We start from the raw sequence: 72,089 nt of genomic DNA on the forward strand, positions 1-72,089 counted from the left end.
CAGGAAGGATGTTGTGAAACTTGAAAGGGTTCAGAAAAGATTTACAAGGATGGTGCCGGGGTTGGAGTGTTTGAGCTACAGGGAGGCTGGGGCTGTTTTCACTGGAACGTTAGAGGCTGAGGGGTGATCTGATAGAGGTTTATAAAATCATGAGGGGAATGGTTAGAGTGAATAGACAAGGTCTTTGTGCCAGAGTGGGACAGTCCAAAACTAGAGGGGCACAGGTTTAAGGTGAGAGGGGAAAGATTTAAAAGGGATCTGAGGGGCGGATTTTTCACGCAGAGGGCGGTGTGTGTGTGTGGGATGAGCTGCCAGAGGGAGTGGTGGAGGCTGGTACAATTACAACATTTAAAAGGCATCTGGATGGGTGTATCAACAGGAAGGGTTGAGGCCGAAATGGGCTAAATTCTGGCAAATGGGACTTGATTTGCCTAGGATATCAGGTCAGCATGGACAAGTTGGATTGAAGGGTCTGTTTCCATGCTGTATGACTCTGTGACTCTAAATGACTTAAGCAATTCTCTCCACACTCTCATCATTTCAGCTCATCTGAGTCATTTCTCATCCTTGTATTATTTGGAAAGTTGTGAAGGAACAGAAGGAATTTGGAAAACCGCTGCATCCGGGTTAATTGTGCGGATGGAGGAGAGTGTGGAAGGAGGCGAATTTGCCCACGTTGACAGGAAGACTGGAGACACAGCACGCTATTTCAATGGACAGGAATGTAGCGCTCTGAGGTGCAGAGGGATCTGGGTGTCACAGTCCATGCATCTCAAATGTTGAGATATAACTAGTGATGAGAAGAGGAAATGGAACAATGTTGTTGATAGTGAGCAGAACAGAATATAAGTATTTTTCTGGAGTTGTGCAGAGTATTGGTGAGGCCATATCTGGAGTATGATGTGCATCTTTGCTCTCTTTTTTGAAGAAAAAATGCAAATGCAATGGAATGGGAGCAAATAGACTTCAATAACCTGGTCATCACATTGAGAAGGTTGATATCTGAGAAAGCATTTTGGGAATCAGGCTTTTGTCCTTTTCTTGAAGAATGCAAGATTGTGAGGGAATTAGAGAGGGAAAGGAAAATGAACTATTGTTTCCCTTCTTGGGAGACCCAGAACAGGGGATACAATCAAAAACATATGGGGTCTGCCATTTCAGATGCTGACAATGAATTTTTTTGTCTCATTTTTATGAACCTTTGGAACTCTCTTTTGCCAGAGAAGTGGGTTCATTGAATACGTTTAATGCCAAAGTAGAATGTTTCTTGATTCATGATGGAGGAATGATTACCGAGAATGGGCTAGAGTATTCATACCTCAATCAAATCAGGCAGGATTTGACTGAATGTTGAAGGAGATGTGAGGAACTGAATGTGTTCATCTTGCTTCCAGTTAAAATGTTCATACGCCATTGACAAGATCAAAGCTGTGGGAGCAGGAATAGGCCACTCAACCCATTGGGTCCAGCTCCCCCCAATTCAATGAGCTGAGCTGATCAGCCTCAACCCCACATTCCGGCCTTATCCCCCTCGATTCTCTTCCTGATTTGAAATCTATCTCAGCCTTGAATACACTTATGACCCAGCCTCGTTAGCCCTCTGTGGGAGAGAATTCCACAGACTCGCTCTCCTCTCGGAGAAGAAATCCCTCCTCATCTTCGTCCTCAACGGTTGACTCCTTATTCTGAGATGATGCACCTTTCTGGTCCTAGACTTTCCTACATGGGGAAGCAATTTCTCCACATCTACCCTGTCAATTTCCCCCTGTATGTTTCAAAAAAGTCGCCTCTCATTCATCAAACTCCAATGAGTACAGGCCCAAACTACTAAATCTCTCCTCATCAGACTCAGTATCAGCTGAGTGGACCTTCTCTGGACTGCTTCCAATGCAAGTCTATCTTTCTTTGGATACGGGGTAGCAAAACTGTTCACTATATTGGTTAGGACTCTATTCACTGGAGTTTACAAGGTTAAGAGGGAGTGGGGGCCAATTCACGATGGTAAACTGGAGCTAATGGAGTGCCACAGGGATCAGTGCTGGGGCCACAGTTATTTACAAAATATATTCATGACATGGACGAACGAATTTGCAGATGACACAACACTGTACACTGTCCACTGTACTCCAGCTGTGGTTTAACTAGCTTCCTCTACATTGGGGAAACCAAGCAGAGGCTTGGGGGCCACTTTGCAGAACACCTCCGCTCGGTTCGCAATAAACAACTGCACCTCCCAGTCGCGAACCATTTTCACTCCCCCTCCCATTCCTCAGACGACATGTCCACCATGGGCCTCCTGCAGTGCCAAAACGATGCCACCCAAAGGTTGCAGGAACAGCAACTCATATTCCGCTTGGGAACCCTGCAGCCCAATGGCATCAATGTGGACTTCACCAGCTTCAAAATCTCCCCTCCCCCCACTGCATCCCAAAACCAGCCCAGCTTGTCCCCGCCTCCCTAACCTGTTCTACCTCTCACCTATCCCCTTTTCCCACCTCAAGCCGCACCTCCATTTCCCACCTACTAACCTCATCCCACCCCCTTGACCTGTCTGTCCTCCCCGGACTGACCTGTCCCCTCCCCACCTATACTCTCCTCTTCACCTATCTTCTCCTCTATCCATCCATCTTCGGTCCACCTCCCTCTCTCTCCCTATTTATTTCAGAACCCTCTCCCCATCTGCCTTTTCTGACAAAGGGTCTAGGCCTGAAATGTCAGCTTTTGTGCTCCTGAGATGCTGCTTGGCCTGCTGTGTTCATCCAGCCCCACACTTTGTTATCTTGGATTCTCCAGCATCTGCAGTTCCCATTATCTCTGTGGTTTAACTAGCACCTGGTACAGTATTAGCAAAACCTCCCTTTTGAAACAAAGGCCACCAGTTTGTTTGCCTTCCCTATTACCCACAGAATTTGGATCCGAGCATTTGGTACTTCATGGATGGGGACTCTCAAATTCCATTGTTTGGCAGCGTTTTGATTCCCTCACGGGACATGGGTCGCATTATTGCCCTCGTCCCTAGTTGCCCTTCAAAAAGTGGCGCAGTCTGCAGTCTTTCTCCACTTAAATTATGTTTAATTCTTTAATTCATCCGTGGGATGTGGGTGTTGCTGGTTGGGCCCAGCTTTTATTGCCCCCCGTCCCTAGTTGCCCCCCTTTGCAAAGATGGTGCTGAGCTGCCTCCTTGAAATGCTGCAGCCCACCTGCTGCGGGTTGACCCACAATGCCCCTTAGGGAGGGAGTTCCACGATTTTGACAGTGAAGGAACGGCCGATATATTTCCAAGTCAGGACGGTGAGTGGCTTGGGAGGGGCACTTGAAGGGGGTGGTGTTCGCATGCATCTGCTGCCCTTGTGCTGCTAGATGGAAGTGGGTCGTGGGTTCGGGAAAGTGCTGTCTGAGGGTCTTTGGCGAATTTCTGCAGCGCACCTTGTAGACGGTACGCGCTGCTGTGACTGAGCATTGGTGGTGGAGAGAGTGAGATGTTTGTGGGTGTGGTACTACTCAAGAGGGGGCTGCTTTGTCCCTGGAGGGTGTTGAGCTTCTTGAGTGTTGTTGGAGCTGCCCCCATCCAGGGCAAGTGGGGAGTATTCCATCACCCTGATGGACAGGCTTTGAGGAGTCAGGAGGTGTGTTACAGGATTCCCAGCCTCTGACCTGCTCTTGTAGCCGCTGTGCTTATGTGGTGAGTCCAGGTGAGTTTCTGGTCAATGATAGCCCCCAGGATGTTGATAATGGGGGGATTCAGTAACGGTAACACCGTTGAATGTCAAGGGGACGGTGGTTAGATTGTCTCTTATTGGTGATGGGCACAGCCCGGCATTTGTGTGGCACAAATGTTACTTGTTAGCCCAAGCTACATTCAGCTACTCTAGTCTTCCTGGCAAGGTGCAGGACCTCACATTTCTCCACAGTGTATTCCATCTGCCAACTTGTTTTCACACTCGCATAATCTGTGTAAATGCCTCTGCAGACTTTTTGCATCAGCCTCACTGTTTGCCTCGTCAAGATATTTTTGTGTCATCTGCAAATTCGTTCATCCACGTTATGAATATATTTCGTAAATAACTGTGGCCCCAGCACTGATCCCTGTGGCACTCCATTAGTTCCACGCCCCCTCTCATCCTTGTAAACTCCAGTGAATAGAGTCCGAACCAATGAGGAAAGGCTGAGGGACTTGAGGCTGTTTTCATTAGAGAGAAGAAGGTTGAGAGGTGACAATTGAAACATATAAAATAATCAGAGGGTTAGATAGGGTGGATAGGGAGAGCCTTTTCCTAGGATGGTGATGGCGAGCACAAGGGGGCATAGCTTTAAATTGAGGGGTGAAAGATATAGGACAGATGTCAGAGGTAGTTTCTTTACTCAGAGAGTAGTAAGGGAATGGAACGCTTTGCCTGCAACGGTAGTAGATTCGCCAACTTTAGGTACATTTAAGTCGTCGTTGGACAAGCATATGGACGTACATGGAATAGTGTAGGTTAGATGGGCTTCAGATCGGTATGGCAGGTCGGCACAACATCGAGGGCCGAAGGGCCTGTACTGTGCTGTAATGTTCTATGTTCTATGTAACCCAGTCTCTTTTCATTCATCAGTCTTAGAGTCACGCAGCACAGAAATAGACCCTTTGGCCCAACCAGCCCATGGAGAATATGTTCCCAAATTAAATTAGTTGCACCTGCCTCCTCCTGGCCCATATTGCTCCAAACCTTTCCTATTCATGTATTTATCCAAATGTCTTTTAAATGTTGTAAGTATGTCTGTATCCACCACTTCCTCAGGACGTTCATTTCACATACTCCCGCCATCCCGGGAAGAAGAACTGACAAAATTAAGGGTCTAGGCCCGAAACGTCAGCTTTAGTGCTCCTGAGAAGCTGCTTGGCCTGCTGTGTTCATCCAGCTTTACACTTTGTTATCTTGGATTCTCCAGCATCTGCAGTTCCCATTATCACTGACAAAACCTCTCACTGGTGTTGTTCGTAGTCTGAGTCACATGTAGATAGGGTTATAGGGTTGGTTAAGAAATGACTTGGCACGCTTGCCTTCATTGCTCAGACCTTTGAGGAGCTGGGACGTCATGTTGAGGTTGTACAGGACGTTGGTGAGGCTTCTTCTGGAGCACTGTGTCCAGTCCTGGTCGCCCTGCTATGGGAAGGATATTATTAAACTGGAGAGGGTTCAGAAGGGATGTTGCTGGCTATGGAAGGTTTGAGTTATAAAGAAAGGTGGGATAGGCTAGGTACTGATGGAGTTAATTACCTTTTCCCTAGGATGGGAGATTTCAAGATGGGGGTATACACTTTTATGGTGAATGTAGAGAATTTAATTAAGACATGGGGTGCAAATGTTTCACAAGGAGGATGGTTCACATGTGGAATGAACATCCTGAGGAAGTGGTGAGCGCGGCTACAGTCAAAACATTTAAAAGACATTTGGATAAGTGCATGAACAGGAAAGGTTCAGAGGGATAGGGGCCAAGAGCAGGTAGGAGGGATGTGTTTAGTTTGGGCATATGCTTGGCTGGTTGGATCGAAGGGTGTGTTTCTATGATGCATGACTCCATGACTCTGTGGTGAGAATGTTTGGACTGGGGGAGTTTAATGCTGCGAAAAGATGGGAGTTGGTGTATTGTCACCAAAAACAGCCGGATGGTCTGGAATTCAGAATATTTTCAGTTTTGCAATATGTTAGACCCCTGACATATGCAGGGGAATGGGGCAGTGACGTTTTGAGAATCGTGAACAATGCCCCGCAGGCTACCTTTCATTGTTTCTGGGGATCGTAAATCTGACAATCAAGAACAAATTCTCAGAATTCAAAGTAGTTCCCATGTACCACAGCCCCCTGTGTGTGCGTGAGAGAGAAAACAGAGTTGTGTTAATATTGTCTGCGGAGAATCACGAGGTAGATTCACATTTTCCATGCAATGTGTTCAGGTACTGAAGTGTTGAGTGGGACAGGAATTTGAAATTGCAGTGGGACTTTGAAATATGACCTGTCAAAGATATTTCGTTTCAGCTTTTCATCTCCACACCTCATCCTATCAACACTTACCACCACACAGCTTAAGTGTCGTTGAAATGTTCCGCCATTGACACATTTAGCATGAGCACCTTGATCTCAGTGGTAACACACAAACAAAAGGGTGACATTTTAACACACCTTTGTGAAGTAGTGTAACATTTCTGCCCTCTTGTGGAATAAAAACTACAGCGTATGTTGTGGTACAGGAGCTGAGCCGACTTCTTTCCCAATTTCTGTACACACTTCAGGGTTAATGGGCCAGCCCTTACATTTGTCAAAATCAACGAGTCATCTTTACTCCAAATGGTTTCTCTCAGTCCCCTTTCTCAGCGAGATACCTGTACACTGACCGGTGTCCCTCAGTCCCCCCTCTGTCTCAGGGAGATATCTGTACACTGACTGGTGTCCCTCAGTACCCCCTCTGTCTCTCAGGGAGATACCTGTACACTGACCGGTGTCCCTCAGTCCCCCCTCTGTCTCAGGGAGATATCTGTACACTGACCGGTGTCCCTCAGTACCCCCTCTGTCTCAGGGAGATATCTGTACACTGACTGGTGTCCCTCAGTCCCCTCCCTCTGTCTCTCAGGGAGATATCTGTACACTGACCGGTGTCCCTCAGTCCCCCCCTCTCTCTCTCTCAGGGAGATACCTGTACACTGACTGGTGTCCCTCTGTCCCCTCCCTCTGTCTCTCAGGGAGATATCTGTACACTGACCGGTGTCCCTCAGTACCCCCCCTCTCTCTCTCAGGGAGATACCTGTACACTGACTGGTGTCTCTCAGTCCCCTCCCTCTGTCTCTCAGGGAGATACCTGTACACTGACTGGTGTCCCTCTGTCCCCTCCCTCTGTCTCTCAGGGAGATATCTGTACACTGACTGGTGTCTCTCAGTCCCCCCCTCTCTCTCTCAGGGAGATACCTGTACACTGACTGGTGTCTCTCAGCCCCCCCTCTGTCTCAGGGAGATATCTGTACACTGACTGGTGTCCCTCAGTAGCCTGCTCCCTCTGTCTCAGGGAGATATCTGTACACTGACTGGTGTCTCTCAGTCCTCTCTCTCTCTCTCTCAGGGAGATACCTGTACACTGACTGGTGCCTCTCAGTCCTCTCTCTATCTCTCAGGGAGATATCTGTACACTGACTGGTGTCTCTCAGTCCTCTCTCTATCTCTCAGGGAGATATCTGTACACTGACTGGTGTCTCTCAGCCCCCTCTCTCAGGGAGATACCTGTACACTGACTGGTGTCTCTCAGTCCCCCCTCTGTCTCAGGGAGATATCTGTACACTGACTGGTGTCCCTCAGTACCCTGCTCCCTCTGTCTCAGGGAGATATCTGTACACTGACTGGTGTCTCTCAGTCCTCTCTCTCTCTCTCTCAGGGAGATACCTGTACACTGACTGGTGCCTCTCAGTCCTCTCTCTATCTCTCAGGGAGATATCTGTACACTGACTGGTGTCTCTCAGCCCCCTCTCTCAGGGAGATGCCTGTACACTTACTGGTGTCCCTCAGGGCCCTCTCTCTGTCTCAGGGAGATACCTGTACACACAGGTGTCTCTCAGTCCTCCCTCTCTGTCTCTCTGTCTCTCTCTCTCTCTCAGGGAGATACCTGTACACTGACTGGTGCCTCTCAGTCCTCCCTCTCTCTCTCTCTCAGGGAGATACCTGTACACTGACTGGTGTCTCTCAGTCCCCTCTCTCAGGGAGATACCTGTACGCTGACTGGTGCCTCTCAGTCCTCTGTCTCTCTCTCTCTCTCTCTCAGGGAGATATCTGTACACTGACTGGTGTCCCTCAGTCCTCTCTCTCTCAGGGAGATTCCTGTACACTGACTGGTATCCCTCACGACCCTCTCTCGCTCTCAGGGAGATATCTGTACACTGACTGATGTCTCACAGTGTGAAACAGAGGATTATTTAGTATTTTTACCCACAAGAAGTGAAGGAAGGGTGATGTATCTCAAAGATAGGATAGTGTGTGTCTTCAAAGGAAACCTGCAGAGATTGGAAGGTGCTAATGAAGGAAGGCTGTGATGAATGATGGGATTTCCCACTGTCACCTTGTCCCAGACCTCCTTGTGCCCTCCCAGTTGAATTGCAGTCACAAAGTGAGAGGCGAGAGTTTCCTGGGTAGGAAATGAATATTGCTGCCCTCTCTTTTCATTGGGTGAGCTGATTATCCAATCATTGACCAGAATTAGGGAATGCCATTTTCTGTGGAGCTTCGTGCTTCCCAATGTCAGATTTTGTCCTTGACCTGGAGTGACCTCCAGAACAGGAAACCGACGCAAACTAATTCTTTTTAATGAAGGTAGTCACTATCCTCGAGCTCAGTGTTGGTGTTAGATGGGAATTGTCTTTGGCTGATACTGAGAACATTCACATTTCCCTCCCTGTCTTATCTGACTTCCCAGAAATGAGATCTCTAAAATTAAAGGACATACCTTTATCATAATCACCGTATCCTGTGGAACAAACAGATTCGTGTTAACACTTCCAGGAGAGCATGAATTGACAATTGACATCCTGGGTAGGATGTGAAATTTGCTGCCCTTTCTTTTTGTTGACTGGGGTATACAGTCGGGAGGGATTTGCTCTTGGAATCCTCAACGTTGACTCCGGATCTCATGACGTCTCCTGGCTTTAGGTCAAACATTCGGTACATACTGCCTTCCCTCAGCTGATGAATCAGTACTCCTCAATGTTGAACAACACATAGAGGAAGCATTGAGAGTGGCGAGGGCACAAAATATCCTCTGGGTGGGGGACTTCAATGTCCACCACCAAGAGTGGCTCCACAGCAGTACTACTGATCGAGCTGGTTGGTTCCTAAAGGACATAGCTGCTAGACTGGGTCTGCAGCAGGTGGTGAGGGAACAGACATGAGGGAGAAAACATACCTGACCTCATCCTTACTAATCTGCCGACTGCAGCTGCATCTGCCCATGTCAGTATCGGTAAAAGTGACCATTGCACAGTCCTTGTGGAGACTAAGTCCTGCCTTCACATTGAGAATAACCTCCATCATATTGTATGGCACTATCACCGTGCAAAATGGGACAGACTTCACACAGATCTAGCAACTCAATACTGGGCATCTACAAGGCGCTGTGGGCCATCAACAGCAGCAGAATTGTACTCCAGCACAATCTGTAACCTCATGGCCCGGCATATCCCCCACTTAACCATTACCACCAAGCCAGGGGATCAACCCTGATTCAATGGAGAGCGCAGGAGGGCATGCCAGGAGCAGCACCAGGCATTCCTGAAGGTGAGGTATCAGCCTGGTGAAGCCACCAAACAGGACTAGGTGCACACCAAACAGCGAAAGCAGCAAGTGATAGACAGAGCTAAGCGATCCCACATCCAACAGATCGGATCTAAGCTCCGCAGTCCTGCCACATCCAGTGGTGAATGGTGGGAGACAATTAAACAACTCACTGGAGGAGGAGGCTCCACAAATATCCCCATCCTCAACGATGGAAGAGCCCAGCACATCAGTGCTGAAGGTAAGGCTGAAGCATTCGCAGCGATCTTCAGCCAGAAGTGCCGAGTGGATGATCCATCTCGGCCTCCTCCAGTGGTCCCCAGCATCGCAGATACCAGTCTTCAGCCAATTCGATTGATATCAAGAAACGGTTGGAGTCACTGGATACTGCAAAGGCTACTGGCCCTGACAACTTTCCAGCAATAGTACTGAACGCTTGCGCTCCAGAATTTGCCGCTCTCCTAGCCAAGCTGTTCCAGTACAGTTACAACAGTGGGATCTACCCGACAATGTGGAAAATTGCCCAAGTATAACCTGTACACAAAAAGCAGGACAAATCCAACTTGGCCAATTACTGCCCCATCAGTCGACTCTCGATCATCAGGAAAGTGACGGAAGGTGTCGGTAACAGTGCTATCAAGCAGCACCTGCTCAGCAATAAGCTGCTCAGTGACGCCCAGTTTGGGTTCCACCAGAGACACTCAGCTCCTGACCTCATTCCAGCCTTGGTCCAAACATGGACAAAAGAGCTGAATCCCAGAGGGTGAGGTGGGAGTGTCAGCCCTTGATGTCAAGGCTGCATTCGACCGAGTGTGGCATCAAGGATCCCTGGCAAAACTGGAATCAATGGGCACCAGGGGGCAAACTTTCTGATGGTTGGAGTCCTACCTGACACATAGGAAGATGGTCGTGGTTGTTGGAGGCCAATCATCTCAGATCCAGGACATCTCTGCAGGAGTTCCTCAGGGTAGCGTCCTCGGCCCAACCAGCTTCGGCTGCTTCATCAATGACCTTCCCTCCGTTGTGAGGTCAGAAGTGGGGATGTTCGCTGACAATCGCACAAAATTCAGCACCATTTGCGGCTCCTCAGATACTGAAGCAGTCCGTGCCCAAATGCAACAAGATCTGGACAAAACCCAGGCTTGGGCTGACAAGTGGCAAGTAACATTCGTGCCACACAAATGCCAGGCTGTGCCCATCACCCCTAACAGACAATCTAACCACCGCCCCCTTGACATTCCACGGTGTTACCATCACTGAATCTCCCCCACTATCAACATCCTGGGGATATCATTGACCAGAAACTCAACTGGACTCACCACATAGAGACAGCGGCTACAGGAGGAGGCCAGAAGCTGGGAATCCTGTGGCAATTAGCTCAGCTCCTGACTCTCCAAAGCCTGTCCACCATCTACAAGGCACAAGTCAGGAGGGTGAGGGAACACTCCCCACTTGCCCTGGATGAGGGCAGCTCCAACAACACTCTAGAAGATCGACACCATCCAGGACAAAGCAGCCCCCACTTGATTGGCATCACATCCACTCCCTCCACCCCCGATGCCTAGTCGCAGCAGTGCGTACCATCTACAAAATACACTGCAGAAACTCACCAAAGATCCTCAGAACACACCTTTCAAACCCACGATCACTTCCATTTGCAAGGGCAAGGGCATCAGATACATGGGAACACCACCACCTCCAGGCTCACCTCTAAGTCACTCCCCATCCTGACTTGGAAATATATCGCTGTCCCTTCACTGTCACCGGGTCAAAATCCTGGAATTCCCTCCCTCGTCGCATTGTCAGTCAACACACAGCAGATGGACTGCAGTATTTCAAGAAGGCAGCCCACCACCACCTTCCCAAGGGGCAACTAGGGACAGGCAAGAAATGCTGGGCCCAGCCAACGACGACTATACCTCACAAATGAATAGAACATAAAATAAAATCAGGGAATGCCATTTTCTGTGGAGCTTCCTGCTTCCCAATGTCACATTTCGTCCTTAACAAATAGTGACCTCCAGAACAGGGAGCTGATGCAAACTAGTCCTTTTTAACAAAGACAGTCACTGTCGTAGAGCTCAGTGTCGGTGTTGGATGGGGGTTGTCTTTGGCTGTTACTGAGAACATTCACATTTCGTTCCCTGTCTTTACATGATCTCCCAGAAATATCATTTCTAAAATTAAAGGACATACCTTTATCGTAATCACCGTATCCTGTGGAACAAACAGATTAGTGTTAACACTTCCAGGAGAGTGTGATTGGAGAATCTACATTTCCAACACAATCAGGTCAACAATTGATATCTTCAGCCCTGCACAGATTAGGAACAGACATTGATGTTTTAATCATTAAATGACCATTACTCCCAGGCTGATTCCAAATGGCCGTGTGAGATTTTGTTTTTGCAATTCAAAACTGAAATTGATCAATATCTCAGGGAAATGTCCGTTTGCAAACTGATCTATCCCATCCCTTCCCCTTCTCTTGGGCTCACGGCTATATGCAGACTGGTATCCCTCAGTTCCCCCCTCTCTCTCAGGGTAGTGCCTGTACTTGGAATGGTGTCTCTCAGACACCCCTCTCTCACTCTCAGGGAGATATTTACACTGACTGGTGCCTTTCACTCCCCTTGCTGTCTCTCTTTGGGGGCTATTTGTTCAGTGACTGGTGTCTCTCAGAGCACTGTCAGCAATGTATCTTCACACTGATTGGTATCTCTCAGTCCCTTCTCTCTCTCTCTCTCTCTCTCCCTCTCAGGGAGATATCTGTACACTGACTTGTATCTAATGGTGACCTTAATTAATTTTTTTTAGTATTTTTGACAACAGGAAATGAAGGGAAGGTGGTATGTCTCGAAGATAGGATGGCATGTGGCTTCAATGGCATTCTGCAGAGATTGGAAGGTGCTAATGAAGGAAGGCCGTGATGAATGATGGGATTTCCCACTGTTACCTTGTCCAAACCTCCTTGTGCCCTCCCAGTTGAAATGCAGTCACAAAGTGAGAGGCAAGAATTTCCTGGGTAGGAAGTGAATATTGCTGCCCTCTCTTTTCATTGGGTGTGCTCAATATTCAAACTCTGACCAGGATTTGGGAATGCCATTTTCTGTGTAGTTTCCTCATTCCCAATGTCAGATTTTGTCCTTGACCTGGAGTGACCTCCAGAACAGGGAACTGAACAAAGTAATTCTTTGTAACCAGGCAGTCACTGTCCTGGAGCTCAGTGTTGGTGTTGGATGGGAATTGTCTTTGGCTGATATCTAGAACATTCCCATGCTCTCCCGCTGTTCATCTGACTTCCCAGAAATGAGGTCTCTAAAATTAAAGGACATACCTTTATCGTAATCACCGTATCCTGTGGAACAAACAGATTAGTGTTAACACTTCCAGGAGAGTGTGATTGGAGAATCTACATTTCCAACACAATCAGGTCAACAATTGATATCTTCAGCCCTGCACAGATAGGGAACTGGCCCTGATATTTCAATTATTAAATGATCATTACTCCCAGGCTGAATCCAAATGGCCGTGTGAGATTTTGCTTTAACGATTCAAAACTGAAATTAATCAATATCTCAGTGAAATGTATTTATACTGACTGGCAACTCTCAGTGCCCATCTGTCTGCACCTCCCTAGCCTGTTCTTCCTCCCACCTGTACCCTCCACCCACCTCAAGCTGCACCTCCATTTCCTTCCTATTAACCTCATCCCGCTCCCTTGTCCTGTCTGTCCACCTCAGACTGACCTATTCCCTCCCTATTCCCCTCTTATACTCACCTCTACTGGCTCCATCCCTGCCTCTTTGACTTGTCTGTCTCCTCTCCACCTATCTTCTCCTCTATCCATCATTGATCTGCCTCCCCCTCTCCCTCTCTATTTGTTTCAGAAACCTCTCCCCTCCCTCTTTTCTGATGAAGGGTCTACGCCCGAAACATCAGCTTTTTTGCTCCTAAGATGCTGCTTGGCCTGCTGTGTTCATCCAGCTCCACAATTTGTTATCTCTGTCTCACTCAGGGACATATCTGTTCATGAACTGGGGTGTCTCAGTCCCCTCCCTCTGTCTCAGGGAAATATCTAGACACTGACTGGTTTCTCTGGGTCCCCTGTCTCTCTCTCTCTCTCAGGGAGATATCTGTACACTGACTTGTATCTAATGGCGATATTAAAGAATGTTTTTAGTATTTGTTGCCACAGGAAGTGAAGGGACGCTGATGTATCTTGAAGATAGAATGGTGTGTGCCTTGACTAGAAACCTGCAGAGATTGTAAGATGCTAATGAAGGAAGGCTGTGATGAATGATGGGATTTCCCACTGTCACTTTGTTCTAGATCTCCTTGTGCACTCCCAGTTGAATTGCAGTTACAAAGTGAGAGGCGAGAGTTTCCTGGGTAGGAAATGAGTATTGCAACCCTCTCGTTTCAATGGGTGAGCTGAATATCCAATCATTGACCAGGATTTTGGAATGCCATTTTCTGTGGAGCTTCCTGCTTCCCAATGTCAGATTTTGTCCTTGATCTGGAGTGACCTCCAGAACAGGGAACTGATGCAAACTGTTCAAAAGAAGGGTCTCGGCCCCAAAACGTCAGCTTTCCTGCTCCTCTGTTGCTGCTTGGCCTGTTGTGTTCAGCCAGCTCCACACCATGTTATCACTGATGCAATCTAATTCATTTTGATGATAGCAGTCAATGTCTTAGAGCTCAGTGTCGGTGTTGGGTGGGAATTGTCTTTGTCTATACTGAGGTCATTCCCATGCTCTCCCGCTGTTTATCTGACTTCGCAGAAATGAGATCTCTAAAAGTAAAGGACATACCTTTATCGTAATCACCGTATCCTGTGGAACAAACAGATTAGAGTTAACACTTTCAGGAGAGTGTGAATGGAGAATCTACATTTCCAACACAATCAGGTCAACAATTGATATCTTCAGCCCTGCACAGATTAGGAGCAGATGTTGATGTTTTATTCATTAAATGACCATTAATCCCAGGCTGATTCCAAATGGCTGTGTTAGATTTTGCTTTAGCAATTCAAAACTGAAATGAATCAATATCTCAGGGAAATATATCTATACTGACTGGAAACTCTCATATCCCTCCCTCGCTCTCAGGGAGGTACCTGTACACTGACCAACATCTCTCAGTCCCCCCGCTCTCTCTCAGGGAGATATCTGTACACTGGCTTGTATCTAATGGAGACGTTAAACAATGTTTTTAGTATTTGTGGCCACAGTAAGTGAAGGGATGTTGATATATCTTGAAGGTTGAATGGTGTGTGCCTTGAATAGAAATCTGCAGAGTTTAGAAGGTGCTAATGAAGGAAGGCTATGATGAATGTTGGGATTTCCCACTGTCACTTTGTCCCAGAACTCCTTGTGAACTCCCATTTGAATTGCCGTCACACAATGAGAGGCAAGAATTTCCTGGGTAGGATGTGAATATTGCTGCCCTCTCTTGTCATTGGGTGAGCTGAATATCTAGTCATTGACGAGGATTAGGGAATGCCATTTTCTGTGGAGCTTCCTGCTTCCCAAAGTCCCATTTATTCCTTGACCTGGAGTGACCTCCAGAACAGGGAACCGAACAAAGTAATTCTTTGTAACCAGGCAGTCACTGTCCTGGAGCTCAGTGTTGGTGTTGGATGGGAATTGTCTTTGGCTGATATCTAGAACATTCCCATGCTCTCCCGCTGTTCATCTGACTTCCCAGAAATGAGATCTCTAAAATTAAAGGACATACCTTTATCGTAATCACCGTATCCTGTGGAACAAACAGATTAGTGTTAACACTTCCAGGAGAGTGTGATTGGAGAATCTACATTTCCAACACAATCAGGTCAACAATTGATATCTTCACCTTCACACAGATGAGGAACATTGATGTTTTAATCATTAAATGATCATTACTCCCAGGCTGATTCCAAATGGCCGTGTGAGATTTTGCTTTAGCAATTCAAAACTGAAGTTAATCAATATCTCAGGGAAATGTATCTAGACTGACTGGGAAATCTCAGTACCCATCTGTCTGCGCCTCCCTAACCTGTTCTTCCTCCCAACTACCCCTCCTCCCACTTCAAGCTGCACCTCCATTTCCTTCTTACTAACCACATCCTGCCCCTTTGAGCTGTCGGTCCTCCCCGGACTGACCTATCCCCTCCGTATCTTCCCACCTCCACTCAACTCTACTGGCTCCATCCCTGCCTCTTTAATTTGTCTGTCTCTTCTCCACCCATCTTCTTTATCCATCTTCGATCCGCCTCCCCCTCTCTCCCTATTAATTTCAGAACCCTCTCCCCACCCCACTTTTCTGATGAAGGGTTTAGGCCCAAAACATCAGAGTTTGTGCTCCTAAGATGCTGTTTGGCCTTCTGTGTTCATCCAGCTCTACACTGTTATCTCTGTCTCTCTCAGGGAGTTATCTGTACATGAACTGGAGTGTCCGAGGCCCCTCCCTGTCTCTCATGGAGATATCTGTACACTGACTGGTTTCTGTGGGTTCCCTCCCTCTGTCTCTCTCAGGAAGATATCTGTACACCGACCGACATCTCTCAGTCGCCACTCTCTCTCTTAGGGAGATATCTGTACACTGACTTGTTTCTGTGGGTCCCCCCCCGGTCTCTCTCTCTCTCTCTCTCTCTCAGGGACGGTGATGTATCACGGAGATAGAATGGTGTGTGTCTTGGATAGAAACCTGCAGAGATTGGAAGATGCTACTGAAGGAAGGCTGTGATGAATGATGGGATTTCCCACTTTCACTTTGTTCTAGACCTCCTTGTGCCCTCCCAGTTGAATTGCAGTCACAAAGTTGGTTGAGCTGAATATGCAATCACTGACCAGGATTTGGGAATGCCATTTTCTGTGGAGCTTCCTGCTTCCCATTGTCAGATTTTGTCCTTGACCTGGAGTGACCTCCAGAACAGGGAAGTGAACAAAATAATCCTTTGTAACCAGGCAGTCACTGTCCTGGAGCTCAGTGTTGGTGTTGGATGGAAATTGTCTTTGGCTGATATCTAGAACACTCCCATGCTCTCCCGCTGTTTATCTGACTTCCCAGAAATGAGATCTCTAAAATTAAAGGACAAACCTTTATCGTAATCGCCGTATCCTGTGGAACAAACAGATTAGTGTTAACACTTCCAGGAGAGTGTGAATGGAGAATCTACATTTCCAACGCAATCAGGTCAACAATTGATATCTTCAGCCCTGCACAGATTCGGAACTGGCCCTGATATTTCAATCATTAATTGACCATTACACCATACCTCGTCAGCTGATTCTGAATGGGTGTAAGAGATTTTACATTTGCAATTCGTAGCTGAAATTGATCAGTGCCTCCGGGAGGTATGTTTCCTCTAAATGTTGCCTTACCCTCCCCTCTGACTCTCTCAGGGAGGTATCTATCCAGTAAGTGATGTATCTCTGGTGCTCCCCCCGCTCTTTCTCTCAGGGACTTATCTACACACCAACATGAATCTAATGGAACTACTCAGGGAGTGTTTGTAGTATTTTTACCCACATGAAATGAAGGAAGGGGAATATATCTCAAAGCTAGGATGGTGTGTGACTTGAATGGAAATCTGCAGAGATTGGAAGATACTAATGAAGAAAGGCTGTGATTTGTGATGGCATTTCCCACTTCACTTGTCCTAAACCACATTGTCGCCTCCCATTAGAATTGCAGTCACAAAGTGATAGGTGAGGGTTTCCTGGGTAGGAAGTGAATATTGCTGCCCTCTCTTTTCATTGGTTGAACTGAATATGCAATCACTGACCAGGATTAGGGAATGCCATTTTCTGTGGAGCTTCCTCATTCCCAATGTCATATTTTGTCCTTGACCTGGAGTGACCTCCAGAACAGGGAAGTGAACAAAGTAATTCTTTGTAACCAGGCAGTCACTGTCCTGGAGCTCAGTGTCGGTGTTGGATGGGAATTGTCTTTGGCTGATATCTAGAACATTCCCATGCTTTCCTGCTGTTTATCTGACTTCCCAGAAATGAGATCTCTAAAACAAAAGGACATACCTTTATCATAATCACCGTATCCTGTGGAACAAACAGATTAGTGTTAACACTTTCAGGAGAGTGTGAATGGAGAATCTACATTTCCAACACAATCAGGTCAACAATTGATATCTTCAGCCCTGCACAGATTAGGAACAGATGTTGATGTTTCAAACATTAAATGGTCATTACTCCCAGGCTGAATCCAAATGGCCGAGTGCGATTTTGCTTTAGCAATTATACCAACTGGCAACTCTCAGTACCCATCCGTCTGCACCTCCCTAACCTGTTCTTCCTCCCACCTACCCCTCCTCCCACCTCAAGCCGCACCTCCATTTCCTTCCTATTAACCTCATCCTGCTCCCTTGACCTGTCCTTACTCCCCAGGCAGACCTATCCCCTCCGCACCTTCACTCAACTTTATATGTTACATCTCTGCCACTTTAACATGTCTGCCTCCTCTCCACCTATCTTGTCCACTATCCATCTTTGATCCACCTCACACTCTCTCCCTATTAATTTCAGAAATCTCAACCCCCTCCACCTTTTCTGATGAAGGGTCTAGGCCCGAAACATCAGCTTTGGTGCTCCTGAGATGCTGCTTGGCCTGCTGTGTTCATCCAGCTCTACACCTTGTTATCGCTGTCTCACTTAGGGAGATATCTGTACATGAACTGGAGTGTCTGAGACCCTTCCCTGTCTCTCATGGAGATATCTGTACACTGACGGGTCTCTCAGTCCCTTCCCTTTCTCTCAGGGAGATATCTATGCACTGACTGGTTTCTCTGGGTCCCCTCTCTCTCTCTCGCTCAGGGAGATATCTGTACACTGGCTTGTATCTAATGGAGACGTTAAAAAATATTTTTAGTATTTTTGGCCACAGGAAGTGAAGGATCCGTGATTTTTAAGAAGATAGAATGGTGTGTGCCTTGACTAGAAACCTGCAGAGATTGGAAGGTGCTAATGAAGGAAGGCTGTGATGAATGATGGGATTTCCCACTGTCACCTTGTCCCAGACCTCCTTGTGCCCTCCCAGTTGAATTGCAGTCACAAAGTGAGAGATGAGAGTTTTCTCGGTAGGAAATGAATATTGCTGCCCTCTCTTTTAATTGGGTGAGCTGAATATCCAATCATTGACCAGGATTAGGGGAAGCCATTTTCAGTGGAGCTTCCTGCTTCCCAAAGTCCCATTTATTCCTTGACCTGGAGTGACCACCGGAACAGGGAAGTGAACAAAATAATTCTTTGTAACCAGGCAGTCACTTTCCTGGAGCTCAGTGTTGGTGTTGGATGGGAATTGTCTTTGGCTGATATCTAGAACATTCCCATGCTCTCCCGCTGTTTATTTTACTTCCCAGAAATGAGATCTCTAAAACAAAAGGACATACCTTTATCATAATCACCGTATCCTGTGGAACAAACAGATTAGTGTTAACACTTCCAGGAGAGTGTGATTGGAGAATTTACATTTCCAACACAATCAGGTCAACAATTGATATCTTCAGGTCTGCACAGATTCGGAACTGGCCCTGATATTTCAATCATTAATTGACCATTACACCACACCTCGTCAGCTGATTCTGAATGGGTGTAAGAGATTTTACATTTGCAATTCGTAGCTGAAATTGATCAGTGCCTCCGGGAGGTATGTTTCCTCTAAATGTTGCCTTACCCTCCCCTCTGACTCTCTCAGGGAGGTATCTATACAGTAAGTGTTGTATCTCTGGTGCTCCCCCCGCTCTTTCTCTCAGGGACTTATCTTCACACCAACATGAATCTAATGGAACTACTCAGGGAGTGTTTGTAGTATTTTTACCCACAGGAAATGAAGGAAGGGGAATATATCTCAAAGCTAGGATGGTGTGTGACTTGAATGGAAATCTGCAGAGATTGGAAGATACTAATGAAGAAACGTTGTAATTAGAGATGGGATTTCCCACTTCACTTGTCCTAAACCACATTGTCCCCTCGCAGTTGAATTGCAGTCACAAAGTGAGAGGTGAGGGTTTCCTGGGTAGGAAGTGAATATTGCTGCCCTCTCTTTTCATTGGTTGAGCTGAATATGCAATCACTGACCAGGATTAGGGAATGCCATTTTCTGTGGAGCTTCCTCATTCCCAATGTCATATTTTGTCCTTGATCTGGAGTGACCTCCAGAACAGGGAGCTGATGCAAACTTTTCTCAAGAAGGGTCCAGGGCTGAAATGTCAGCGTTCTTGCTCCTCTGATGCTGCTTGGACTGCTGTGTTCATCCAGCTCTATGCCATGTTATCACTGATGCAAACTAATTATTTTTAACGATGGCAGTCACTGTCCTAGTGCTCAGTGTCGGTGTTGGATGGGAATTGTCTTTGGCTGATGTTGAGAACATTCACATTTCGTTCCCTGTCTTTACATGATCTCCCAGAAATATCATTTCTAAAATTAAAGGACATACCTTTATCATAATCACCATATCCTGTGGAACAAACAGATTAGTGTTAACACTTTCAGGAGAGTGTGATTGGAGAATCTACATTTCCAACACAATCAGGTCAACAATTGATATCTTCAGGTCTGCACAGATTAGGAACAGACATTGATGTTTTAATCATTAAATGACCATTACTCCCAGGCTGATTCCAAATGGCTGTGTGAGATTTTGCTTTAGCAATTCAAAACTGAAATTGATCAATATCTCAGGGAAATGTATCTATGCCGACTGGAAACTCTCAGTCCACTCCCTCGCTCTCAGGGAGATATCCGTACACTGGCCGACATGTCTCAGTCGCCCCTCTCTCTCTCTCTCTCTCTCTCTCTCTCAGGGAGACATGGTGTCATGGTGGCTCAGTGGTTAGCACTGCAGCTTCACAGTGCCAGGGACCTGGGTTCTATTCCAGCCTCGGTCAACTGTCTGTGCGGAGTTTGCACATTCTCCCTGGGTCTGTGTGGGTTTCGTCCGGTTTCCTCCCACAGTCCAAAGATGTGCGGGCTCGTTGGGTTGGCCGTGGTAAATTGCCTGTAGTGCTCAGGGATGTGTGGGTTATAGCGGGGATCGGTCAGGGTAAGATGCTCCGAAGGGCAGCGTGGGCTTGTTGGGCTGAAGGGCCTGTGTCCACACTGTCAGTCATCTAATCTAATCAATACCTGCACACTGACTTGTATCTAATGGTGATGTTAAAGAATGTTTTTAGTATTTGTGGCCACAGGAAGTGAAGGGACGGTGATGTATCTTGAAAATCGAATGGTGTGTGCCTTGACTAGAAACCTGCAGAGATTGGAAGATGCTAATGAAGGAAGGCTGTGATGAATGATGGGATTTCCCACTGTCACCTTGTCCCAGACCTCCTTGTGCCCTCCCATTTGAATTGCAGTCACAAAGTGAGAGGCGAGAGTTTCCTGGGTAGGAAATGAATATTGCTACCCTCTCTTTTCATTGGGTGAGCTGATTATCCAATCATTGACCAGAATTAGGGGATGCCATTTTCTGTGGAGCTTCCTGCTTCCCAATGTCCCATTTATTCCTTTGCCTGGAGTGACCTCCGGAACAGGGAACTGAACAAAGTAATTCTTTGTAACCAGGCAGTCACTGTCCTGGAGCTCAGTGTTGGTGTTGGATGGGAATTGTCTTTGGCTGATATCTAGAACATTCCCATGCTCTCCCGCTGTTTATCTGACTTCCCAGAAATGAGGTCTCTAAAATAAAAGGACATACCTTTATCGTAATCACCGTATCCTGTGGAACAAACAGATTAGTGTTAACACTTCCAGGGGAGTGTGATTGGAGAATCTACATTTCCAACACAATCAGGTCAACAATTGATATCTTCAGCTCTGCACAGATTAGGAACAGATGTTGATGTTTCGAACATTCAAAGATCATTACACCCAGGCTGAATCCAAATGGCTGTGTGAGATCTTGCTTTAATGATTCAAACTGAAATTAATCAGTATCTCAGTGAAATGTATTTATACCGACTGTTAACTCTCATCTGTCTGCACCTCCCTAAACTGTTCTTCCTCCCATCCTCAAGCCGCACCTCCATTTCCATCCCACTAACCTCATCCCGCCCCCTTGACTGTCTGTCCTCCCCGGACTGACCTATCCCCTCTCTACGTCCCCACCGACACTCACCTCTACTGGCTCCATCCCCGCCTCTTTAACCTGTCCGTCTCTTCTCCTCTATCCATCTTAGATCCACCTGCCCCGCCCCTCCCTATTTATTTCAGAACCCTCTCCCCTTCCCTGTTTTCTGATGAAGGGTCTAGGCTGAAACGTTAACCTTCCTGCTCCTCTGATGCTGCTTGCCCTGCTGTGTTCATCCAGCTCTATGCCATGTTATCACTGATGCAATCTAATTCTTTTTAACGATGGCAGTCACTGACCTAGAGCTCAGATTTGGTGTTGGGTGGGAATTGTCTTTGTCTATACTGAGGGCATTCCCATGCTCTCCCGCTGTTCATCTGACTTCCCAGAAATGAGATCTCTAAAATAAAAGGACATACCTTTATCATAATCACCGTATCCTGTGGAACAAACAGATTAGAGTTAACACTTTCAGGAGAGTGTGATTGGAGAATCTACATTTCCAACACAATCAGGTCAACAATTGATATCTTCAGCCCTGCACAGTTTAGGAACAGATGTTGATGTTTTAATCATTAAATGACCATTACTCCCAGGCTGATTCCAAATGGCTGAGTGCGATTTTGCTTTTGCAATTCAAAACTGAAATTGATCAATATCTCAGGGAAATGTATCTACACTGACTGGAAACTCTCAGTCCCCTCCCTCTAACTCAGGGAGATATCTCTGCACTGACTGGTCTCGGAGTCCCCCATGTCTCTCTCTCTCTCAGATATCTGTACACTGGCCGACATCTCTCAGTCACCCCCCTCTCTCTCTCAGGGAGATATGGTAGCACGGTGGATCGGTGATTAGCACTGCAGCCTCACAGCGCCTGGGACTCGGGTTTGATTTCAGCCTCGGGCAACGGTGTGTGTGGAGTTGGCACATTCTCCCCTGTCTGCTTGAGTGTGCTCCGGTTTCGTCCCACAGTCCAAAGATGTGCAGGCTAGGTGGGACGGCCATGCTAAATTGCCTGTAGTGCTCAGTGCTATGTGGTTTATAGGGGGGATGGGTCTGGTTGGGATGCTCCAAGGGGCGGTGTGGGCTTGTTGGGCCGAAGGGCCTGTTTCTGCACTGTAGGTAATCTAATCTAATCAATATCTGTAGATTGACTTGTATCTAATGGAGACGTTAAAGAATGTTTTTCATATTTGTGGCCACAGTAAGTGAAGGGACGGTGATATATCTTGAAGATAGAATGGTGTGTGCCTTGACTAGAAACCTGCAGAGATTGTAAGATGCTAATGAAGGAAGGCTGTGATGAATGATGGGATTTCCCACTGTCACTTTGTTCTAGATCTCCTTGTGCACTCCCATATGAATTGCAGTCACAAAGTGAGAGGCGAGAGTTCCCTGGGTAGGAAATGAGTATTGCAACCCTCTCGTTTCAATGGGTGAGCTGAACATCCAATCATTGACCAGGATTAGGAAATGCCATTTTATTTGGAGCTTCCTGATTCCCAATGTCAGATAGTGACCTCCAGAACAGGGAACTGATGCAAACTCATTCTTTTTAATGAAGGCAGTCAATGTCGTTGTGTTCGTGGTTGGTGTTGGATTGGGATTGTCTTTGGCTGATTTTGAGAACATTTCCATTTCTCTCCCGCTGTTTATTTGACTTCCCGGAAATGAGATCTCTAAAATTAAAGGACATAGCTTTATCGTAATCACCGTATTCTGTGGAACAAACAGATTAGTGTTAACACTTTCAGGAGAGTGCCAATGGAGAATCTACATTTCCAACACAATCAGGTCAACAATTGATATCTTCAGCCCTGCACAGATTAGGAGCAGACATTGATCTTTCAATCATTAAATGATCATTACTCCCTACATGTTTCCAAACGGCAATAGGAGATTTTGCTTGAACTAATTGAAACTGAAACTGATCAATATTCAAGGATTATACGCTGACTGGTGTCTCTCTGTCACCTCTCTCAGGGCAATATCTGTACACTAACTGGTCTTTGTTAATCTCCCCTTTCTCTCAGGGAGGTATTTGCTCACTGACTCCTGTCTCACGTGATTTTAGGTGTGTTTTTAATATTTTTGTCCACAGGCTCTGAAGGAACAGTGACATATGTTGAAAATATTTGGGGTTGAGTCGTGAATGGACACCTTCACAGATTGGAAAGCGCTAATGAAGGAAGGCTATGGTTAATGATTGGATTTCCGACTCACCTTGTCCCAATCTTCCTTGTGCCCCCTCAGTTGTATTGTATTCACTGTGTGTAGAGATATGCAGCCATAGAGATGTACAGCATGCAAACAAACCCTTCGGTCCAACTCATCCATGCCAACCAGATATCCTAAATTAATCCAGTGCTATTTTCCATCATTTGGCCCGTATCCCTCCAAACCCTTTCTATTCACGTACCCATCGAGATACCTTTAATATGTTGTAATTGTACTCGCCCCCACCACTTTCTCATTCCATACACTCACCACCCTCTGGAACGAAATCGTTACCCCTCAGGTCCCTTTTAAATCTTTCTCCTCTAATCTTAAACCTATGCCCCTCTGGTTTTGAACTCTTCCACTCTGGGGCAAATACCTTGTTTATTTAACCTATCCATTCCCCTCATGATCTTATAAACCTCTAGGAGGTCACCCCTCAGCCTCTGATGCCCCAGGGAAAATAGCCCCAGCCTATTCAGCCTCTCCCTGTAGCTCAAACCCTCCCACCCTGGCAGCATCCTTGTAAATCTTTTCTGAACCCTTTCAAGTTTCACAACTTCCTTCCTGTAGCAGGGAGACCAGGATTGAACGCAGTATTCCAAAAGTGGCCCTGACCAATGTCCTGTACAGCTGCAACATGACCCTCCCAACGCCTATACTCAATGCGCTGACCAATAAAGGCGAGCGTCCCAAACACCTTCCTCACCGCCCTGTCTACCTGCGACTCCACTTTCAGGGAACTATGAACCTGCCCCCCAGGCAACGCTCCCCAGGGCCTTACCATTAAGTATATAAGTCCCTTCCTGATGTGCCTTTCCAAAACACAGCACCTCACATTTATATAAATTAAACTCCATCTGCAACATCTTAACCCATTGGCCCATCTGTTCAAGGTCCTGTTGTACTCTGGGGTAAATGTTTTCACTGTGTACTATCTCTCCAATTTCAATGTCATCCAAGGCCTGTAGACTCCAAACCCTCCTCCACAGTAAACACCGATGCAAAATGCTCCTATAGTATCTGCTCCATCTACTCCGCTCTCACATATAGGTGGCCTTACCTCTTATGCTCACGTCCAAATCATTTATATAAATGTCAAAAAGGCAGTGGACCCAGCACCGATCCTTGTGGTACACCGCTGGCCACAAAACGGCAGCCTGGAACAACCCTCTACTATTACCTTCTGCTTCCTTGTTCCAGCCAGTTCTATATCCAAATGACTAGGTCTCCCTGTGTTGCTTGTGATCTCGCTGCGCGCACCAGTCTGACGTGTGGAATCTTGCCGAACGCCTAACTGAAGTCCATGCAGATCGTGCCACCGCTCTGCCCTCATCAATCCTCTTTGTTACTTCTTCAAAATACTCAATCAAGTTAGTGAGACACGATTCCCCGCACAAAAAAAAATGCTGACCATCGCTGATCAGTCCTTGCCTTTCTAAGTACATGTAAATCCTGCCCCTCTGTATTTCCTCTGACAAATTGCCCACCACTGATGTCAGGCTCATGGGTGTATAATTCCCTGGCTTTTCCTTACCAGTCTTAAATAGTGACACCATATTTGCCAACCTCCAGTCTTCCGGCACCTCTCACCTATGGCTTTTGATGATCCAATAAGGAGCCCAGTACTCACTTCCCTAGCTTCCCACAAAGTTCTGGGCTACACCTGATCAAGTCCTGGGGATTTATCCATATTTAATCATTTTAAGATGTTCAGCACCTCCTCCTGTGTAATATCTACAGTTTTGAATTTATTTACTTCTCCAAGGTCTGTCGACTCCAAACCCTTCTCCACAGTAAACACTGATGCAAAATGCTCCTTTAGTATCTGCTCCATTGACTCCACTCTCACATATAGATGGCCTTTAAGGGCCCCTATTCTCTCCCAGTTGGTCTTTTGTCCTTAAGGTATTTGTAGGATCCCTTTGGATTCTCCTTAATCATATTGAGATGAGAGTTTCCCGGGTAGGATGTGAAATTTGCTGCCCTCCCTTTACATTAGGTGCGCTGAATATCCAATCGTTGACCAGGATTAGGGAATGCCGTTTTCTGGGAAGCAGGGAGCTCCACAATGTCACATTTAGTCTTTGGCCTACAGGCACCTCCAGAATAGGGAACTGAAGGTCTTGACCCGAAATGTCAGCTTTCCTGCTCCTCTGATTCTGCTTGGCCTGCTGTGGTCATCCAGCTCCACACCTTGTTATCACTTTTGAAAATTCTTTTTAATGAAGGCAGTTACTGTCCTAGTGCTAAGTGTTGGCGTTGGATGGGAATTGTCTTTGGTTAATATTGGGAGCGTTCACATTTCCCTCCCTCTCTTTACCTGACTTTCTGAAAATGAGATTGCTAAAATTAAAGGACATACCTTGACCATAATCGTTGTGTCCTGTGGAGCAAACAGATTAGTGTTAACATTTTCAGGACAATGTGAATTGAGAATCTACATTTCCAACACAATCAGGTCAACAATTGATATCTTCACCTTCACACAGATTGGGAACTGGCCCTGATATTTCAATTATTAAATGATCATTATCCCTCTCGTCCAAAACACAGCAGATTCTAAGCGGCCATAACGTTTAACAATTAATTTCTTCCACTGATTAGGAATTTTTAAAGTTTATTTGCAATGATGTGGGCATCTCTGGTTAAGTCAGCAGGTTTGTCCATCCCTATTTGTGTAACACAGGGTCCTTAGGAGCCAATGAGATTGGCTGTTGGTCTGGAGTCTCATGTAGGCCAGAATGAGATGGTGGAGTATGGAAACCTGCCCTTTGGCCCAACTCGTCCATGCTGACCAGGTTTCCTAAACTGGACTGGTCCCACATGATAAATGATCATGTTAAGGCCCTCTCTCAATTTAAGGCCCTCAACCTCAGGAGTACGGAAATTATAGAGGCCATTTGGCCCGTCATACCTGGGCTGTCTGAATGAGCGACTCCCTCAGTGTCGTTTTCCCCCTTTACTCCAACACCTTTTCAGGTCACCTTCTCATCCTCCATCAAACACATCATTTGAGCTTGCTTCCACCATGTGCTCAAGCAGTGAATTCTAGATCCTAAGCACTTGCTAGGCAGAAACATATTTTGTCTTATTGACTTAGCTTCAATTTTAACAAATGTCATCAAATCTGTGTCCTCCGATTTTCCATTCATTGATGGGATCCATTTTTCCCTCTCTACTGTTGAATCAAATTTCCTTTCAACATTCCTATTTTCCAAGATCTCAGATCTACCTCTGGAACCATTCTTATGAACCTTCTCTGCTCCCTCTATCTCTCTCTCTCTCTCTCTCTCTCTAATGCCTTCATATATTTCTATAGTCTGGTGCCAAGAATTGGTTGCAATATTTGAGCAGTGGCTGAGCCAGGGTTAAATACATCTTCAGTATCACTCCTTGCTCTTATGCCGCTATTACCAAAACCTACACACTTTTTTCAACTCTTTTCCTAGCTTGCCCTCCCAACTTCAATCATTATGTAGAGACGTCTCTCCAGATCACTCAACTTCAACATCCATTTTACATTTGGACTGTTTACTGACAGACTGCACTGAACAATAGCATTTTAGCAATATTTTATACTTTTCTCTCACCGAATAAATTCTACCTGAAAATAAGGGCAGAACATGCCAGAGAAACTCAACAGAGACTGACAGCAACTGCTGAGAGAGAGGAACAGGGTCAATGTTGCAAGTCTAGTGACCCTTCTTCGGACCCTAAGGGAGAGGTGTAAAAGTGATGGGAACTGAATTAGGTTTGGGGTGGGTGGAGCGAAAAGAAGTGAAGTTCACAGGGGAAGGAGGCTGTAAGTGTTATAAAACAAAAGTCAAATGGAGCTGTTATAGAGAGGAAAGCTGGTCCAGATTAACTGAACATATCAGGTATTAATAACAAAATGTAGGTCAGCCCTATTAATGCATAACGAAGAAACTGAGTTAGGGTCAGGATTAGGGTTAGAATTAGAGTCAGGGTTAGGATTAGGCCTGAGATTAGGATTAGGTTTTGGGTTAGGGTTAGGGTTGGGTTTGGGGTTCATGTTAGGGTTTGCGTTAGAGTTAGGGTTAGGATTGGGATTAGGATTGGGTCTAAGGTTAAGGTTAACGTTAAGATTAGGTTTAGGGTCAGGGCTAGGACTGGAGTTAGTCTTGGGATTAGGGTCAAACTCAGAATAAGGGTTAGTGTTAAGGTTAGATTTAAGATTATGGTTAGGTTTAAGGTTAGGATTTTTTATGGTTGTGCGATAGCGTTAGGTCAAGCTTTAGGGGTTAGGGTTAGGGATTAGGGTCAGGCTTAGGGTTAGGGTCAGAGTTAAGGTTGTGTTTTAGATGTTAGAGTTTAGGGTTAGTGTTTGGGCTAGGCTTAGGGGTTAGGGGTTGTGGGAGAAAGTGATAGCTTTGGGGTTAGAGTTTGGGGGACAACAGGATATTTTAGGGGGTAGGACTAGGGTTAGGGTTAGGGTCAGGGTAAGGGTTAGGGTTAGGGTCAGGGTAAGGGTTAGGATTAGGATTAGGATTTAGGAATTAGGATTAGCGTCAGGGTAAGGGTTAGGATTAGGATTTAGGGATTAGGGTTAGGGTTAGGGTAAGGATTAGGATTTAGGGATTAGGGTTAGTTTTAGGGTTAGGGTTAGGGTAAGGATTAGGATTTAGGGATTAGGGTTGGGCGTTTAGGGTTAGGGTTAAGGTTAGGGTTGATGATTAGGTCTACAGTTGGGGTTGGGGATTAGGGTTAGGGTCAGGGTTAGAGTTAGGTTCAGCATTAGTGTTAGGGTTAAGGTTAGGTTTAGGGTTACAATTTTGGTTAGGGCTCGGGTTAGGGTCAGGGTTAAGGTTGTGTTTTAGATGTTAGAGGTTAGGGTTAGTGTTTGGGCTATGCTTAGGGGTTAGGCGTTTTGGGAGATAGTGATAGCTTTGGGGTTAGAGTTTGGGGGACAACAGGATATTTTAGGGGGTAGGACTAGGGTCAGGGTTAGGGTTAGGGTCAGGGTAAGGGTTAGGGTTAGGCCTGAGATTAGGATTAGGTTTTGGGTTAGGGTTAGGGTTGGGTTTGTGGTTCATGTTAGGGTTTGCGTTAGAGTTAGGGTTAGGATTGGGTCTAAGGTTAAGGTTAACGTTAAGATTAGGTTTAGGGTCAGGGCTAGGACCGGAGTTAGTCTTGGGATTAGGGTCAAACTCAGAATAAGGATTAGTGTTAAGGTTAGATTTAAGATTATGGTTAGGTTTAAGGTTAGGATTTTTTATGGTTGTACGATAGGGTTAGGTCTGGCTTTAGGGATTAGGGTTAGGGTCAGGGTTAGGGATTAGGGTTAGGGTTAGGGTTAGGGTTAGGGTTAAGGTTAGGGTTAGGGTTAGGGTTAGGGTTAGGGTTAGAATTTTGGTTAGGGTTAGGGTTAGGGTTGATGATGAGGTCTACAGCTGGGGTTGGGGATTAGGGTTAGGGTTAGGGTTAGAGTTAGGTTCAGCATTAGTGTTAGGGTTAAGGTTAGGTTTAGGGTTAGAATTTTGGTTATGGCTCGGGTTAGGGTTAGGGTTAAGTTTGTGTTTTAGATGCTAGAGGTTAGGGTTGGTGTTTGGGCGAGGTTTAGGGGCGAGGGATTGTGGGAGATAGTGACAGCTTTGGGGTTAGAGTTTGGGGGACAACAGGATATTTTAGGGGGTAGAAATACGGTCAGGTTAGGGTTAGGGTCAGGGTTAGGGTTAGGGTCAGGGTAAAGGTTAGGATTAGGATTTAGGGATTTCGGTTAGGGTCAGGGTAAGGGTTAGGATGAGGATTTAGGGATTAGTGTTAGGGTTCGGGTAAGGATTAGGATTTAGGGATTAGGGTTAGTGTTAGGGTTAGGGTAAGGATTAGGATTTAGGGATTAGGGTTAGGGTTAGGGTTAGGGTTAGGATTAGGATTAGGATTTATGGAATAGGGTTGGGTGGTTAGGGTTAGGGTAAGGATTAGGATTTTGGGTTAGGGTAAGGATTAGGATTTAGGGATTAAGGTTAGTTTTAGGGTTAGTGTTCGGGTTCGGGTTAAGGTTAGGGTAAGGATTGGGATTTAGGGATTAAAGTTAGTTTTAGGGTTAGGGTTAGGGTTAGGGTATGAGTTAGGATTAGGATTTAGGGATTACAGTTAGGGTTAGGGTTAGGGTAAGGATTAGGATTTAGGGATTAGGGTTAGGGTTAGGATTAGGATTTAGGGATTAGGGTTGGGTGGTTAGGTTAGGGTTAGGGTTAGGGTAAGGATTCGGATTTAGGGATTAGGGTTAGTTTTAGGGTTAGGGTTAGGGTAAGGATTAGGATTTAAGGATTAGGGTTCGGGTAAGGATTGGGATTTAGAGATTAAGGTTCGTTTTACGGTTAGGTTTAGGGTAAGGATTAGGATTTAGGGATTAAGGTTAGTTTTACGGTTAGGGTTAGCCTTAGGGTAAGGATTAGGATTTAGGGATTAAGGTTAGTTTTACGGTTAGGGTTAGGGTTAGGGTAAGGATTAGGATTTAGGGATTAAGGTTAATTTTAGGGTTAGGGTTAGGCTTAGGCTAAGGATTAGGATTTAAGGATTAAGGCTAGTTTTACGGTTAGGGTTAGGGTTAGGGTAAGGATTAGGATTTATGGATTAGTTTTGGGCGGAAACAACAGGGTAGGAAGCAGAGTTGGAATAAAACAGGTGGCACAGTTGTTGAAGCTGCGATTATATGGATCAAAATTGTGGAGAAGGTTTATGGGTAAAAGTCGGAGACTATGAGACCATAAGACATAGGAGTGGAAATATGGCCATTCAGCCCATCAAGTCCACTCTGCCATTTACTCATGGCATTTCAACTCCACTTCCCTGCACTCTTCCTGTAGCCCTCGATTCCTTGTGAGATCAAGAATTTATCGATGTTTGCCTTGAAGACATTTAACGTCCCGGCCTCCACTGTGCTCCGTGGCAATGAATTCCACAGGCCCACCACTCTCTGGCTGAAGAAATTTCTCCTCATTTCTGTCTTAAATTGACCCCCTCTAACTCTAAGGCTGTGCCCACGGGTCCTAGTCTCCCTGCCTTATGGAAACAACTTCCCAGCGTCCACCCTTTCGAAGCCATTCATTATCTTGTAAGTTTCTATTATATCTCCCCTCAACCTTCTAAACTCTAATGAGTACAATCCCAGGATCCTTAGCCGTTCATCGTACATTAAACCTACCATTCCAGGAATCATCTGTGAGAATCTCCGCTGGACATGCTCCAGGGCTGGTATGTCCTTCCTGAGGTGTGGGGCCCAAAATTGGACACAGTATTCTAAATGGGGCCTAACTCGAGCTTTATAAAGCCTCAGAAGCACATCACTGCTTTTATATTCCAACCCTCTTGAGATAAACGACAACATTACATTCGCCTTCTTAATTATGGACTCTACCTGCAAGTTAACTTTTAGAGAATCCTGGACCAACATTTCCCAGATCCCTTTGTACTTCTGCTTTGTGAATTTTCTCACCGTTTAGAAAATAGTCCATGCCAGTATTGTTTTTCCAAAGTGCAAGACCTTGCATTTACTCACGTTGAATTTCATCAGCAATTTCCTGGACCACTCTCCTGAACTGTCTAAATCTTTCTGCAGCCTCCCCACCTCCTCAGTACTACCTGCCTGTCCACCTATCTTCATATCATCGGCAAACTTTGCCAGAATGCCCCCAGTCCCTTCATCCAGATCATTGATATATAAAGTGAACAGCTGTGACCCCAACACTGAACCCTGTGGGACACCACTCATCACCATTAGCACACTGCGTTGGTGCTCATTTGATGAACTGGCTCAGGATCAGTGGGCAGTCCTCTTCTTCAGCACTGCAATGGCTCAGTATCTGACAAAACTTGTAAGTTCCTCAGTGGAATGTAATGCATTGCTCTTCCATGAGCATTGTGTGCAACACTGTGGCAGGCCTGGGACAGAAATGTGACCATGACATCCAGGCGGAGCATCGAAAGGCAAGCACTTGGAAGGCTGGGTTGTGTCTAATTACTGGACGAACACATCCTGCAAAGCAGACACCCGACATTTGATTGACCCATGTAAAGGACAGTGATTGGAAACAGTGAATGTGATGAAGGGTCTAGGTCCGAACCGTCAGCGTTTATGCTTCTAAGATGCTGCTTGGCCTGCTGTGTTCATCCAGCTCCACACTTTGTTATCTGACTAAAGTACAAGTTGACTTTGTCTGTCACCCTGCTGAACCATTTTCTTTCTGCTTCCCTGTAATGCTCACCTTAATTAATAAGAGTCATATAAGTATAGAGCTGTACAGTACCAAAGCTGACCCTTTGGTCCAACTCGTCCATGCTAACCAGATATCCTAAATTAATCTAGTCCCGTTTGCCAGCATTCGGCCTATATCCCTCTAAATGTTTCCTATTCATGCTCACATCCAGATGCCTTTTAAATGCTGTAACTGTACCAGCCCCCACCACTTCCTCTGGCAGCTCGTTCCATACACGCATCACCCTCTGTGTGAAAAAGTTGCCCCTCAGGCCCCTTTTAAATCTTACCCCTCCCACCTCAAACCCAGGCCCTCTATTTTTAGACTCCCCTACCCTGGGGAAAAAGACTGGCTATTTAACCTATCTATATCTCTCCAGTTTCATAAACCTCTACAAGGTCACCCCTCGGCCTCCGATGCTCCAGGGAAAATAGCCCCTGCCCATTCAGCCTCTCCCTGTAGCTCAATCCCTCAAAACCCTGGCAACATCCTTACAAAACTTTTCTGCACCCTTTAAAAACCACTTTCCGGGAACAGGAAGGCCAGAATTGAATATAATATTCCAAAAGTAGCCTAACCAACGTCCTGTACAGCTGCAACATGACCGTCCCCTTGCTGTTCTTCTCCCTTTTTTTCATTGTTTGAACACTTTCCTTCCAGGAACATGGCCACATATTGTGGAAAAATAAAAGAGTGAATTTGAACTGGTTAACGACCACATCTCAAGGCAGGGCACAGTTAGCCGATAAATCCCAAGCCCTGCCCAATCCGTTGGAGAACAGATTGCATCGATGGGCACATTATATTTTTCTACTGGGCTGGAATCTGTGAGTGAAGCACAAAGGCACTCAAACCCTCAAAATAGCTCTCTCAATGTAACAGTGCCCGCATCTTTGTCTCCACAAATTAAAATTTGCCAAAATTAACACTATATTTTCTGCGGAAAAGTATTTACCATGATCAGATTGATGATGCCTTATGGAGAAAAAAAGATGTGCGTTTGTATTTTCTGCAGAAAATCATGTGGCATATCTTTGACACAATTAGTTTAATAACTACAGTGGGGAGTATTACATTGAGAGCTAATGCTGGCATTAACTAAGCATAGCTATTCATTCTCATTCTACTTCAGCTGATCTCACTTTGCATCCTTTCATTTAATACTCGTCTTTTGCTTGTGAAATAATTCTTCACTTCTGTTTTCAACGAGTGTGGAATGACTTAAATTTTCTCATCTTCATTGACTCGAAGAGTCATAGGACTGTTCAGCACAGAAACAGACCCTTCAGCCCAACTTGTCCACACCGGTCAGATATCCTAAATTAATCTAGTCCCATCTGCCAGCAATTGGCCCATACCCCTCTAAACCCTTCCTATTCATGTACTCATCCAGATGCAGGCATTATAGTTCCCTTGCCTAAGTTATTTGGTAAAACCATTCACTTTCAGGGCATATAGCCTAGAGCTCTCTGACGAACTCCTCTGTGCTATTACAAGGCGTAAAAACAAGAGAATTCTAGATCAAATGGGGAGGAAAAATATACAGTTAACAACAGGACCCTGAACAGCTTTGATGTACAGAAGATCTTGGGGTTCAAGTCGCCTGGAACTGGCCACACAAGTAAATAGGGTGGTACAGAAAGCATGTTCGCCTTTATTGTTGTGGAATTGAATACAAGGGTCACGTTGCAGCTTTATAAGTAATCAGCTCCAAAAGCGCAGAGGCCACCTGCAGAGTTATGGCAAGGTGAAAGGATTTGAGTTTTGCTTCCATTAATAGATTTCAGCGCACCACCTCCCTATCCTTGTTTGCCTTGGGGAATGCCACCTCTAAAATTATTGCCAGTGCTTTGGCTGGAATGACGTGAACCTGTTGAAAAATCAGATTAGGTTTTGTGTGAACCTTACCGTTGTAGAATGAATGGGGAAGCTACGATTACAACACAGCCGGTTTTGACAGCTAATTCATTCATGACTCCCTGGAAGTGTCCACGCAAGTCGATCGGATGGCAAAGAGGGTCCATGGAATGCTTGCCTTTATTGGTCAGGGAATTGAGTACTAGAGTCAGGAAGTGCAGCTCTTTAGGCTCTTAGTTAGGCCTGGTTGCCACATTACAGGAAGGATGTGGAGGCTTTAGAGGGTGCAGAAGAGCTTTACCAGGATGCTGCCTGGATTACAGGGTCTGAGTTGTAAGGAGAGGCTAGAAAAATTCAGATTGTTTTCTCTGGAGCAGCAGAGGCTGAGGGAAGACTTGATAGAAGCTTATAAAATTACGAGATGCATGGATAGGGTTGACGCTCAGAGTCTTTTTCCCAGAGTTGAAATGTTTAACACGAAGGGGCATGCGTTTAACATGAGAGGGGAAAAGTCCAACGGGGTTGTGTGGGGCGAGATTTTTGCACAAAGAATGGTAAGAGTCAGGGACGCGCTGCCAGTGGTAGTGGACGAGGCAGATACAATAGGAGCATTTAAGGGAGTTTTACATAAGCACATGAATATACAAGGTATGGACGAATATGGACCAAAGGCAGGCAGAAGGGATTAGATTAATTTGGCGTCATTTCTGGCACAACATTGTGGGCTGAAGGGCCTGTTCCTGTGCTGCACTGTTCTCTGTCCTATGTCTATATTGGAGGACAAGGGATCAGCAAAAGCTTAACCATACTGTTGAGGTATGAACTGGGAAATTTTTCACTTTTTGGTCTGAATAATGATCACTTCTCAGAGCAGGGCAACATAAGGAGATTCCAAAGACTGTTAAAATATGTATGCCTCGCGTCTCTGATTGACCCTTGTGCTAGCGGAAAAAATTCTTCTCGTTACCCCAACAAATGCTCAGAATTTTGATGGTCTTGATGAAATTTCCAAAGAGCTTTCTGCTCTCCACAAAAAAAAACGCAGCTTCTCTAACTGGTCTCTCACTCCAAGCATGACATCTTGGCATTGAGCTTGATGGGTGTTGGAAGGATATTTGGGGTAGGAATCCACTTCTGGTCAGTAGAAACCTCTCCACCGTCAATCCAAAACAATATCATGAGTCTGCTCCCAGCACCTGCTCAGAGACCTACACAGTAGATCACAGTAATCTACTGCAGGATCTACGTTCTCCAAATCTCCCTTTTGCTTTTTGCAGATTTGCCAACTTCATCCCCTTTGGTTACCAGCCTTCCTGCCAGTGGAGACAATTTTTCCTCATTGGCCCCAACCTCATAATTCTGGGTGAGTCATTTAAATCTCCCCTTAATCTTCTTCGCTCTGACACTGGCCCCAGCTTTACCAGTCCCTCTGAGAACAACTCAGGTAAATTTCCCCTACACCATCTCCAAAGTTTGATATCTTTCCAGAAGTAACAGAGCTCGGTCCAGAGGCTGGGAGCTCTGTGCATGGTCTACACTATGAGTTCTGTCCATGGTCAACACTGGACACACAGATATCTGTCCAGAGGCTATGAACTCTGTCCATGGTCAACACTGGACACATGGATATCTGCCTACAGACTGCGAGCTCTGTCCATGATCTACACTGGACACACAGATATCTGTCCAGAGGCTATGAACTCTGTCCATGGTCAACACTGGACACATGGATATCTGCCCACAGACTGCGAGCTCTGTCCATGATCTACACTGGACACACAGATATCTGCCCACAGACTGCGAGCTCTGTCCATGGTCTACACTGGACACATGGATATCTGCCCAGAGACTGCTAGAGCAGGCAAGACATTAAAAAGCTGTCTACCATCAGAGAGTGAGTGGGACAGCACACTGCTTCATACCTGACATGGCCACTGATATCAGACTGACCAGGAGGAGCAGACCCAGGTACTTCATGGTTGTGGTGAGGCGTCTTGAAGATGTGATTTGTACATAGATACAAGTACTTATATATGTTCGCTGACAATGTCCCTGAAATTACTAAGGAACACTTGGCCTCGTTTCCAGCAAGTTACAGTCTGCCCTGCCCATCAATCAGCTCCTCTGGGAGATTGGCCAAGGGTCAATCAACAGGCAATGAAATGTCAGCCAAAAGATAAGGCCGCAGAGCTGAGCATGCTGGGAACCTTTTCCCAGCTGGCAATCCCGGGCTGGCCAAACCTTCACAATCCAGGGAGCTAACCCCCTGAAACCAGGCTCTTGTGGAAGGCAGGGAATGGTAGAGGGTGTGTTTCTGTGTTTGTAGGGGACAGAATGATGGGTTTTCACCGTCCCACAGCTGGTCACAGATTTGGCACAACCTGGTTTACGTGTGAAGGCAGTTTATCTGTTTATCAGTTCCACTGATCCAAAAAATCTTTCCCATTAAAATTATTTATTGGCCTCTCTTTTCAATTCTTCACTCAACACATGAACTATTCCTCTCACTTCTGCTGCCTTAGAACTCAAACCAAGAGCCATTCTGTACAGATGGGTTCCCACACATTGAAATTTGATTTTGGTACATTTATTGTGTCACCAGGCGTGGGCATCTCTGGCTGGGCTCAGCATTTCTTGCCCATCCCGAATTGCTCCTTGAGAAGGTGGGGATGATCTGCCTTCTTGAGCCACTGCAGCCCGTGTGGTGTAGGGACACCCAAGCAGTGCTGTCAGGGAGAGAGTTCCAGGGTTTTGACCCAATGACACTGACGAAACGGCCGATATATTTCCAAGTCAGGATGCAGAGTGGTTCGGAGAGCGGTGTTCCAGGCAGAAGGGGTTGTGGGTTTGGGCAGGTGGTTTCTCAGGATCTTCGGTGGATTTCTGCAGTGCTTCTCGTAGATAGTGTACCCTGTTGCGACTGAGCGTCGGTGGTGGAGGGAGTGGGATGTTTGTGGATGCGGGGGCTGCTTTGCCCTGAATGGTGTCAAGCTCCCTGAGGGGTGTTGGGGCTGCACCCATCCAGGCAAGTGGGATGTATTTGTTCATACTCCTGATTTGGGCCTTGTCCATGATGGACAGGCTTTGGGGAGTCAGGAGGGGAGTTATTCCCTGCAGGATTCCCAGCTTCTGACCAGCTCTTGTAGCTACTGTGTTTATGTGGTGAGTCCAGTTGAGTTTCTGGTCAATGGTAGCCCCCAGGATGTTAACAGTGAGAGATTCAGTGATGGTTACATGAGGGGGGCAATAATTCGATTATTTTCTTGTTGGAGGTATGAATTATCTAGCTCTTATGTGGAGCTAATGTTGCTTGTCACTAGCCAACCCATGTCTGGGTGTTGTCCATATCTTGTTGCATTTGGACATGGACTGATTCAGTATCTGAGGAGTCGCGAATAGTGCTGAACATTGTGCAATAATTGGTGAGCATTCCCATTTATGATGGAGGGAAGGTCATTGATGAAGCAGTTGAAGATGGTTGGGCCGAGGACACTACCCTGAGGAACTCCTGCAGAGATGTCCTGGAGCTGAGATGACTGACCTCCCACAACCATCTTCCTATGTGCCAGGTATGACTCCAACCAGCAGAGCATTTGCCCCCTGAAACCCATTGATTCCAGTTTCACCTCACCTCTTGAGTTCAACTCAACAGAAGCTGTGTGTCCTTGGTGGTAGTTAAATGGGGATTCAGTAAGAGGATTATTTTGTGCCGAACGATGGTGACACATTTCATTTTGCTCAGAGTTTTGTGTAAAATTATGGGGTGTTCATTGGTTAAATTAAGTTTGACTTGGATTTATTGGACACGACATATTTGGGTAATGTTCCATACAAAAAGTTTTGAAACTTTGACTTGAGGCTTACATGGTACTCCCAGGAGAGGTACAGCACAGGGTTAGGTGCAGAGTAAAGATACCTCTACACTGTCCCCCCCATCAAACAGTCCCAGGGCACAGTTAGCATGGGGTTAGATACAGAGTAAAGCTCCCTCTACATTGTCCCCATCGAACAGTCCCTGGATAGGGACAGAACAGGGTTAGGTACAGAGTAAATCCGACTCTATACACAGAGTGTATAGTGTTTTCCTTAATGGTGTCTCATTGGCCCCATCGCTCAGATATACTCTCCCGGAGTTTGTACGATTGGCTTCAGGGCTGAGGGATATATGTTACAAAGTGTGCTCCTCGAAGGAATTCCAGTCTTTGCTGTCCATCCTCATTCTCCCGGGAGATTGAGATCCTGGTGGGCGCCTGGGGCATGAGAGGAGACGGAGGAGTGCGCTGACTCACAGATGTCGCATCAACTCTGGGCGAGACACGTTCAATACTCCAGTCCCCTTTTCCCCATTCTTTCCACTCTTGTTAGCGCTCTGTTCTGTCCTTTTGCAGAGATTGCTAACTCCGCTTTCAATTAGATTTTATTAAACCACTCATGTTTGGTTTTAAGTCCCAGAATGCATGCTGTCCCTGCTTGACCTCCTTTGTCAAGGATGCCATGTCAGATGTTGGCATGCCACCTCAACCCCCTCGCCCACACTTGGACCAATTCACAGAGGCCATTGTGACATTCGAGATAAAACTCCCAATTTATGCGATGAAAAGGTATAAGTTGTTATCTGATGATCTCTGCGATAGCAGTGAACATTAATGGGTTTGATGGCGTACAGTCAAATGTATCCACCTTGGGCAAGGTACATCCAGCTAAATTGCCTGTTGGCACTGCCACCTGGCAGAATGAGAAGAGGGGAACGTGGGTGAGGGGAGTCAGAGAGAAACAGGCCTCTGGCTCCCCACACCCTCCACCACTGAGGATTTCCCTCACCTCATGTCTGGCTGGGTTGGAGTTTCACTGACGGCCGTGATTGGCGCCCCCTCATTACCCAACACCAGGGCGTTAGATGGTGAACCAGATGGACCTTGGTCTGTTTATATCCTGTAGTCCTCCCTCTGGGAAGGGAAGACAGGAGTGTCCTGTATTCAGAACTAGTCCAGACTCCCAAAGAGTGGAACATCAGAGGGCATGTTTCTGTGGTTGTTGGGGGTGGAGGGCAGGACGATGAGCTTTCAAAGTCCCACAGTTGGTCAGAGATCAGACACAACCTGGTTTGCGTGTGGAGGTATTTGAGGGGCAAATTCCTCCCTGTCTTTCAGGGGGATGTCTGTGCACTGACTGGAGTCTCTCAGCTCCTCCCGCTCTGTCTCCGAGTCCCTTGCCAAGTCTTACATTTGAGGGGCAAATTCCTCCCTCTCTCAGAGAGGTATCTATGCACAGACTGGTGTCTCTCAGGCACCCCCACCCTGCCTCCACGTCCCTTGACAAGTCTTGCGGGTAGTGCCAGGGAGACAAATGTACTGACAGAAACATTTCCTTTCTCTGGCACCTTTCTGCCCTTCCCAGTCTCTTCACCCGAACCCCTTTGCACCTCCCAGTGCTCATTCCGAACGGTCATGCCACTGTGCTCGGAAGATGTACCAAAACCTCTTTATTTCTGCCATTCTGTGTCGTTTCATCCAATTGAATATGCCTGGGAGTGCTGCTCATTCTCAACCTGCGATTCTCTCTTGCTCGCCTGCATCTCCCACGCTCAATCTCTCAGAGCCTCTCTCTCGCACTCTTTCACCCTCACGCCCTCCCGATCTGTGGGAGTGGGCAGCCCATGTGGTGGCAAGGTTGAGCCTGAGGGAGGGCAGGTGCAGAGTTTGTGAGGAGTGCAAGCCCAACATGGCCAAGCATTTATGGACTGTGGAGTTGTAACTCTTAACTGTGTCTCTCCGTTTTAAGGAGCTCTGCGATGTTTAACTTTTAAGCTTTTCCTTATTTTACGGCTTTGATCCCACAATTTTGTACCTTCGCACCTAAGACAGCGCAATAAGTGGTGACATTTAAACTTCCCACGATACTAGCGTGAGTAAACCAAATTCAATTTTATCTTACACTAGCCTGTGCTCTAATAGTCTCTCACTTCCACTCCGCACTCATCCACCAACCCTCGCGCGCTCACTCTTTCCCATTCTTATTCTCTCTCACCTCCTTCCCTCACAATCTCTTCACCTTTTCCTACATCCCATGCCCAACCCAGACCCTTCCCACCTTCTGCCCATGTTGATTACCTGAATTGGACCTGAAGCCAGCATTACATTTTGGAACCTATCCCTGTCCTTCTCACACTCTCCGCACCTCACACATCACTCACTCATTTTGTGACTCCCTCCCTTTGCACTCACCCAACCCCTCATGCTGTTGAGCTCACTCGCTCGTGTTGAATGTTGGGTCTAGCAACAGATGCAGGCCATTCATCCCCTCGAGTCCATCCCACCTTTGGATATGATCACGGCTGATCTGATCTTTGTCTCAAATCTATTTCCCCGCCCGCTCTCCATAACCCTTCAACCCATTACTAATCAAACATTCGTCTCTCTCCTCCTTAAATTCATTCAAGGATTCGCATTCTCTTTAGGAGACGTAGATTTATACAGATCGCACCTCGTACTCACTCAGTTCATAGCGGGCGAATGCCCTGTCAACTGGGAGCTTGGCATATTTACCTTCCTGACTGGCATGGCCAACAGGCTTCTGCCAGAGGCAGATGTGGGCCCTTGGTTTGCTCCCAACTCTATTACCCACCCCCTCACCCTGCCAAGTTCTCAAAGCTAGTGGGTTCTTGCCCTTCCTTCAGGAGATTGGTTGGGGGGGAGGTCTGTAATTTTTGGCTGTGGGTGTGGACTTTGTACATGGTGAGTCTCTAACCATGCACCCCCTCAAATTGTCTCTATACCAACCCCACTCCAACCCTTGCACCCCTGTCTCACTAGAGGAGGCTCGGGGCATAAATCTGGCCAAGTGAGTCATCCCTGGTGGCGAACCTGTACCATTCGCTCTTGCCAACTCTAACGCACCAAACCATCAGTGCTCCCCCTTGCCTTGTTCCAACCGTCTTCCCCAGGAGGACTGTCCCATTTGGAGAGTTGAGGAAGCAGTTCCTCTGGGTTGTTGGGGTTGGGGGAAGTGAAGTGGAGTGTTCCCCACCATCCGGGAGGGGCGTCCAGTCTGCCGTTGTGGGGCTGTGGCTGGATTTGAGGGAGGGCACTGGCTTGAGGGTCCGCCAACTGGACCGGGCAGACAGACGAAGGGGTCCCTCCACTTCGCAAGCGCTGCCAAGGGCTGAGACCTTGCTGGGGCGTGCAGGAGCACCACTTTGACTTCTCGAGAGCGACTTCTAGTCAGCCGCTCGTTGCTGCACGTTTATTGCAGTCAAGAGTTGGCACAGCAGGTTTGACATTGGGTTGTCAAATGGTGGCTTTTGTTACTGGCAGAGCTGGCAAAAGGTGGCACGACGTATGCCCGGGATTTTTCTCCAACACAGTGAAATATTGAAGCAGTTCACTCACCAAGTCAGGCCTGATGTAAGTGTTGGTAGCGATTGAGAACAGGCTGAGGCCACTGGGAATGGAAGACATGGGTAGCAGGGAGGTGCCCGCAGCTGAGTGGCCAGCTTCCTCCTGGCATGGAGACGTTGGAGGTTTCAGGACTGAAAGATGAATGTTACAAAGTGCGTTCCTCAATGGAATTCCAGTCTCTGCTGTCGGCCCTCATTCTCCAGGGAGATTGTGAGCCTGGTGGGGGCCTGGGGCATGAGGGGAGATGAAGGAGTGCGCTGACGTGCAGATATCACAGCAACTCTGTGTGGGACAGGTTCAATACCTTTTCCCCATCCCATCTCCTCTCGTTAGTGCTCCAATCTGTGCTTTTGCAGACATCGCTCGACACCACCCCCCAGCCCCCTTTCAATGTGACTTTGTTAAACAACCCACCGTTGGTTTGAAGTCCCAGAATGCACCCTGTCACTGCTTGACCTCCTTCATCAAGGATGCCACGTCAGACATTGGTGAGTCTGCAAACATACCCTCCCCCCACACCGCCGCCCACCCACACTTGGGGCCAATTCACAGGGGCCATTGTGACATTCGAGATAAATCTCCCATAAAACATTATTAAAAGGGAATAGTTGTTCTCTGATCATTTCTGAGATTACAAGAGAAACGTATGAGACTCGTGGCACTCACCCAGCTCCTTCATGCTGCCTTTGCCAAGATACATCCGGCAACGTGGCCCATTGGCACTGCCACCTGGCAGAGTGGGAATGGGGGAATGTGTGGGGAGTTGGGGAGGACTAAGTTCGGTTGAGTGTCTGGTTTCCCACACTGTCCACCACTGATAGCCCCCCCGACCTCATGTCTGGCTCAGTTGGAGATTCACCGGTCATCGTCATTGGTGAACACCTATTTGTACTGGACCCATGGGAACAGACAGGAGCGGTTTTCTTTCAGTTATGGTGCTTGTGCATTGCTGGCTGGGCCCAGCTTTATCTCTAATTACCCCTTAAGGAGGTGGGGGTGAGGTGTCTTCTTGAACCGTTGCAGCCCATGTGGTGTAGGGGTACCCACGCAATGCCCTTAGGGGCTGAATTCTGGGATTCTGACCCAGTGACACAGAAGGAAAGGCCGATACATTTCCAAGTCAGGATGGGGACTGGCTCGGGGTGGGGGGGGGGGCGGGAAATTGCAGGGGCTGGCATCCCCATGTATCTGTTGCCCTTGTCCTTTCAGATGGTGGTGGTCATGTGTTTGGAAGGTGCTGTATAAGGAGCCTTGCTGAGTTGCAGCATGGTGGCTCAGTGGTTAGCACTGCTGCCTCACAGTGCCAAGGACCTGGGTTCAATCCCAGTCCTGGGCTATTGCCTGTGTGGAGTTTGCATATTCTCCCCGTGTTTGCACTGGTTTACTCGAGGTGCTCCAATTTATTGCCACTGTCTGTCGATGTGCAGGTCAGGGTGGATTGGCCATGCTAAATTGCCCATAATGTCCAGGGATGTGCAAGCGAGGTAGATTAGCTCAGGTAAATTTGGTTTAGGGCCAGGGCCTGGGCCTGGTGGGATGCTCCTGGGAGGGTTGGTGCAGTCTTGATGGGCCAAATGGCCTATACCTGCACTGTAGGAATTCTATTCTATAAGGAGTGGTGTAGTGGTTGTATAATTTTTTGACAATGTCTGCCCATGTTTTGTAACCAATGTTGTGACACGGGTAACAGGGGTCTCATTTATGAACTGCCAGGTCCTGCACACAGGAACCTGTTGACTACCAAGAAAACAATCACATTTTTCCTCATTGATGTAGACGGAAGGATCTATATCAAACATGAGAAGAGGGAGCTGTAGTAAGCTCAGACCCATCCAGTCTTGTGTCTCTTAAGCCCTAGGCTTAGATCATTGAATCCCTATGCTGTGGAAACAGGCCCTCTCAGCCCGATCAGTTTACACTGGCCTTCAGAGTATCCCAACCAGATTCATTCCCCTCATCTACACATCCCTGAATGCTAATGGCAATTTAGCACGGTCAATTCACCCGAACCCGCACATCCCTGGGCACTTTGGGACAATTTAGCACGGTCAACCCACCCTGACCCGCACATCCCTGGGCACTATGGGACACTTTAGCACGGTCAACCCACCCCGACCCGCACATCCCTGGGCACTATGGGACAATTTAGCACGGCCAACCCACCCTAACCTGCATATCCCTGGACATTATGGGACAATTTAGCACGGCCAAGCCACCCTAACCTGCACATCCCTGGGCGCTATGGGACAATTTAGCATGGCCAACCCACCCGAACCCGCACCTGCACATCCCTGGGCACTACGGGACAATTTAGCACGGCCAACCCACCCGAACACGCACCTGCACATCCCTGGGCACTATGGGACAATTTAGCACGGCCAATCCACCCTAACCCGCACATCTTTGGACTGTTGCAGGAAGCCCATGCAGACACGGGGAGAATGTGCAAGCTCCCCATAGACAGTCAATTCCACCCGAGGGTGGAATTGAACCTGGCTGTCCGGTGCTCTGAGGCAGCAGTGCTAACCGCTGAGCCACCATGCTGCCCAAACACTTGGTTTCCATGGTGGGTCCAAAGGTTCACATCCAGAGCAGGGACAGCGAGGGTTTGCAAGAGAACCCAGTGCTCATGGGCAAAATTATTTCGGCTATAGTAAAAAAAAGGCCATATATCACATGATGGGCAGTCAAAACTGGTTGTGATAACTAGTTCTTGGCAAGAATTGAATGGAAAAGGTTGGAAAGCAATTTGCAGTTCATGAAAAGTCTTTTTCTTGACACTGATTCATCAATCTGTCTGAGTCAGAATTGAAGTTACATCCACAAACAAGACCAAAGTGTGGCAGCCAACACAAAAGCCTACAAACCTATTCTCAAACCTTCTACCTCTCTAATATTTTAAAAATTGGGAAGAACATACCAGAACAGCCCCATTAAAAAAAAACACATGGGACTTTTAAATGTGTTGGAAAGTAGCTGTGATCTAAGAAAGAGATCCTGGAAAGAAAAAGACAGACAAGCAGAGAAAATAAAAACTGATTTATAAATTAGGATATCCTTACCTTTGGTCAGTTTCAACATTTCCTTTATCTAAACTGGCATGAAGATGAAAGAAAAGGTTCTAAAACTACAATAACAGAAAAGAACAGAGAAGTCTATAGAAAACAGAAAAAAGACTGCCCTTCAAAGCAGAGTTTTGCTTGCAGTCATTAAAGAGAATTAAGCTACATGAGATTTGGAAAGCAAACAGGCCACCATGGACTGGCAATCCATTGATGTTCTGTCATAATTCTAATTGTTTAAAGAAAGAGACCTCACATGATAAACTGACAGATAAATGACACAAAACAACAAATAATCCAAGTTATTCTTGCTTCCAGCACTGAAGGATTAAGAAGGATATAAACAAAAAAACAGTGACCATGAAGATTCAGACAAAATTCTTGCTAATGAGGGAGTCCAGTCAAGGCTCACCAGACTGATTCATGGAATGGTGGAACTGACATACAAGGAAAGACTGGATCAACTGGGCTTAGACTCGCTGAAGTTTAGAAGAATGAGGGGAGATCTCATAGAAACATATAAAGTCCTGATGGGGCTATGTGGGCTAGGTGCTGGAAGAATGCTCCCAATGTTGGCTACAGTCTAAGAATAAGGGGTAAGCCATTCAGGACTGAGATCAGGAAGAATTTCTTCACTCAGAGAGCTGCGAACCTATAGATTTCTCTCCCATGGTAAGCTCCATACTTTATGCTGAGAGATAGCAAGAACTGTGGATGCTGGAAAAAGAGATAACACAGTGTGGAGCTGGAGGAACACAGCAGGCCAGGCAACCTCAGAGGAGCAGGAGAGTTGACGTTTCAGGTCGGGACCCTTCTTCAGAAATTTTTAGGCTGTTTTCATTAGATCCGAGTGAGTTTTAACGAACACAGGGTTGAGTTCATGTCATGCCAACCAGTCAGGTGAAATGACTGATCTGAGATGTAAGCAAATGGTCTGGACTGTGGTCTTCTTAAAACAGACTTTGGCTGAAACACTTTCTGGAACTGGTGATTCCTTTAGCCACCCCCTCGATCCAATCCTTCCCTGTCAGACAGCAGTGCTCAGCGCAGAGCACACCCTCCAAATACCTGGGCAAGGAATTGCATGCAAGTGGAATAGTCCTCTTCATTGACCTCAGGCAAACATTCTTGCAGAACATTAGTGCAAAAATCTAGCCCTATTAAATGTAAAATTTCTTGCCCCGTGAATTTTCTTTCGTAGTCATTCACAGAGCTCACTGGCTGTGCCCAGAGGGCAGTTAAGAGTCATCCAGATTGCTGGACTAGGTCAGACCATGTGAGGAAGGCAGTTTCCTTCCCTAAAACATTAAATGGGTCTTACCTCCAAGAATTACTACAGCTTTCACGAACATCATTAGACTCTAAATTCCAGATTTGAATTGAATTCAAGTTTCACCATCAGCTAATACAGGATTTGGAGCCAGGTCCCTGGAACATTACTTGGGTCTTCAGATTAACAGCTTGGGGATAATCCTATTAGGCCCGCCAGGTAGTTGTGTGAAATTGAATAACTGCGCTTCTCAGCAACGGCCACATGCGCATAATGCATGGCTGGAATGTTGAAAATCGGACAAATGTGAGATCAACAAGCCAGCAGGCAGTTTGCTTTTTGTTCACTCATGGGATGTGGGCATCGCTGGCTGGGACCAGCATTTATTGCTCATCTCTAATCGCCCCTTGAGAAGGCGGGGGTGAGCTGCCTTCTTGAGCCGCTGCAGTCCCACATTGTTGAACACAATGCCATTAGTGAGGGTATTCCAGGATTCTGACCCGATGATACTGAAGGGGCAGCTGATACATTTCCAAGTCAGGATGGTGAGTGGTTTGGACGGGAACTTGCAGGGGGGTGGTGTTCCCATGTATCTGCTGCCCTTGTCCTTCTAAATGCAAATGGTTGTGGGTTTGGAAGGTGCTGTCTGAGGACCTTTGGTGAGTTTCTGCCTGGTGGCTCAGTAGTTAGCACTGCAGCCTCACAGTACCAGAGACCCTGGTTCTTAGGGTCTCTGGTGAATTTCCACATTGGTTCACACTGCTGCTACTGAGTGTCGGTAGAGGGGGGAGTGGGATGTCTGTGGATGTGGGGCCAATCGAGCGGGGGCTGCTTTGCCCTGGATGGTGTTGTGATTCTTGAATGTTGCTGGAGCTGCCCCCATCCAGGGCCAAGTGAGGAGTGTTCCCTCATCCTCCTGGCGTGTTCCTTGTAGGTTTTGGAGAGGCAGAGGTGAGTACCTCACTGCAGGATTTCCAACCTTTCAGCTGGAGAGCAGGCTTTTCAGACAAGCGCACGGATTCGAGAAAAGATGATGTGTTATAGCGTCCAGTCAAGATCGCATGATATTGCAATGGGTAAAGGTTAAATCCTGCGAAGAAATGGACAACTTGTTGGGATCGCATGTTTGAAATATGCAACACACAGGATGACTGTTCAAATATTGACTGTGTCTTGCCAGGCACTACAACTGTTTCACAGCAAACGATACATAATTATCCAAGACATCGAAGCAAGATTGTCTTGCTGCAAATATACAGGGCCTTGGTGAGATCACACCCAGATAATTGTGTGCAGCTTCAGTCTCCTTATCTGGAGTTGAACGCTCTGACTACAGAGGGAGAGCAGCAGTGGATTACCAGACAGAATCCTGGGATGGCAGGACTGGCGTATGAAGTGAGACTGGATCGGTTAGCATTGTATTCACTGGGGTTTAGAAGAATTGGTTCGCGGGGGAGGTGGGAGCACATAGAAAATAGTAAAATTCTCACAGGACTAGACAGGAATTAAACCCAGGGAAGATGTTCCCCTTGAGCCTGGGGGTGTTGGAGAATGGGGGTGTGGTTGTAGAGTCCACAATGAGGGGGGGGGGGGGGGGCGGTGTCGGAGTCCAAAGATACAGGGTAGGACTGAGATGAGGAGAAATGTCTTCACCCAGAGAGTGGGGAACCTGTGGAATTCTCTGCCACAGAAAACAGTTGAAGCCAAATGTTTTCAAGAAGGAGTTAGATATAGGCCTTGGAGTAAAGAGTTAGGGTAGAAATCAGGAGCAGGATTTGGCTGAATGTCCATGATCATATTCATAGTGGAGCAGACAAAATGAGTCCCTATTTCCTACGTGTCAGTCACATCCTGGGTTTGGACGGCTACTATTAGCCCTTGCAAGCCCCCACATCGCTCGCATTTAGAGCCCACATGCTCAGACAGAAAAGAACCCTATGTGGATTGGGTATTCGCCATCTGTGTAAAGATGTTGCGTTTGGCACAGTGATGGGTAGGCTGAGCCTGGTAATGTGGGGCACCTCACCCACTGAATCTGCGCAATGACATCGCCGTGGCACTGCCATCGCTGCTGGGTATGTTCCCACACTGGTCTTTGAATTAGAGCTCCATCTCTCAGTTTTTAGCCCTGAATACCAACGCCATACATTAGAGAGGCCAACCATCGAGCTACACTGTACATCACAACAGCAAGACTTCATGATTGTGATGACTGATACCAATGGTAATGTATATAATGTTGTACATCTAATGTCTTCCCTGCAGTGCCCAGCCTTCAGTATAGAGTTATATGGTCAGAGAGTCATACAGCACAGAAACAGACCTTTCAGTCTAACTCATTCATGCCGACCAGATATCCTAAATTAACCTCATCCCATTTGCCAGCATTTGGCCCATATCCCTCTAAACCCTTCCTATCCACGTACCCATCCAGATTCCTTTTAAATGTTGTAACTGTACCAGCCTCCACCACTTCCTCTGGCAGCTCTTTCCATACACGCACCACCCTCTGTGAAAAAGTTGCCCTCAGGTCCCTTTTAAATCTTTCCCCCTCACCTTAAACCTATGCCCCACTAGTTTTGGAATCCCTCACCCTGGGGAAAAGACCTTGACTATTCACCCTGTCCATGCCCCTCATGATTTTATAAAACTCTATAAGGTCACCCCTCAGCCTCTGATGCTCCAGGGAAAATTGCCCCAGTCTATTCTGTCTCTCCCGATAGCTCAAACCTTCCAAGCCTGGCAAATGTCCTTACAAATCTTTTCTGAACCATTTAAAATTTCACAACATCCTTTCTATAGCAGGGAGACCAGAACTGAACACAGAATTCCAAGATAATAAAGTGTGAGGCTGGATGAACACAGCAGGCCCAGCAGGTCTAGGCCCGAAACGTCAGCTTTTGTGCTCCTGAGATGCTGCTTGGCTGCTGTGTTCATCCAGCTTCATACTTTATTATCTTGGATTCTCCAGAATCTGCAGTTCCCATTATCACAGAATTCCAAAAGTTGCTTAACCAATATCCTGTGCAGCCACAGAATGACCTTCCAACTCCTATACTCAATGCACTAACCAATAAAAACATGCATATGTGGTTTGCACTTTTATTGCCCAGTCGCCTTCCCAGCTTGATGCCTCCAACCTCTTAAACTGAGTTCCTTCTCATAGTAAAGGTCCCTGATGATCTCCTGCCCATCCCAAGGTCTTTCAATGCACTGGTCAAAGTGGTTGACTGACCATGTCCTTGCTCCTGCACTGTTGGCAGAGGATTTCATTGCCTTACTGCACCCCAATAGCAATCTCCAACCCTTAGCCTGACTGAGGACTGCCCACTTTAGACCTTCAAACCTGGCTATGTGGTTGATGTCCATATTGTAGCCTGAGGTAATGCACGTCTCAGAGCCAGGGCAATCTGCTTGGCTTGGTACCTGCTCTAAAAGGCAAGGCAAGGCAGAAAGTCTGTGAGGGCTTGTAGCTCTAGATTAGTGGCCAAATCCCCAAAAATAAGACAAAGTTTTCTTTCGTACCCCAATTTCCTCCATCTTCATTATGTTTACATTCATTCATGGGATGTGGGCATCATTGGCTGGGCCAACATTTAATGTTTATCCTGCATTATTGGAAAGATTTGTCAACATTGGAGATGATGCAAGGGAGAGTTACCAGGGTGTTGCCCAGTCAAGAGAGATTTACCAGGACTTTGCCAAGTTTGGAGAAATTTACCAGGATGTTTCCAGTTCTGGAGAGGTTTAGCAGGATGTTGATAACAAGGTATAGAACACAGCAGGCCAGGCAGCATCAGAGGAGCAAGAAAACTGATGTTTCGGGCCTGGACCCTTCTTCAGAAATGTTGCCCAGTCTGGAGAGATTTACCAGGATGTTGCCAATTCTGGAGAGTTTCAGTGATGAAGAGGTTGTTTTCCTTAGAGCAGAGGAGATTGAGAGGGGGCATGATTGCGATGGACAAAATTAACAGCGTAGACAGGAATAAACTTTCCCCCTTGATGGAGGGATCGATGAACGCGGGGACAGAGATTGAACGGAAGGGGGAGGAGATTTAGAGGGAATGTGAGGAAAATCTTTGTCGTCCGGAGGGTGGTGGGCATCCCAAACTCACATCCTCATAACAACGGAGAAGTATTTAGAAGTACAACACGGCAGACCAGGTTAAGAGCCAAGTGCTGGGAAATAGGGATTAGAATAGTGAGGAGATTGTATTGGCTTATGGTGTGCAAACAGTGGGTTGAAGGGCCTTTTTTGTGCTGGAGATGTCTCCAACTCTGTAACTGCTCATGCAGACAGTTGCCAGTCAACCGTGTTGCTGTGGGTCCGGAGTCACGTGGAATCCAGACTGAGTAGGGATGGCAGATTCCATGCCACGGTGGGATCCAAACCCACATCCCCGAGGATCGTCCTGGTTTACAAGTCCATCTGTGTCAACTAAAGAACATTAGGAATCCATCAAACCCAAAAGGAAAACGATGTCATTGTGCAAAAGTGAGTCCTGGGTCAGATGTAAGGGTGAAATGCGAAGAACTGCAGAGAATTGCTGAAAGGTTGATCAAAACAGATGAATATTTATGAGGATGTTACCTGGGCTGGAGAGATTTACCAGGATGTTGGAACAAAAACAAATTTGCTGGAAAAGCTCAGCAGGTCTGGCAGCATCTGCGGAGGAGAAAACAGAGTTAGCGTTTTGGGTCCGGTGACCTTCCCTCAAAATAGTTCAGAGGAAGGGCCACTGGACCTGAAACGTTAACTCAGTTTTCTCCTCCACGGATGCCGACAGACCTGCTGAGCTTTTCCAGCAAATTTGTTTATGTTCCTGATTTACAGCATCCACAGTTCTTTTGGTTTTTATTTATCAGAATGTGGCCCGGTTTGGAGAGATTTACCAGGAGAGGAGGCTAGCTGGAAATATCAAAACCGGGAAGGAGAGATATGCTTTGGAGTGGGTACAGAAAACGTTTGCCAGGATGTTGCCTGGTATGGGGGGATTTTAGCTCTGAATAAAAGTTGGACAGAATGGGTTTGTTTTCACTGGAACACCAGTTTATCAGGGGCATTCTGATAAAGTTTATAATGTGTGGATGGCATGGATAGAGGGGAGAGATCAATTACTAGGGGACACAGTTTCAAGGTGCAGAATTGGGGGATGAGTTTTAAAGAGATGTGCAAGGCATGTTTTTCACACAAAGGGTGGTGAGTGTCTGCAACACACGGCCAGAGGAGGTGGTGGAAACAGACACATTGACAACATTCAAAAAACACCTTGACAAACACATGGATAGGAAGGGAATACAGGGGGATGGATCCTGTGCATAAATATAGTTTTAGCCTGGGAAGGTAAAATGTTTTAGGGCAGGCTTGGAGGGCTGAAGGGCCTGTTCCTGTGCTGTTTTGTTCTTTTTCTTGTCCTGGGAGTGATTGATGGGGGACAGTATAGAGGGTGCTTTACTCTGCATCTAACCCTGTGCTATCCCTATCATGGGAATGTTTGTTGGGGGCAGTGTAAAGGGAGCTTTACGCTAACACAGATCCCTTTTGGATGTGGCGGATCTATAATTCTTCGAATGCTGAAATAGATGGACCATTATCATTAAGGCATGGAAGATGCCCTGATGGGATTTCCCTGAGAATATCCTTGTTACACCAATCCCTTTTGATGTCGCTGTTAGTTTTATGGCAGTATTCGGGAATTAAGAGAGTGAAACATAAATGTTTTTGTAACGGAGACCTGGAAGATTCCAAAAATCATCAACAATGTCTTTGAGATGTATGATTAGTTTATTAAACAGGCAAGATGCAAATACATTGTCCACCATTGATACAGAAACCAATTGGAGTCCAATTTCTCTCATCCCAGCTTCACTAACTCACAACACCCCCCATGCCCCACAGGCTTCAGGCCCATCCACTCCATAGAAACACAACCGATTTTAATTCAATTCATGCCTTCAACTCCCAACTGACTTCAACCCAACCCTTTGGAGAAGAGCTCAACCCAACCTCATTGACTTTTGTAGATGAAAGAAATGGTCAAGACGCCAACTATCCCCAGTTGCTTTCCTTGATCGACCCTTGCACAGAGAATAGGTGGATCGGGACCCTGACCAACTCTTCATCAATGCCCTCGGCGTCCAGTTTCCATCTTCCCTCTCGCCGTTCGGACGTGAAGCTGGAAGTGGGACTTGTTTTGTGTTTGCAACGGCTTGTTTATAAGGAAGGGCTCTCTGGGCCGCTCACAGTGACCTTCAACAGGAAGTTCCCTCCCTGACTGATTGTGATTGGCAGCATTGTTTCGTCCTGTTACTGGAAGTTATCATTCCATCCAAATGGGCACGAAGACCACAGTTCCTTAAAAAAGATGCAACTTCTCTCACTTGAAAAAGCAGAGTTCAATACTCTCTCAGATGATTGATTCTATGTCCAAGTGAAATTCGGTTTGATTGAAGAACCTGTGAACTTTTATCTACGTACATTTGAATAAATTGACAAGGTCAACGATGATTGACAGACAGGAACCACTCTCCCAAAGAACCTCCAATCAGAGAATCAGCAGGACCTTTCTCCGGAGGGATTGTACCGTTTTTGGTTCTTGTGAGTGGTCACCGAACAACAGGGTAGTCAGGAGTGGTGGGTTCCAGAGCCGCCCGGGCAGTGTCCATTTTTGGATATCGTGTTTGTCCAGGTGGGAGAAGGGACAGCTCTTTGGAAGCAGATATAGATCTCATGCGAAGCAAGTTGAAAGTAAATCAACAACAATCACGTTGTTTCGGAGTCCCGGTCCAAAAAGGGTTTCCTGAAGGAAATGTTCGGGAAGGAAATGTTAGCATGCCCTTTGGGCAAATGTCAAGCTGCATAACTGAGGAGAGAGTGGGTGTGAGGCCTGATGTCAGAGAAGAACAGGACTAGGTTTAATCTAAAACAACTGAGTTCATTTTGGAGTGTGGGGATTCAGACGTCTGGGGATAGAAATATGCTATCTTCACTGTGAATAAACAATGACAAAGACAAGTGAAACAGGCCTTTTGGACAACTAGGCCTGGCCTTTCCAAATTAAAAACCTTTTGCTTCTATGCGCTCCGTATCCCCAATGTTGAGGAGAGGCCTTAGTATTGACTTCACCAGCGTCAAAATCTGTCCATCCCAGCCTTATCCTATGTCTAGCCCTCCCACTCCTGACCTGACCTAACCTGTCCATCTTCCTACTCACCTATCCGTTCCACCCTTCCCATGGCCCAATCACAACAACCCCCTCCCTGCTTCCAACTATCACCCTCTCTCCTACCTTTCCCCAAGCCTCACCACTTCCCCCATTTATTTCTGGGCTCTCCCCTCCCTCCCGAGGTCTGATGAAGAGTTTTGGCCTGAAACGGTTTCTGTTTTTTGTTTGCTCATCCGATGCTGCCTGGCCTGCTGCGCTTTTCCAGCCCTCGCAGTTACAGGTGCTGCCTTCCAGCCTCAGCAGTCCTCATTGTCACCAAGGCATTGAGTATAGGAATTGGGAGGCCATGTTATACAGGCTGTACAGGATATTGGTGAGGCAACTTTTGGAATACCGTGTGCAATTCTGGTCTCCCAGCTACGGCAATGGTGCTTTGAAACGTGAAAGAGTTCAGGAAACATTGACAAGGATGTTGCCAGGATCAGAGGGTTCGAACTGTAGGGAGAGGATGAATAGGCTGGGGCCATTTTCTTTGGAACATTGGAGGCTGAGGGGTGACCTTATAGAAGTTGTAAAATCATAAGGGGCATGGATAGGGTGAAAAGCCAAGGTCTTTTTCCTAGGGTGGGGGCGTCCAAAACTAGAGGTCCTAGGTGAGGGGGTTAGAATTAAAAGGGACCTGAGGGACAATTTTTTCACACAGAGGGTGGTGCGTGTATGGAATGAGCTGCCAGAGGAAGTGGTGGAGGCTGGTACAGTTACAGCATTTAAAAGGCATCTGGATGGATACATGGATAGGCAAGGTTTAGAGGGATAGATGCTGGCAAAAGGGGCTAGATTAATTTAGGATACCTGGTCAGCACAGCTGAGTTGGACCGAAGGGCCTATTTTTGTGCTGTACATCTCTGTGGCTTTATGGTTTGTTTCATTACAGATGGGGGGAGAGATGATGACTTTGCTATACACGTAATGGGAGCGAATTTGTCCTATTTGACCTTCCCCACCTCATCTCATGCCGAAAAAAAACCCCCAGGCAAAATGCGTTCATCCAGCAAATACAGCCGGAAATGCTGGCCATAGAAGGCAAAGGAGGCCAGGACTTCCAATGCTTTTGGGAAGGAGTTCAATACAGTTCCTGAGGTTAAGGGGGATCGAAGAGCGTGGGGATCAAAGGGGGAACAGGGTTTGGATGATATATTGTGATCCTATTGAGTGGAGGAGCAGGCTCGAGAGGCCGAATGGCCTGCCCCAGTCTTTATTTTCAACGTTGCTAAGTTAAGGATCCACTTACCAGGGGGATAGCAGCTTTGTCACTCATTGCTGAGTTAGCAGGAACCGCAACGTCCTTTGCAGCAAACCAAAGGGTAACAGCAATCAAGATCACATTTGCAAGGACTCCCTGTGAAAGGAAAAGCGAGGAAAAATTGGTTACATTGAGGGAAAATGTATGTGGGATAAGAGGTTGAAAACAAAACTGTGATTTGTAAATTCCCAGTGTGACGTTCAAATCTCTCTAAGATTGCCTCTTTCCCTGTCTCTGTAGTTCACAGATTCTTTAGGATGGTCTCGGGTATGGAGGGGATGTCTTATGAGTAAAACCTAAACAGGTTGGGACTCTACTCACTGGAGTTTAGAAGAATGAGAGGGGATCTCATTAAAATATACAGGATCAATGCTGAGAGGATGTTTCTCCACAAGGGAGAGTCTAGGACTGGAGGGAACATCTCAGAATAAAGGGAGTCCAGTTTCAGACTGAGATGAGGATTAATTTCTTCCCTCAGAGTCTTTGGAACTCCTTGCTACAGAGAGCTGTAGTGGGGAGAGTCCCTATGGGTATTGAAGGCTGAGACAGATCCTTGATCAGTCGGGGAATCAAGGGTTACAGAGTAAGGAGGACGTGAGGAATGTCGAATCAGCCATGACGCTAATGAGTAGGCTCAAGGGGCCGGATGGCCTACTCCTGTTCCTGTTTCTTGTGGTCTTATGGAAGTGTACCATGTGTAAACAACAAATAGAAGTTCGAAAACATGGGTAGCTCACTCAAATGCCTTAGCAAGTACCCACCAACTCTACTTGTGGTTGTTTTAGTAGTTCTTGATTGAACGTTTCTTTAATTTACTGCCTACGACACCCGGGCAGACATAAGTCATCCCTTAGCTTGAGGGACTGCCTACACAGATACATTAGACGCCCAAGTTGAATAAATTTGCACGGCAATCTGGCTAATGATCATGTCTCAGGCCAGAGTAGAAGGTAGGTGATCTGTTTGAAATAAATAACCACAATAAAATCTGATAAAGGCCAGCCCAGTCGGTAACTTGAATTATTGGGCACATTTCAAGCACAAAATCAGACGGTAAATGTCTCTCATTCTACACCAATTATATATTGACTGTTCTTTTCACAAACTATATCAATGTTAGTCTCCGCACGCAACTTATTTCAACTTGCTTAAGTAATTTCTGTTTGTATTTTTTGTTTCTCGGGGCCCAAAAATGTACAAACACTCTGGTGTTCTCTTGTTAGTCAATTGTAAAAACATACATTTTGGGCATGAAATGGTTGGAATGCCAATGTTTTTGTCATTATTAAAGTGTTTAATGTCCATTGTGGTCTGGTTAGTTAGAAATCCCTTTATATGAGCACATTCCACTCATAATTTGACCTGTTCAGTGTGTTAACCATTGAACAAAGGTCAACAATAGCCCGTCATCGAAAAGAATTTCTGCCGTTTTAATGATTTCCCTTATTACTGATCGCAGGATTGTTTGGTAGCTAGAATTTGTCCCCATGGGTTTAGTTTAAAATTCATTTTGTTTTGCACAGTCACCATCTTCAACAATACCGATGGAGTCCTCTATTTGTTATTGGGACCCCAGTCTGAGATTTTGGTGGCTCAGTGGTTAGCACCGCTGCCTCCTGGTGCCAGGGACCTAGGTTTGATACTGACCTTGGGTGACCGTCTGTGTGGAGTTTGCATGTTCTTCCTGTGTCTGTGTGGGTTTCCTCCCATTGTCCAAACATGCGCAGGTTACGGTGGATTGGTCATGCTAAATTGTCCCATATTGCCCAGGAATCTGCAGGCAAGGTGGGTTAGCCATGGGAGATGCAGGAATAGAGTGGGATGCTCTTTGGAGGGTTGATGTGGGCCGAATAGCCTGCCTCCTCAGTGCAGAGATTCTATGATGACAGAATCGGCCATTCCCATATTCTTCTTGCTGGACTTTTAGGTTTGTAACGCAGGAAATTTTGTTTTCTGGATTGTCTAAATCTTGTAATTAAACAAAACCTGGGGACTTTTGTATCTAAGTTGACCCTGTAATTGGTGAAGTACAAACTTTTCATTGAGTATATGTGGCAATTAAGGCTATTCTATTCTATTCTATTCCATATCCTTTGATTACATGATGTGGAGGTGCTGATGTTGGACTGGGGTGGGTAAAGTTAGAAGTTGCTCGATACCAGGTTATAGCCTAATGGGTTTATTTGAAAACACAAGCTTTCAGAGCACTGCTCCTTCATCCTTCACCCGGAAAAGGAGCACCATTCCGAAAGATTGTGATTTCAAATAAATTTATTGGACTATAACCCGGTGGCACTTCTGACTCTGATAACAAACATACTTATTCCTTGACCTGAGAGTTCAAAGGCAGGGCCTTTACTTCTTATGAATATTTTTGAAGAGCTAATGGTAGGAAAATAATGACTAAACTTTACCATAACTACCGTAACCTCTGTAACCTGAGGAGACAAAAGAGATTCGGTTAATCCTGTCACAAAGATTAATTTTCAAATCGACATGTTCAGCCACACAATGGGTTCAATAATGAGTGCTTCTGAAGACTTTGCATTCGCGGTGTTCATTCAAAATTCAAATGAACTTATTTTCTTTTGGTTTACCAACTTTTCCTCTTTGCTCAGATAAATATCAAACACTTGAAGGGAATGGTATTTTGGATCGTATTATTTCTCTCGAGTCATTGGGGGGAGCCATGGAAGGGCGATGGGAGAGATGGACTCGATTTTTCCTCCCCTCTGCCTATCCCCAAAAATAGTAATGGTAGAGCTCAATTGCTAATTAACACAATTTAATGGCCATTTTGCAGCCATTTCACTGTTTCCCCAGCCCCTACCCATGCTGCCAGATTCAGGGTAATCCCCCAAATCTTTTTACCTAAAGTTAATGGGGCATCATGCTGGCTCAGCAGCTAGCACTGCTGCCTCACAGCACCAGGGGCAAGGGTTTGATCCTACCCTTCGTTGGCTGTAATGTGGAGTTAGCACATTCTCCAGTTTTCTCTCACAGTCTTGACGTGTGTGGGGTTAGGTGGATGGGCAATGCTAAATTGCCCCATATGTCCAGAGATATGCAAGCTTGGTGGGTTAACCATGGGAAATGCAGGGTTAGAGCGGGACGCTCTTCAGGAGATCAGTGTTAACTTGATGGGCTGAACGGTCTGCTTCCACAGTGTATTAGTTTCATGAACATGCTACCATTTATATTTCTTTCCACACCATTTCTTTATGTTTCCAAATTCAAGTATAGATTCTACCTGAGGCTTGCCACAGTCCCTTGTCCATTCTGTAATTGATTTCATAATTTCAAGGGAAAAATGTGGTCCTGCAGTTGAATGGGTGAGAATGTTACTGTATTTGTTAAGTAATTAAAGTTGTATAAGGTCTGGTTAATGGTCACATTTCAGGGCAGTTGTTACAGAGGCTTGGGGACCGGTTTGCAGAACACTTGGTTCGCAACAAACAACTGCACCTCCCAGTTGCGAACCATTTCAACTCCCCTTCCCATTCCTCAGAAGATATGTCCATCATGGGCCTCCTGCAGTGCCACAATGATGCCACCCGAAGGTTGCAGCAGGAACAGCAACTCATATTCCGCTTGGGAACCCTGCAGCCCAATGGTATCAATGTGGTCTTCACCAGCTTCAAAATCTCCCCTACCCCACTGCATCCCAAAACCAGCCCAGCCTGTCTCTGCCTCCCTAACCTGTTCTTCCTCTCACCCATCCCTTTCCTCCCACCCCAAGCCGCACCTCCGTTTCCTACCTACCACCTCATCCCCCCTCCTTGACCTGTCCGTCTTCCCTGGACTGACCTATCCCCTCCCTACCTCCCCACCTATACTCTCCTCTTCACCTATCTTCTTTTCTCTCCATCTTCGGTCCACCGTGTGTGGGGCTGGATGAACACAGCAGGCCAAGCAGCATCTCAGGAGCACAAAAGCTGACGTTTCGGGCCTAGACCCTTCATCAGAAAAGGGGGATGGGGAGAGGGTTCTGAAATAAATAGGGAGAGAGGGAGAGGTGAACTGAAGATGGTTAGAGGAGAAGATAGGTGGAGAGGCGAGTATGTGTGGGGAGGTAGGGAGGGGATAGGTCAGTCCGGGGAGGGTGGACAGGTCAAGGAGGCGGGATGAGGTTGGTACGTAGGAAATGGAGGTGTGGCTTGAGGTGGGAGGAGGGGGTAGGTGAGAGGAGGTGAGAGGTTAGGGAGGCGGGGACGAGCTGGTCTGGTTTTGGGATGCGGTGGGGGAACGGGAGATTTTGAAACTGGTGAAGTTCACATTGATACCATTGGGCTGCAGGGTTTCCAAGCGGAATATGAGTTGCTGTTCCTGCAACCTACGGGTGGCATCATTGTGGCACTGCAGGAGGCCCATGATGGACATGTTGTCTGTGGAATGGGAGGGGGGGTGGTTGAAATGGTTCGCAACTGGGAGGCCAGCCCCATACTTTGTTATCTTGTGACATTGTCTTTTTCTCATTGTGAAGGTCAATTACTGAAGACCTTCACAAGAGACTGCCAGAGTACTTTCGACAGAGAAAATAAAATGTTTCTCAAACAAAGAAAACACGTGCTATCTTACATGTGGCAAAATGAACAGTTGGGAGAAATGTGATTACACACATCAGACAAGACTCAAATTCCCACTAATTATTATATCCCAGCAATATCCTTATAAAGACTCAATGAAGAGGTCCTGCTATCTTACCACTCAGGTTCCTTGCTCATATTCAGGCTGTTACAACTGTGACCAATCCCAGGATATCAGGCAGGCCATGTAGGATTGGGATAAGGAGAAATTTCTTTCCCCATAGAGTTGGGAGTCTGTGGAATTCGCTCCCATAGAAAGTGGCTTGGGCCAAAATGTTGGAATTTTTTCAAGATGGAGCTGGATATAGCACTTGCGCTCAGGGGATCAGAGGTTATGGGAAGAAAAGAGGAACAGGGGACTGATTTAGATGATCAGCTGTGATCAACTCTGTGTGGAGTTTGCATGCTCTCCTCGTGTCTGGGTGGGTTTCCTCCGGGTGCTCCGGTTTTCTCCCACAGTCCAAAGATGTGCAGGTGAGGTGGCTTGGCTGTGGGAAATTGTCCCAAAGTGCCCAGGGATGTGCAGGTTAGGGTGGGATTGGCCGTGCTAAATTGTCCCATAGTGCCCAGGGATGTGCGGGTTAGGGTGGGTTGGCCGTGCTAAATTGTCCCGTAGTGCCCAGGGATGTGCGGGTTAGGGTGGATTGGCCGTGCTAAATTGTCCCATAGTGCCCAGGGATGTGCGGGTTAGGGTGGATTGGCCGTGCTAAATTGTCCCATAGTGCCCAGGGATGTGTGGGTTAGGGTGGGTTGGCCGTGCTAAATTGTCCCATAGTGCCCAGGGATGTGCGGGTTAGGGTGGATAGGCCATTCTAAATTGTCCCATAGTGCCCAGGGACGTGCAGGTTAGGGTGGATTGGCTGTGCTAAATTGTCCCATAGTGCCCAGGAATGTGCGGGTTAGGGTGGATTGGCCGTGCTAAATTGTCCCATAGTGCTCAGGGATGTGCAGGTTAGGGTGGATTAGCCAGGGGAAATGCAGGGTTATAGGAAAGGGGGAGTGGCTCTGAGTGGAATGCCCTACAACGGGTCAGTGTGGCCCCGATGGACTGAATGGCCTGCTTCCACACTACAGGCATTTTAAGTGGCAGTTTGTTGCAAAATTATAGTCTGTTGCAAGCCCCTGAGGTCAAGACCATACCACTCAACACAGTGACTTTATAACTAGGGAGATAGATGCCTACCTACAAGGTCCTGGTGCAGTATAAGGATAAGCATTTATCTGTCAACTCTATGTTTTATCACATTTGATTATCTGCACTTATTCCTTACAGAAAAAAAACAAGACGAAAAGCACAATACCTTTGCCGTAGTAGTAACGATATCCTATGAAATAAAACATTGACATTAATATTTATCACATAATAAGGTTGAAAACCATCGGAAGCAATGCGTTCAGTGTTCCTGTGGCTTCTAGTTGGTGTAACTCTTCTAGAAATTCAATCCGTGTGACCAAAGGGTTTTGTGTCAGCTTATTCACCCTTGGTCAACTCTCGGCTGAATATCTAACAGAAATGCGCAGAAGCCACCAAAGCGCAATGGTGAAGAAAGGGGCCATTCGGCCCATTTTGTCTGCGCTAGCTCTCTGAGCCTTTTGGCTGAGTGCCAACCCCCCGCTTAATCTGCAGACTTGCTTCTGTTTGGATTGAATTGAACTTGCCTCCAGCACACTTCCAGGCAATGCCTTCCAGAGCCTAAACATTCTCTGAGTGAAGGGGGCTTTTACACAACACCTCACGTTCGGCGTAGCTCTCGGCATCTGGTTCTCGATCCCTTTCAGAACAGGACCAGTTCCACTCTGTCCAGGCTCCTTACAGGCCGGGGTGTTGGGGTGGGGGGTGTAGTTTAAAAAAAGATGTGTAAGGCATGTCTTTCATGCACAGGGCAGTGAGTGCCGGGAACACACTGCCAGAGGAGGTGGTGAAAGCAGACACAACAGGGCATTCAAGTAGCACCTGGATGAATAGGAAGGGAATAGGCGTGTAGATCCTGTAAGTGGAGACAGTTTTGCTGTGGAAGGGCAAAATGTATTGGTGCAGGCTTGGAGGGCAGAAGGCCCTCTTCCTGTGCTGTACTGTTCTTTGTCCTATCAGTGATGGAAGAATCTTGGGCAAGTATGTTAATGATTTTGCCTGACGACATTGTTATTGGTCATGCGCTGTGCTGAGTAATTCTTCATTCGTCCTTCCATTGTCTTTATCATAATAATACCGCCAGCAGGACTAATTAAAAATCTACCCCTCTCCTTCATAAATTTACTTATCGTTCACCATGCTTTGAGGTGTCACTTCCGCCAATTCATGACCATTTGAGCGAATACAACTTCTCCTCACCTCTGTATTAAATCGGCCACCCCTCCTCCTAAATCTGTGACCTCTCGTTTCAGATTTCCCCACATGAGGAAACACAAATCCTACATATACTTTGTCTATCCCCGAAGATTGTGAGGAGACCTCAAGGAAGATTATAAAATAATGAGGTGTATAGATAGAGTTAATGGTGGCTGTCTTTCCCCTCGAGTGGGAGATTTCAAAGACCGGGGGGTGGCACATTTTAAAGGCGAGAGGAGAGAGATTTGAAAAAGAAATGAGGGCAAATATTTTCGTAGAGGATGGTTCGCGTGTGTAATGAGCGTCCTGATGCAGTGGTGGAAGTGATTAAAGTTACAACTTTTAAAAGACATTTAGATGGGTGTATAGATGGGAAAGGTTTGGAGGGATATGGGCCCACAACAGGCAGGTGGGACTGGATTAGTCAGGGATTATGTTCAACATGGACTGTTTGGATCGAAGGGTCACACAGCAGGCCAGGCAGCATCAGAGGAACAGGAAAGTTGATGTTTCAGGTTGGGACTCTTCTTGTACCTATCTATCTCTGTCTTAAATATACTCGATGACCTGGCCTTCTGTGGCAATGAATTCCATTGATTCATCCCTCTCTGGCTGAAGAAGTTTCTCGTTATCTCCATTCTAAAAGGTCTTCCCTATACTCTAAAGCTGTGCCCTCAGGTCCAAGTGTCTCCTATCAATGGAAGCATCTTCCCAACATCCACTCTGCCCAGGACAATCAGTATTCTGTAAGTTTCATTTAGATACTCCCTCATCCTTCTAAACCTGAATGAGTATAGGCCCAGAGTCCTCAAACATTCCTCATACATTAAGCTTTTCATTCCTGGGACCATTCTCATGAACCACCTCTAAGCCCGCCAGTATTTCTTTCCTGAGATATAGGGCCCAAAACTGCGCATAATACTCCAAATATGGCCTGACCACAGCCTTATACAGCTTCAGAAGTACATCCTGTGCTATACTTAAGGCCTCTCAAAATAAATGCCAAACTTGCAATTGCCTTCCTAACTAATGCCTCAACCTGCAAGTTTACCTCACGAGAATCCTGGACTAGAACTCTCAAGTCTCTTTGCACTTCAGACTTCTGAATTTTCTCTCCATTTAGAATACAGTCCATACCTCTATTCTTTTTACCAAAGTGCATGAACTCACACTTCCCCACATTGTATTCCATCTGTCACTTGCTTGTATGTTCTCCTAACCTGTCCAAATCCTTCTGCAGCCTCGTCACTTCCTCAATGCTACCTGTCCATCCACCTATCTTTGTATCGTCTGTAAACTTAGCCAGAATGCCCACAGTTCCTTCATTTAGATTATTAATGTACGAAGTGAAAAGTTGCGGTCCTAGCACTGACGCTTATGGAACACCACTTATCACTGGCTGCCATCCTGAGAAAGACGCTTTTATCCCCACTCTCTGTTTTCTGCCGGACAGCCAATCTTCTATCCATGCTAGCATCTTGCCTCTAACATTGTGGGCCCTAATCTTACTCAGCAGCCTCCTGTGTGGCACCTTGTCAAAAACCTTCTTGAAGTCCAGGTAGATAACATCCATTGGCTCTCCTTGGTCTACCCTGTTCATTATTTCCTCAAAGAATTCTAACAGATTTGTCAGACATGACCTCCCTTTGATGAAGCCACACTGACTTTGCCCTATTTTACCAGGCATTTCCAAGCATTCAGAAATCTCATCTTCACAATGGACTCTAAAATTTTACCCACGACTGAGGTCAGGCTAAACAGCATGTCATTTTCAGTCTTTTGCCTTACTGCCTTTTTAAACAAGGGTGTCACTTTAGCAATTTTCCAGTCCTCTGGAACCCCCCCTGACTCTAGCGATTCCTGAAAGATCATCATCAACACCTCCACTATCTCTTTAGCTAACTCCATCTGGTGTAGTCCATCTGGTCCCGGTGATTTGTCCACCTCCAGTCCATTCAGTTTTTCGAGGAACTACTCCTTGGCGATGGCCACCATACTCAGATCTACTCCCTGACTCTCTTGAAGTTTTGGGATGTGACTCGTGTCTTCCACTGTGAATGCTGACGCAAAGTAATGATTCAGTTCCTCAGCCATTTCCTTATTCAGCACTACTATCTCTCTAGCATCATTTTCTAGCAGTCCAATGTCCATTTTGCCTCCCCTTTGCCCGTTGTCTCTCTTTGCCCTAAGGAAACTCTTGTAATCCTTCTTTATGTTACTGACTAGCTTAACCTCATATTTAATCCTCTCCCTCATCATTTCTTTTTTAATTGCCTTCTGTTGATCTGTGTAAGCTTCCCAATTCTCTGGTTATCCAACCACACTTCACCACATGATATGTTTCCTCTTTTGCATTATGCTATCCCTGACTCCCCAAGTCAGAAATGAATGCCTCATCATTCCTGTAGCATGCTTCTTTTCCTAGGGATGATTTTTTTGCTGTGTCTCCTGAATTACGCCTAGATGTCCACATGTAGGGCCATTATGGTGGTAAATGGTTTGTGTCTATCGGACAGCAAAATCTTTAATTGATCAACCTCTATCCTGATTTCTTATGGAGAAAAAGATTTCTTAAATTGAAGCCAATACCTCCGTAACCGCTGCCACTGCCTGTAGAGGAAATTAATTGGCGCTAACATTGAGGGCAGAAAATTTATTGCATCGTAAAGATATTCAATTCTGAATTTCAGAATATCATGGGTTATGAAGTGGCAGTATTCCTCCTGGAGTTGAAAGAAGATTCCTGTCCACACCCACTTCTGTTAGTTTAATACTGTTTTCTCCCTTTTGTGGTGAGTAGCTAACTAGCGTGCACTGAGATATGAGTGAAATGTATAGAGTTTGGATTCTCAGGTTGATTCATTGGCATCATCTTTTTCCAAATGAATGACATTTGCCCTTCACCCTTACTTCCTTTCACCTTCCTTAATTTCTATTTCCTTACATTTTTAGTCACAATCAATAGTGAATGATGGTGTATGAATTGGATGACATTCCTTAATACACTTTTCAATGCATTTTAAAAAAAAAGTGGATTTCCTATATGAAAAGTGTGTGAATACATTTCAGCTTTCTAAGATATCAAACACGGTATAATTTCAAATTTGTCAGGCCAATGATCGCATCGTAGTGCAGGGCAACATGAGAAAAACCCATGTCCGAATTGAATGATTTGATCAGATAACATCATGTAAAAGTTAGCTTGAATTAATTTGATGGACCACAGATTAATATCATTCCATACAGAAACTCTCAATGACCGTGTGGTTTTGGGAAAGGGCATTAATGACTGAAACCCAGTGTGTTCAGTTCCTTCACAACTGACTCCATGCACTGGAAATCTTATTTTTCTATATTTCCAATATCCTTCTCACCTCAATACAGCTAGTGTCTGAGCTGTGTTCACAGAGTTACACAGTGAGGCACCAGAGCGTGGAGTTTCTTGAGAGGGAATGGAAATGATCACAATCCCATTTCGGCAGACCACCCACATGAGCAACAGAGTTTACCTCGCAGTTTCTGAATTAGAACAATAAATGGTTGATAGTTGTAACACTATAATAAATGGGTTTTTGGAGAAAAATCATGTCTCACAAAAATAATTACGTCTTTTTAGGAAGTTACCAAAGAGATTGATGAGGGCAGAAGAGAAGATGCTGTTTACTTGGACTTTAGTGAAGCCTTGGACAAGGTTCCAGATGGCAGACTCATCGGTGAAGTTAGATCACATGGGATTCAGGGTGAGCTTGGCAACTGGATACATAATTGGCTTTTTGGCAGGAGACAGAGAGTGGTTGTGGAGGGTTGTTCATGGGATTGGAGGCCTGTCAGTCACAGTATTCCACAGGGATCAGTTCTGTACTCCCTTTGTTTGTCATTTATAGAAATGATTTGAATGAGAAGGGATGGTTAGTAAGTTTGCGGATGACACACAAATTGGTTTCATAGTGGGCAGTGATGAAGGTTTTCTAAGATCACAAAAGGATTCCTAATAAAGAAAAGGATTTCTTAAATTGAAGCCAATACCTCCGTAACCGCTTTTACTGCCTGTAGAGGAAATAAATTGGTGTTAACATTGAGGGCAAAAAATGTATTGAAAAAACACATTGTAAAGATATTCAATTGTGGACGTGCTCCATTCGGAATATCATGGATTATGAAGTGACATTATTGTTCCTACTCTTGAATGAACAGTCCTGTCCACAGCCACTTCTGTTCTGTATATTACCTTCACCTCCTTCATGCGGTGACTATCTAACTGGCTGCACTGAGACACGAGTGAAACATATGGATCTCAGCATTTGCAACTGATTCATTGGTATCATCTATTCTCACTGTATGACATTTGCCCTTCACACTGACTTCATTTCACTTCCTTAATTTCTATTTCAATACATTTTAAATCACATTCAATAATGAATGATCGTATATGAGTTGGATGACGTCCCTTTATTCTCTTTTTGTTGCAGTTGTTAAACTGCTATTTGATTTGCAAGCTCTAATTGTAGGTAACTGATGACGTGAACGGAGTATTCACATCATAAACATTGCATCTGCGGAGTTAGGTAAAGAACAGAGAACATATAACATTACAGCACAGGACAGGCCTTTCGGCCCTCAATGATGCACCGACCTATGAAACCAATCTGAAGCCCAGCTAATCTACATTATTTCATTCTCATTCATCTGTCTATCCAATGACCATTTAAATGCCCTTAAAGATGGCGAGTCTACTACTGCTGCAGGCAGGGCATTCCACACCCTTACTACTCTCTGAGTAAAGAATCTACCTCCGACATCTGTCCTATATCTGTCACCCCTCAATTTAAAGCTCTGCCCCCTCGTGCTAGACGTAAGGCCAATATGGTGGTATAATGTTTGTCTCTAATGGACAGCACCACCTCTGATCGATAAATTTCTATCCTGATTCCTAATGAAGAAAAAGGTCTCCGAGAGAGAACGCAGTTACCTCCATAACTTCCACCATAACCACCTGTGGAGTAAAAACAATGATGTTACTTTGAGCGTAGAAAATGAATTGGGAAAGCACATTGTTAAGAATTTCAGCTCTGCAATTGCTCCACTCAGAATTTCATGGTTTATGAAGTGACATTATTGTCCCTAGATTTGAAGGGACAGTCCGGTCCACACCCCTTTCAGTTCAGTTTATTACTGTCTTCTCCCGTTTGCGGTGAATATCTAACTAGCTTGCACTCAGATGTGAGTGAAATATATAGATTTCGACTTTTGCATTTAATTGATTGGCAGCACCTTCTTCCAGATGAATGACATTTGCCCTTCACCCTTTCTTCATTTCACCTTCCTTAATTTCTATTTCATTTAATAATGAATGATCGTTTATGAATTGATTGACATTGGTTTATGCACTTTTCAATGCAGTTGCTAAACTGCTATTAGTTCCAAAAAGTTAAGGGGAGTTCTTGTTTGAAAAGTGTGTGGATACATTTCACCTTGTTATATGAGCAAACATGGTCTAAATCGAAATTGGTCTGTTCAATGATCACATTGCAGCGCAGGACAATTTGAGAGACTGAGAAAACCCTTGACCAAGTTGAATTATTTGAAGTGAGCTTGAATCGTTTTGACAGAGCACAGATTAATATCATTCCAAATATAAAATCTTAATGGCTGGATGGTATTAGGAAAGGGCATTAATGACCGAAGCGTGGTATATTCAGTGTGTTCACAACTAATTCCATGCAATAGAAATCTTGTATATTTGTATATTTCCAATATCCTTCTCACCTGAATACCGGTCGGGTCTGTGCTGTGTTCACAGAGTTACACAGTGAAGTACCAGAGCTCGGAGCTTCCTGAGAGGGAACTGAATTGATCCCAGTCCCCATTATAGCAATTCATCTGCTTGACCAACAACGCTTTCTACCCAGTTTCTGTTTTAGAACGATAATTGGCAGAAAGTTGTAACATTACACTCAATGGTTTTGTGAGAGGGAAATCATGTCTGAAAAGCATGATTGAGGTTTTTGAAGAAGTTACCGAATAGAGGAATGAGGGCAGAGGAGTAGATATTGTTTACTTGCACCTTAGTAAAGCTTTTGACAAGGTTCTGTCTGGTCGATCCATTAATAACGTTAGATCACATGGGATTCTGGGTGAGCTTGACCATTGGATACATAATTGGCGTTTCAGCAGGAGACAGAGAGTGATGGTGGAGGGTTGTTTATTGGATTGGAGGCCTGTCAGTCACAGTGTCCCCCAGGGATCAGTTCTGAAACCCCTTTTGTTTGTCGTTTATATAAGTGAATTTAATGATAATACAGAGGGGTGGTTTGTAAGTTTGACGATGACATGCAGATTGGTTTCATAGTGGACGGTGAAGAAGGTTTTCTAAGATTACAAATGGACCTTGCTGAAATTGGTCGGTGGGCTGCAAATGGCAGATGGAGTTCAGTCTGTACAAATGCGAGGTATTGCATTTTCCACAAACAATGATACAGCTTATAGAATGAATTGTAGGGCCTTGGCTTGACTCGTAGAACAGAGTGACCTCGGGTTTCAGGTCCATAATTCTTTGAAGTTGGTGTCACATATAGACAGGGTGGTTAAAGGGGCATTTGGCATGCTTGCTTGCCTCCATTGTGCGGTGCTTTGAGTATAGGGGTTGGGAAGCCATGTTGAAATTGTAGAGGACAGTGGTGAGTGTTCCTCTGCTCTACTGTGTCGAGTTCTGTTCGTCTAGCTGTACGGAGGATTTATCAAGCTTGGAGCGTCTTTAGAAAAGCTGTACCAGGATGCTGCCAGGTACGGAAGGTGTAAGTTATAAAAAAGGCTGGATGGGACCTTTTCATTGGAGCGTAGAAGGTTGAGAGGAGACCTTCATTGAAGTTTATAAGATAATGGGAGGTGTAGCTGGACTTAATGGCAGGTGCCTTTTCTGTAGGATAGGAGGTATCAAGACTAGGGGGCACTTCATTTAGGTTGGACAAGAGAGATTTAAGCAAGACATGAGACACAATGTTTTTACACAGAGGGTGGTTGACTTGTGGGATGAACATCGTGAGAGAGTGGTGGAAGTTTGTAAGGTTGCAAATTTTGAATGAACTTTGGATGGGTGCACGGGTGGGAGTGGCTTGGTGGAAAATAGGCTCAGCGCAGGCAGGTAGGAGGAGTTTGGGATTATTTTCGGAATGGACTGTAGGGAATGAAGGGTCTGTTTCTGTGCTGTATGACTCAATGCTTTTAATCAGAGACATGATACCATAAACACAGCATTCACCCCATGAACAGTGTAACTCGGGAGTTGGATGTTCACATGTAAGGCCATGATGGGTATAAGGGTTTGTGTTGATTGGATAACAACATCTTTGATTAATCAATCTCTGTCCTTATTTCTAATGAAGAAAACGTCTGTTAAATTGAAGACAGTACCTCCGTGACCGTCACCATAACCACCTGTGAGGAAATAGCTTGGTGTTAGTGTCGACGGCAGAAAATGACTTGCACAAACACATTGTCAAGGTGTTCTGTTCTACAAGTGCTCCATTCAGAATTTCAAGGGTCATGAAGTGACATTATTCTTCCGAGACTAGAATGAACAGTCTTGTCCATACCCACTTCTGTTCAGATTAATACTGTCTCCCTCCCTTTTGCAGTGAATACAGTGGCTCAGCGGTTAGCACGGCAGCCTCACAGCACCAGGGACCCAGGTTTGATTCCAGTGTCGGGCGACTGTCTGTGTGGACATTACGCGTTCTCCCCATGTCTGTGGGGGTTTGCTCCGGTTTCCTCCCACAGTCCAAAGATGTGCAGGTTAGGGTGGATTGGCTAAATTGCCCGTAGTGTTCAGGGGCGTGTTGGTTATAGGGGGATGGGTGTGGGTTGGATGCTGCATGGATCAGTGTAGGCTTGTTGGGCCGAAGGGCCTGTTTCCACCCTGTAGGGATTCTATGATTCTAACTTGCTTGCACCAAGATATGAGGGAAATATTTAGTTTTTCTGCTTTTGCAATTGATTTATTGGCAACAGTTTTTTCCAAATGAGCGAAATTTGCCCTTCTTTCTTGCCTTGTTTAATCTTCCTTAGGTTCTATTTTGTCACATTTTTATGTACCATTCAACATTGCAAGATTGTGTATTATTGGATGACATTCCTTTACGTACTTTTTAATATACTTCTTAAACTGCTAGTTGTTAAGAAAGGATAAGGGGAGTTCCTGTATGAAAGGAGTGTGGATACATTTCACCTTGTTTTAATCATAAACTTGGTGTAATTCCAAATTGTCTGGCCAACGATTGCATTGTAGCGCAGGACAGCCCAAGGGACTGAAAAACACCTTGACCTAGTCGAATGATTAAATCAGATTGCATCATGTAAAAGTTAGCTTGAATTAATTTGATGGACCACAGATTAATATGATTCCATACAGAAACTCTCAATGACTGGGTGATATTGGGGGAGGGCATTAATGACTGAAGCCCAGTGTGTTCAGTTCCTTCACAATGGACTCCATGCGCTGGAAATCTCATTTTTCTATATTTCCAATATCCTTCTCACCTCAATACAGCTAGTGTCTGAGCTATGCTGACAGAGTTAGACAGTGAAGTACCAGATCATGGAGTTTCTTGAGAGGGGATGGAAATGATCACAATCCCATTACAACAGACCACCCACATGAGCAACAGAGCTTACCACACATTGTCTGTTTTCGAACAATATTTGGCAGTTAGTGGTAAAATTGTACTGAATGGTTTTGTGGGAGGGAAATCATGTCTTCCAAGCGTTTTTTGAGGAAGTTACCAAAAAAGTTAATGAGAGCAGAGAAGTTGATGCTGTTTATTTGGACTTTAGTGAAGCCTTGGACAAGGTTCCAGATGGCAGACTCATCGGTGAAGTTAGATCACATGGGATTCAGGGGGAGCTTGGCAACTGAATACATAATTGGCTTTTTGGCAGGAGACAGAGAGTGGTTGTGGAGGGTTGTTTATGGGATTGGAGGCCTGTCAGTCACAGTATTCCACAGGGATCAGTTCTGTATTCCCTTTGTTTGTCATTTATAGAAATGATTTGAATGAGAATGGATGGTTAGTAAGTTTGCGGATGATACACAAATTGGTTTCATAGTGGGCAGTGAAGAAGGTTTTCTAAGATCACAAAAGGATTCCTAATAAAGAAAAGGATTTCTTAAATTGAAGCCAATACCTCCGTAACCGCTTTTACTGCCTGTAGAGGAAATAAATTGGTGTTAACATTGAGGGCAGAAAATGTATTGAAAAAACACATTGTAAAGATATTCAATTGTGGACGTGCTCCATTCAGAATATCATGGATTATGAAGTGACATTATTGTTCCTACTCTTGAATGAACAGTCCTGTCCACAGCCACTTCAGTTCTGTATATTACCATCGCCTCCTTCATGCGGTGACTATCTAACTGGCTGCACTGAGACACGAGTGAAACATATGGATCTCAGCTTTTGCAACTGATTCCTTGGTATCATCTATTCTCACTGTATGACATTTACCCTTCACACTGACTTCATTTCACTTCCTGAATTTCTATTTCATCACATTTTAAATCACATTCAATAATGAATGATCGTATATGAGTTGGATGACGTCCCTTTATTCTCTTTTTGTTGCAGTTGTTAAACTGCTATTTGATTTGCAAGCTCTAATTGTAGGTAACTGATGACGTGAACGGAGTATTCACATCATAAACATTGCATCTGTGGAGTTAGGTAAAGAACAGAGAACATAGAACGTTACAGCATAGGACAGGCCCTTCGGCCCTCAATGATGCACCGACCTGTGAAACCAATCTGAAGCCCAGCTAATCGACACTATTCCATTCTCATTCATCTGTCTATCCAATGACCATTTAAATGCCCTTAAAGTTGGCGAGTCTACTACTGTTGCAGGCAGGGCATTCCACACCCTTACTACTCTCTGAGTAAAGAACCTACATCTGACATCTGTCCTATATCTGTCACCCTTCAATTTAAAGCTCTGCCCCCTCGTGCTAGACGTAAGGCCAATATGGTGGTACAATGTTTGTCTCTATTGGACAGCACCACCTTTGATCGATAAATTTCTATCCTGATTCCTAATGAAGAAAAAGGTCTCTGAGAGAGAACGCAGTTACCTCCATAACCTCCACCATAACCATCTGTGGAGTAAAAACAATGATGTTACTTTGAGCGTAGAAAATGAATTGGGAAAGCACATTGTTAAGAATTTCAGCTCTGCAATTGCTCCACTCAGAATTTCATGGTTTATGAAGTGACATTATTGTCCCTAGATTTGAAGGGACAGTCCGGTCCACGCCCCTTTCAGTTCAGTTTATTACTGTCTTCTCCCGTTTGCGGTGAATATCTAACTAGCTTGCACTCAGATGTGAGTGAAATATATAGATTTCGACTTTTGCATTTAATTGATTGGCTGCATGTTCTTCCAGATGAATGACATTTGCCCTTCACCCTTTCTTCATTTCACCTTCCTGAATTTCTATTTCATTTAATAATGAATGATTGTGTATGAATTGATTGACATTGGTTTATGCACTTTTCAATGCAGTTGCTAAACTGCCATTAGTTCCAAAAAGATAAGGGGAGTTCTTGTTTGCAAAGTGTGTGGATACATTTCACCTTGTTATATGAGCAAACATGGTCTAAATCGAAATTGGTCTGTTCAATGATCACATTGCAGCGCAGGACAATTTGAGAGACTGAGAAAACCCTTGACCTAGTTGAATTATTTGAAGTTAGCTTGAATCATTTTGACAGAGCACAGATTAATATCATTCCAAATATAAAATCTTAATGGCTGGATGGTATTAGGAAAGGGCATTAATGACCGAAGCGTGGTATATTCAGTGTGTTCACAACTAATTCCATGCAATAGAAATCTTGTATATTTATATATTTCCAATATCCTTATCACCTCAATACCGGTAGGGCCTGTGCTGTGTTCACAGAGTTACACAGTGAGGTACCAGAACTCGGAGCTTCCTGAGAGGGAATTGAATTGATCCCAGTCCCCATTATAGCAATTCATCTGCTTGACCAACAACGCTTTCTACCCAGTTTCTGTTTTAGAACGATAATTTGCAGAAAGTTGTAACATTACACTCAATGGTTTTGTGTTGAGTTCTGTTCGTCTAGCTGTCGTGAGGATTTATCAAGCTTGGAGAGTAGTTAGAAAAGCTGTACCAGGATGCTGCCAGGTACGGAAGGTGTAAGTTATAAAAAAGGCTGGATGGGACCTTTTCACCTGAGCGTAGAATGTTGAGAGGAGACCTTTATCGATGTTAATAAGATAATGGGAGGTGTAGCTGGACTTAATGGCAG

At 45.7% G+C, this 72,089-nt stretch overlaps 1 long non-coding RNA gene across 1 annotated transcript; it reads right to left on the bottom strand.

Moving 5' to 3' along the window:
* Positions 1–20,980: 20,980 nt before the first annotated feature.
* On the bottom strand, positions 20,981–35,641 carry LOC125448633 (uncharacterized). The gene is made up of 4 exons (XR_007246758.1): positions 35,572–35,641; positions 25,936–25,956; positions 21,773–21,793; positions 20,981–21,002 (listed from the first exon to the last, which is right to left on the bottom strand). It is a non-coding gene; the product is annotated as an uncharacterized LOC125448633 (long non-coding RNA).
* Between the last annotated feature and the right edge of the window lie 36,448 nt (positions 35,642–72,089).

The sequence above is a fragment of the Stegostoma tigrinum genome, chromosome 45, assembly GCF_030684315.1.
Source record: "Stegostoma tigrinum isolate sSteTig4 chromosome 45, sSteTig4.hap1, whole genome shotgun sequence".
Classification (NCBI taxonomy): domain Eukaryota; kingdom Metazoa; phylum Chordata; class Chondrichthyes; order Orectolobiformes; family Stegostomatidae; genus Stegostoma; species Stegostoma tigrinum.